The sequence below is a fragment of the Hydra vulgaris genome, chromosome 11, assembly GCF_038396675.1.
Source record: "Hydra vulgaris chromosome 11, alternate assembly HydraT2T_AEP".
Classification (NCBI taxonomy): domain Eukaryota; kingdom Metazoa; phylum Cnidaria; class Hydrozoa; order Anthoathecata; family Hydridae; genus Hydra; species Hydra vulgaris.
Genome location: NC_088930.1, coordinates 53,142,133 through 53,214,221, shown reverse-complemented (window position 1 = coordinate 53,214,221; position 72,089 = coordinate 53,142,133). Strand labels below are relative to the sequence as shown.

Here is a 72,089-nt window from a genome sequence, read left to right as displayed (position 1 = left end):
ATCGAGTTAAACTTAAACCAGGCAATGGTATTAGTTGCTTCTTTTTGCATCAAAAAATAACCTTTTCTAAGCTGTAATCACAGGCATACAGCGTATTATCATCTGCAAATTTGCACAATTCAGTATCTTTATTAAAGAAGAATATACCATTTATAAAGATATTAAAGAGGATGGGGCCAAGAATGGAACCTTGAGGCACTCCCGACAAAATATCAAACCAATTAGAAACAGAAGGTCCTATCCTAGCCTTTGTTTACGACCAGTAATATACGATATAAGAAATTTAAGACTTTCTTTAGAGAAACCATACGCCTCTAATATATAAAGTAATGATTAAGTTCTTCGTAAAGATGAAGATATACATTGAAGTTCTGCTCGATATTTTAGGCTCTTAGAAATCTTCATTATATGGTGTCACAGGGTTAAGTATAGAAAAAACATCTTTCAAATGCTCTACTTTGAAACGGGTCATTAAGTAACAATTTCATGTGCTTACGGAGACCTATATTAATAATCCAAAAAATCTTGTGTATAACCTTTTCAGCAACATTATTTTTCTTATGAAATCTAGGATATTTTGCAGTAACAGCATTTGCAAAGCAGGTGGTAACGGATTTACTGGTTTTGACATTATAAAAAAAGATAGTTTACAGGTAGATAAAAAGCGAGGGCATATTATCAGTAAACATAACTTCAATTTTGGAATATTTGCGTAATCCTCACTATCACCAAAATGATAAATATAACATCACTAATTATTTTAAACATAAACAATCTAAAATCAATATAAGACATTTTCAACCGTACACTCGAGTTCTAAGTAGTTTTAAGTTGATTTTCGTCACGAAAATCAATAATTTTATTCACCTAATTTATAAACATAATAGATACCACCAGGTGCCATATAATATTGATTTGTGTTGGTTTATAAATCAGGATAATCACAAGGAAAATATTCAATATTTTGTACTGTTTCATTCGTACATTCAACAGAATATATATTTTGATCTACACAATATTCGTCATAATGACCTTTACTAGAATCTAATCCTCTTTCTATAACAAAATCGGGCTACGCGGCCGCTTCCGTATCGGGAGTTTATTCTGTCATTAGTTACGTATAAACCTCTCTGTAACCATCAATTTCATTCTTATGAATGTAGAAACTATCCCCTTTTGGTCCGAACCATAGACTGCAGCAACATTAAATGAATAATTATCTCAAAGCTTTTCAAATAAAGACAAAGCCTTTTTTGCTATCGCCCACGGAGGGGCCATTTCAGGTAACTAATTATTAAACTTAAAATATCGATAAGGTTCAAAATTATGCTTTCATAATTTTTTAACAATTTTGGGCTTTTTAAGATAAGGTATCTCCTTTGCTGTAAACGGTACTTCAGGATTTCCAGGTTTCAATCTCATGTAATCGAATATAACTTCTTGTGGGACAGGTTGACAATAAGAATCATAATTTCATCCTTCAACAGACTGGGAAAAAAGTAGACATCCGTAACTTTTAATAACTATGCAGTATTTAAATTAATAGAACTATGGAAGTACTTAGGGTCCATTCAAAATCAAAGTAGACATATCTTCAAATTTATTAGTAGTTCGGGTTTTACCCAATACCCTTCTCAAATTATTCATTTATATACGATACTTATATTAACATATTACAACATTATTCTAAGGTAGTATAGCGTTTTTGATAATCTTACGGCACGGTATAGTTTCTTTTGCAATACCAGCAAAAGCATTAACATTTTTTGAAACATCGACTTCAATTTTAGGGTTATTAGCACCAGTAAAATCAGTGACGAGAGACTCAATAATTCTAGCTCTGAATATTATTTGTTTATAATTAATTTGATTGTTTCTACCAGGAGCTACCTGAGATGACAGCTTAGAATAAATCATACTCTGTTTAAATTGTATACTGTAGGATAGAGTTCGGTCGCGCCTGAAAAAAATAATCGTCCTCATCTGAAAATTGACGCGTGTTTCAGCACCCACGAATATTCCGAAAATCACAGGCAATTAAATTATGACCAACGCATTATATGAACTATGACAAGCCGTTCGCCACACCAGTGACAATGTACTACACCGGTATCGTTAGCAAAGCTAAAAAAATAAGAAACATTATAAATGAATAAAAATATCACAACCCGTATACATACACATAAACAGATCAACTAAACCTTTATAATACAAAATATTTACAAGTTTATCTATCTAACTAACCATAATTAAATTATGAGATATTTACGTTTCTACTGTCTAGTACAAACCATCCTACCGTCCACGTGGGGATCCCACGTGGATAGTAGTTACCAGAAATACAAGATAAAGTCTGTCGGATAGACCTGACAAGATGATGCTTAATAATTCCAACAATAGGGCTGAGCAAATAAATGAAGATTAAGAGTACGATTACTTAGCAAACTATAAAGATATTCTCAGTAAGATGCTTACCATCGTTAGTAAAAGCTTCTTACCAAGCTTTATCGTAGATAAGTGGAGTTGAATGTAAGTTACAGATGAACGAAGGAACGGAAGTATGAAAAATATAAGGATGGAGCAAAATCGATTTAAACTAGGGTTGAATATTTCCCTAAAGCTTTCAAATCGGGAAGTTTTCCAGACACTTAAAATAGATGTCATTATAATATTAAAGGGTAAAAATTTGTCTTATTTAGATAGTTGTCACGGATAACTTCATGATAAAATATTGAAAAGCAAATTATTAAATTTTTAGAAAGCCCGCATTTTTTAAATCAAATTTTTTGGTTTTTTGTTGAGTTTTTTGATATATAGCAACTATAATAATTTCTTTTTAAAATTTTTTAAAACTGTTTTGTCCTGTTATTTGCTAGCATAATGTTTATTGCCGTAGCAGGGTTTGTTTAAGGCTAAACATAGTGTGCACATCCATCCCTGAAGGGGATAGGGTATTTTTCAATGTCTACCTACAAGGCTCTGAAAACTTTAAAGTTATTTATAAAAAAAGTTAAATGAATATTTCCAGTAGTAAACAATTTTATTTTGATTTAGAGACTCATTGATTAATGAACGGCAAAAAGTAATGAATTTTTTTTTGCTACACTTGAACTATTTAAAAATAGTTAGTAATAACAATACTGCTAAGTGGGCGCTTTGAGTGTGAATAAGTGTCTTTGTTTTTTATATATCATATCAAGCAAATTAATATGTTATTATTTTAAAAAACATTCACATAAAATGTACTAACAAATGTCTTTTTAAGAGAACTCATTATTATCTAACACAGATTGTACCTTTTATAAAGATTTAAATTCTTTTTAAAATCTTTATTTATAGATATCTTTACATATGTTTAAAAAAGAGCTTATGCAATCACAGGCGATTCTACAAAGTAGATGAGATGAGGATGGGGGAATCTTTATTTATAAAGATTCATCCCCCCCCCCATATGTTCTTAAAAATTCACTCTACTGAGTTGTATCAAATAACCGAATAAATTCGTCAAAATACCGATTATAACGTAAAAACAATTAGGGATAAAATAAAAAATTGCCTTAATTAATCTAAATCAAAACTATGGTAACATCGAGAACCTTTTAAAAAGACAAATTAAATTTATATCTAATGTTTATTTCGGCTGTAACTACACCTGGGAAAACCATATATGAAACTACATCTGGTTAAAGCAATGAATCGTAGTTAAATAATTTCGTAATAGGCTGTAGTTAAAATTAACATGATTGAAAAGATGTAACTATATCTGTTAAATTCACAGGTTTAGTTCTACAGATTTTTAACATGTTTGAAAAGGTGTAGCTAAATCTGTAAAACCTTCTGATTTAGTTACTCTGATGTTGTTTTACTTAATTAATTGAAAAGATGGAAGTACATATATAGTAATAATATGCATTTTACGCAGATGTTATTAGCAGAGTTGTTATCAAGCCCAAAAGTAGCAAGGCCAAGACCAACGTAACAAGGCCAAGACAAGTACGAGACCACACGTGAAAAGGTCAAGGCTTGAACCAAGGCCAAAAGTTACAAGGCCAAGAATAAGAGCTAAAATTTTTGCCTTAGGTTAAGCCCAACTATTAACAAAACAGTAAGTAGCAAGTGCTGCGGCAATAAAACCACATTTTGTAAAAATAGACCAAGGTTGTGCACAGAATTTAACGAAATTAATAAGAAAATACATATTTTATTATGAAAGAATTTATTCGTTTTCATCTACACAATATGGTCAGAGTAACAACATCAGTCTTTGCAATGTCTAATAACGTCTGAGTTTCAACATCTAAACAACATATAGCCAACATATGTATACATCGCGCTATATTAGCATCTAAATATCATTGATGTCTAATGACCAGAGTTTTAAGTTCTTGACTTTGGCGTTGCCTTTCGGCTAAAAGCTGAGGCCTTAAAAACTTTGACCCTTAACATTGATTGATATGGACTTGGTCCTGCAAAGAAATACATGCTTTTAATGTTTTTATGTAAATGTATTTACATAATTATAATTATGTGGTTACGGACAACTCCTAGGCTAAGCAGATTTTATATGTACCAAAAAATTGAATCAAAACCCGACAAAATATTATATATATACTAAAAATCAACTTTTTAAGGCAAGACCATATTAAGACTTTTCAATCTCTACAATACAGCTCCCAAGTTCACCAACCGACAGGTTCTGTGCTAATTAATGAAGTTTTTCGATTTTGAAGAAACCATAGGCCTAACATTTTTTATTGTATATCATTCGCATGCTTTACTTTTTTGAAATTTCAGACAACATTAAAACTTTTAAATCTCGTGGCGCACGTTGAAACCTCAGTTGCTTCTTAAACTGTCCTTAATTCATTTGTTATATTTTTTGAATTTGCTTAAATGTTAATTTAATGTTATATGCATTTGTTATATCATTACTTATATTATGCAGTTATTGCGCTAACCAATTCCAACAACATTGAAATTTGTAAACCTCGAGGCGCTGAAATAAGAGATATCGAGTGAAGTTTTTTCAGTATACGAGTATAGTTTCACACTTTTCATGTGAAGACTGATGATTCTTCTTCTTCGCCTTTAGTAAATGATTGCGATCTGAAGGTTTTTAAATAAACCCCAAAATCATTACTGTTAACGCATTTATTCATAGGCATAATGTTAATCATTTGATTAATTAAAATTTCAAAAATATGTAATGTAAGTGCATCTGCCACAATCAATAAAACACTTAATTTGTAAGATTTTTTTGTGAAAGTTTCAGGTATTTGATTTGAAAGTGGTTATACCCTTTATTTTACAAATTTCAGTTTTCTCAAAACGGATAAAGATAAATATCCACACTAGGATAACATATTTAAGGATATATAACTCTAAAATATAGGCGTTGTAGTGAATGATTAAGAGGAAGCTTAGTAATGAAGCTATCTGATAACGATATTTAACAATTAAGACCAACATAAAGGTATGCCAAGCGACGTTAATTTACATCTCGTCCCCCCCTATATTTATTTGTGATTATATAATAAGGAATTTTATCCTGATTAAGAATCGTATTAAAACATTGACTTGAAAACCAAAGAAACGTTTTCTAATTTGATGTTTAAGTGTCAAAAAAATATACTAAAAATGCTGATATACGCCATCTTTTTTAAAACACGACTAAGTTAAGGCGGTACACATAATGAACTTAATCGTAAAAAAAATTTGATTGCTCGGTTTTTATTCTGTTAAAACATTTTATGGAGAAATTTGTTGTGTTTTTTTTTTTCTTTATAGTATTTTTTCTTGAAAAAAACTTCGAATTTTAATAAGTTTTAATTTTTATTTTCAGATCATACACATAATTTTTAAATATATTAATATTTAAACAGCCAAATGTTACATATTCTAAAATAATAATCAAATGGGATGTTCATCTACAACTTCGTTCCAAAAGTAAAAATAAGAGTGTTCTTTAAAACGGTTGCGTTTGAATTTGAATTTGAAAACTTGAATTCTTACAAGTTATTGGGAATCGTTTCTCTAATTGTGGGCCAAAACATAGCCTTAAATTTGGCTTAGCTTCTTTGCTGCATTGCCTCAACCCTGTTTGTTGTAACATTTGTTGCAGGATCAACAAAATGTATTGGCTTACTGAACTACTTACTGTTGAAAACCTTGCGCTGCTAAGCCTTGGTATGCTGCCCACATGTCGCCCCATTTTCTGTGGAGCTGAAAGAGCTTGCGAGGAGAAGAGTTGGTGAACGATTTATTCCTCGGTGTGTAACTTCCACAGTAAAGCATGGAGGAGGCTCTCTTATAGTTTGAAGTTGCATGTCTCAAAGCCCTGACCTGAACTTCATTGAAAATTTTTGGGAGGAGCTCTTCTAAAAGGTTCAGAAAACCAACCCAGCAATCTGGATGATTCGTGGCAACATTTGCAAGCTGCATGTCTAGCAATCCATCCAAAAGCTGGTACAGTCTATGCCAAGACGTGTCTAGGCCGTGCTCGATGCGCATAGAGGGCAAACAAAATCTTTTAGTCAAAATTTCTTATGTATGTATAGTTTTTACTTGTTTGTTTATCATTTTTTTAAATAATTTATTTTACAATTTTATCACAAATTAGACTGTTTGTCTAACAAAAATCTTGTTTTTTAGGCTTTAACAGTCCTTTTTTTTAAAAAGATGTCCTATTTTCACCAATGACCCTATCGGGACCCTGCAACAACAATAATTAAAGACATTCATGTTGTGCTTTAGTAAGTAGTTTATATTAAATGCCATTGAACTTTTACATGAAATGGTATGCTATAAACCCCACGTGTAATGAAATAACGTGACCCGTTTCTTTGTCTCCTTATGTTTTTTAAGTAAATATTAAATACAGGCAATAAAACAACTTTCTCACTAAGATAACAAACCTCAGTGAGAAAATTATTTTATAGCTTTAAGTCTCCAAACACTGTAAGAAGTATTACACAACTGTCGCCTTAGTTGAAGATTCAAAGAAGTTAATACGTGTAAAAATGGTCGCTGTTAAATAGATTTATTGGGACCCTTATTTTACAAGTCCAGACAGCCAACATGTTAGTACTATTATAAAAGTCCTGGACATGTCAGCCAAACAAAAGTACTTCGTTTGTGCTTATTTAAAGATGTGCGGTTGCACGCCTTCTTGTGAAAGATTGTATAATAATAATTTAATTAATTTAAATTCTACTTACTTAGTAAATTTACGTAGCTCATATAACAGTAAGACTTAGGAGAAGAACAATTTACTAGGTAGGTGTATAAATTTTAGTTAATTTTAGTTACTTAGTATATATAGTAAGTAAATTTTATTAAAATTTATAAAATTAGTAAATTGAAGTTATCTTAGGTCTACTGTTACTATTAATAGCTTTTCGATAAGTGTTTATATAAAAACGTTTAGGAAATCGTTTTTATAAGTAATCCTTATCATTAATTTAATTAGTATTCAATTCCACTGACTAATAAGTGGAATTAAATCTTAACTAGCTGTCCGGACCTGTAATATACTGGTGTGAATTAATCTATTCCACTCTAACATTTTCTTTACTTATTCCTTACTTAAATAGCTTAAGTAAGCGGCAGAAAAAAAACTATATACATACAGAAAAATTATACTTTATGTTTCCTTTTTTAAAGATTTAAATATAAAAGTTTTCTACTATTATAACTAACTTTTACCAACTTTAAACGTTTCGGTAGCTGTTGCGGGAATTGCTATTTATCTACAAATTAGATATTAGTACCTGTCTCATTAGTATTTAGAATACCCACCCGAAATATTTTAAATTAATTGCCACCGGTATAATAGGTTTTTTAAAACATAAGGATATAGACGTTAATATTGAAGAAAATTAAAGTTTGCATCTATAATCTATTATTCATAAGAAAGATAATTGTCTCTGAGGTTTGTTAAACGCGCAGACTAAATATTTAAGCACATTAATAAAATAAGTATCTCTATCATGACATTAGCGCAACAAGCTTCCAACAGTGTTTTCATGTTCATAGAACTTTTCAAAAACCTTTAATGTTTTTAGAGATTTTAAAAAGCTTTTTAAAAAACTCTCTCCGTTTCGTTTGTTATTGTGTAAAATCCCTTTATATGTGTTATGCGTATAACACCTAAAGGCCTTTAAAGATGTTTAACTTCTATTTTAGAAAATTGGAAAAGGTTATAAAAATAAGAATAAAGTGTTTAAGCGAAAAGATTTAAACACACGCAAAATACAACCAATAGACAACCATGACATTCGTTTGAAAGATTAAGACAATCAATTCAAAGAAATCGTGATTTTTTAATTAAAATATTTAATGCATGTGCAATCTAAACGTTCATCTAAATCGAAATCTAAATCGAAATCTAAATCTAAATATTATTCAAGAAAAAGCTTATAGTTATATATTTATCTAATTAATAATATTAAAATGTATTTTTATTAGTATTATATTAATTTATTTTAATCAATATTATATTGACTAATTTTAATTTAATAGAAGTTATTTTAATTTTAAATTAAAAAAAATTTATAAGATTTTTGTATTTGTGTACGCCTTACTCACTGGTTTTTGCATGCATCTAAGATAAATATGAATCCGTTTAAAGTTAAAACTAATTCTGTTAAATTGAAACAAATATAATATTAATAAAAATAACTCTATGCAATATTGAATAAATAAAGATATAAATAAAACCTTTTTTTTCTAATAATATATATTGTGAAGGTTGCGTATGCATTTAATGTTTGAAAATCACAATTGTTTTGATTTATTGTCGCAATGTTTTTTTAATGAATGTCATGATTATTTTAAATTAATGCCATAGTTATTTTAAAATGTATCCATTTTAAAATAACCATGACATTATATTAAAATAATCATGTTTGTTTTAAACTGATAAAAAACCCGGTAAATGTTATAAATCAAAATTAACGGATATAGCTGTAAAGAAATTTTCTAGTTAAAGTACATTTGTAAAATTTGATATAACTTTTAATAATTTGTATAACTTAAAGTTTACATGTAAGATATTTGCATACATTTTTTGCGGTTTCAAAAAGATGCCTAATAGCTTGGTAAAGTAAAAGATATTTTTATTTATACACTTGTTACCTTATTAACAAAACATAATAATTTTCAATAGTTTTTAATAGTATGTCTATTGAATCAACACGAAATCAGAGTAATCTCAAAACAATAATCAAATCAAATAAGGTAAGAATACATATTACTTGACCTGTTGCTGATGTTTTTTAAAAGTTAAATAGAAAACACGAAAAACTTACCTAAAATGCCTCGTACATTATAGGTTTAAAGCGTCTGATTTGAGTCTTCCAATATTATAAGTATAATACTATTTTTATGGTTATCTTAATTCTGTCATTGTTGCGCACTCGGTTTAGAATGTTTAAAGGGGGCAAGGGAAAATGGCTCTAATGCTTTAAATGTCCTTATTACCTTAATAGTACCTATTTTTAAGTTTTTAAGATTTTTAAAAGTTTTAAGTTTAAAAAATAGTTAATCTTAAATATGAGTTTAAATTTTTCAATTATGTTCTTAATAAAAACATATTTATTAAACTCCCTTGCTGTTTTGATAAAGTTACCTTCGTCGCTTGGCAAGTTCAAATCATCAGTTTTTTTTAATTTTTGTTATTTAAATTGCAAGATAAAACGCCTTTTTTTCTTTCAAAACAAACTTCCTTTCTCAAAAGTGTTTTATTTTGTATTTAAAATTTGACATGTTTTAGTATGTTTTAACATCATATATTTTAACATCAGTTTACCTAAGTTAGACTAAGTTAGACTAGTTAAAAATGTTCATGTATACGCGCCATTAAATCTTTATACATCTGAAAATTTGCCTACTGATTTTAAAAGTAATTTTGATATGTATTGGAATCCATATACTGAATTTGATAAAAATGCCACTGTTTTTAAGAACAAAGACAATTATGATCATATCGTCAAAGGTACTACACTACCCATAGCCCCAGAATAGAATTATTTACCTAATACGACACCTTTTACTGGAAATAAAACTATACGGCCATTTTATATTTGTTTTGATCCAGCTTATTTGGGCGGAGAAGTTATGCCTACATTTGTTAGATTTAAATTACATTTAACACATAACATAAGAACTTATGGAAAAGAATGGTTATACGATATCGCTAATGTATCACCTATACAAGCAAATTTATGTAAAACTAATCCTGTTCAATGCCAATTTTCAAAAGATTGTACTTATTCTACTGTAAATATTTTTAACCCTTTTAGTAATAAGGGAGGTAGCATATCCTTTTTAAATAGCTATCAAAAATTATATTACCCTGCCTTTTCTACTATGTTTTTATCGGAAGCGCCCGCTGATAAAGAGGAAGAGCCATTAATAAAGCGTTTTAAATTGTAATATTTTTTATTTAAATATAAATATAATTACAAAATTTATCTAATATATTCTCTTCAATAGCTCTTACATTGGGTTTAGATAAATGCAGGTAAATATAGTTCTAAACCGCACGTAGATATTTCAGACAATTCAGAATCTGTAAATATATTTAATATAGGCTGACCAAAATACAAAATAAGACACCTATTTTCGAAGGCCTTGAATTCTTGAGGATGCCATTTTAATATATCATATTTAGAATCGGCATTCATTGTGATAAGCGTAGGATGTGCATCAATAGCCATTGCATCTTTATACTTTACGTCTGTTGTTAATGTGTTAGAGCCTTCTAGGAGCTGCTTCATAATCTGAATAACCCCTAAATGCTCAAAAACCATTTCATCGCAGCGATAAGCTAAGGAATAACTAAGCAATTGTAACATAAAAGATGATAGTGATGGGCCTGTAGGGCAATTAAAAAAACCAACTTCGTGGGGTAAATACATTAGCAAGTAAATACATTAGGAGTAAATTAAATTAGCAAAAAAGGTTTTTCCTGAGTCAGAGGGTCTACTTAAAATCAACCCTCTTTTCTTTTTATTCAAATTAAAGATAAATGAACTTAGTAATTGTCTTAGCCTTTGCACTGACATTTGGTTGCTTTAAGCAATGTGAGTTAAGAGAAAAATGACAGCACCAAGTTCTCCGTTATTTGTACTCTCTTTCACGCGCTCTGATAAAACATCTCTATTTCGTATGATAAGATAATTTTGTCGAAAAATTGTTTTTTTAATTTGTTCCATCGACCTCACATCAACGCTGTACTCTAACTCACGTAATGTCGGATCAGACTCTAACATATTGTCGTAGTGTCGTCCGTTTATTGTACAATTTGATTTAATATAAGATGCATAGTTATGCTTTACAGTGCGTCTATTATTTACATTTGGTGTTATAACATCATTATTTACAATATTACTAAAATTAAAAGAAATATGTGCACTTTAATATTCAAATAATACTTGACACGTACTTAACGGCATTGATGTGGTAAGCGCGGGAAGTAATGCGCTTAACTTTAATTCGTGACTCGCAGACTCCACATTGTGTTCCATATCTGGCGATATGTCGTTGATTACACCCTACACATTTAAATCTTCTTGTTTTGAAATATCTTCGTCGCAATAGCATGCCCTCTTTTTCGGCGTTGGCTCTACCGTAGCTATGTTGTACGTAGAGTTGGTGGGTACGGAACTGTCCATCAAACTCTGAAGGCTTTCCATCGAAGAACTTGCAGACTATATGCGACCTAGTAAGTATGGGAAGGAAATCACATCTTGTTTTGTTGGCGTTGTACCACATGTATACATTTTCTGGCCCTGTATAAATAATATGGTAACACTCAAAACCATATGATTGTTGTTCGTTATAAACAAATAATTCCTAAAAATTATTAATATACTTATAAAAATGTTAAGGACACATTTAATACTTTAAATTATTATAGTAAAACTTACATTTATGGTTACATTTATAACTTTGCACAAATCGCTACGTTTAGGGCCATTATCACAACAAGGTTGTTGTTTCTTTTCACAAGAGCGTTCTGGTGGTTCTTGTACATCACCGTTTACATCTTCTCCTCCAATATTGTCTTCATCATCTGAAATTTCGATGATATTTGCTGAAGCATTTTTATATTTTTGTTGTAATTTTTCTCCAGCTTCTTGAAAAGGTTGTTCATATGTTTCGACAATATTACTGCATAACTGTTCAAATCTCTCAATGTCATTGTTTCTATATCGCGGTGATTCAGAATGTCCACTGGCACTTTCAACTGTTTTCGTGACTAAAATTATTAACTTCGTCAATTGTATTCGCTTCTTATTCAATACTGTCTGCGTAGATTTCAAATTCAGGCTCTTTGGTTTCAAACCATAAGGTCTTTCGTATACTTCTTCCTGGTTGCATCCTCGGTCAATGATGCTGTTGTATTGGTCTCGCAAAGATTTAACGTATTCTTGCTTTGTTCGCATACGTTTGCGTTCTCGTTCATTAAATGAGAGGATTCTTTTACCGGAACTGCAGTTTCTTGCACTAGTTTTCCTTGATCACAAGATCAAGGAAAACTAGTGCAAGAAACTGCATCTAGACATTCTAAAATCTCTATATAGTCAATATCTAGAAATGAACACATTATTATATTTATTTCATGCTCAATGCTTTTATACCTTTTTACTAATACTTTATTTGATATAAAAACAAAAAGATTAACACACCTCCGCGTTATTATAGTAAGATAACTGAGATAAAAACAAAAAGATTATCTCTTACTATATATATCTAATTCTATTGTTCCGACGCATATAATACGAAATATTTATAAAATTCCTTTCTCACCGACCATCAAGCAACCACGCCCTACAATGAGATTTCATAGTTGGGCGTTGTTGCTTGATGGCTGGATGGTCGGTGAGAAATGAATTCCTTTCTCACCGACCTCCAGCCATCAAGCAATCACGCCCTACTATGAGATCTCATAGTTGGGCGTGGTTGCTTGATGGCTGGATGGTCGGTGAGAAAGGAATTTTATAAATATTTTGTAATATTATATGGGTCGGAACATTAGGATTAGTTATATATAGTAAGAGATAATCTTTTTGTTTTTATCTCAATTATATTACTATGGTAACGCGGAGGTGTGTTAATCTTTTTGTTTTTATCTCAATTGAAATATTAGTAAAAAGGTATAAAAACATCGAGCATGAAATAAATATAATAATGTTTATAAAATTCCTTTCTCACCGACCATCCAGCCATCAAGCAACTACGCCCAACTATGAGATCTCATAGTAGGGCGTGGTTGCTTGACGGCTGGGTTGTCGGTGAGAAAGGATTTTTATAAACATTATTACATTTACTTGCAGCACTTGACGGGGTTTAAGTCCGCCCCTGAAGATGCTTACGCTTTTAAAACCATATTAAATTTAAACAAACAAAGCGAATTTAACAATCAAGTAGATCTAAGAATTATAAGCAAGTCATTAAAAAAAAAATCTCATTAAAAAGTTTATGTTTTGACACCTCACAGTGAATTTTTAATTTATAACGAGCACCCAATACAGCAGAAGTTTTACAGGAACTTTATAAAAACAAACACCTAAAAAAAAATTCCCAATTTAGGTTAACAATTATTCCACATGTGCACAAATCAAGTCAATTATCAATTTAGATATAATCAAATTTCTTTACGCATTTATAAACCGAGAAACGAAAAAGCCACTTTGAACAATTTAAAAATTTATATTTTATATTTAGCCAATGTTGTAGATGTAGAGGAATCCTTAGCAAGTATTATTAACAGCGTCACCAACTTTGCTTTTGAAAAATAATGATCCAAAACAATATTCTTTTTACGCTAGCGAATTTTTAACTTTACTTACCTCTTCTTACTCTGAAGGCATCACAAGAATAGCAGCCGATTATTATCAAACAAGACATCTTACTTTTGCCAAATTATAGAATTTTATTAAAAATACAACATTCCCTTTCGAAACGAAACTAAATTGACAGCTGAAAGTATTTATGCTGGCGCTCTATCTCGTGCTCCTTACACTGTTATGACTTCTGGTTTTATAGAAAGCGAATCACTGACTGATAATAGTTTTGCAGGAGAGAGAGTGAGCTTTTGAAATATTATTAGAAACAAAAGTCATTATTAATTAAAGATGTATACAATACGGCGAGATGTTTCGAGGATTTAATTGACATCTTGAGAGAATATATTAAAAATAATAGTTATTTATTATCCAATAGAGATGTTTACAAACGAATGAATAATTATTATGACATGAATGCTGTATCTAAAGCCATTGGTGAAAATATGCTGTACTTGACCTTAAAAACTTTTTTTAATAATGTGCCCTCATTACCGTTTAGAGATGTAACAGACGCAGTCATTTTAAAAGAAGATGTAGAACAAACTTGTGCAAGAGGGGGTATGTCTTCTTTGTTAAAAAGCTTTAAATCCAATTCTAATCAATTTTACAACACGGAAAATACAATCAAAATAAAAACTTGACTTGAAATGATAATGATAATGGGTGCAATGTATAGTTCTCAACTCGCTCGTTTAAATCTTCTTTATCCTCTTTTAAAAAATGTTTTGAAATGGATTCTAATTATATTGAAAATTTTGTCAGTTCTTTAAAATTAATTGCCAATTTTAAAAACGAAATTTAGTCACTCATCCATTACAATTGCTTCATTACTACGTACTCCTACACTCAAAAAAGAACCGCCTTCATTTACTCCATACTCACCATTGAAAACTAAAAAAGAAGAAGAATCCACTGCAGCACCTGAAACTACTAAACCTAAAATTGAAACTTCACCTGAATTATTAGGCTGAAATATTAGTTTACCATTAAAAAATATTTTTTTAAAAATGTATCAACCTATTGGAAATAATCCTATACCTTATACTTTACTTTTACAAAGAGATCAATACAGTTTAACTCAACAAATCAATCCTTTTACTATGCAAGTCAATCAAAGTATGACCAACGCCATGACTCTTGATTTTAAAATTCAAAAACAAAGATTGGCATTTTTAAGGTGTATTCTCATTCAAATTAGTAATTTTAATAACAACGTTTCCAATTTTCCTAGTGCTACAGGCGCTTACATTTTTATTAAATGCGACCAAGCTGTTAACTGTGGAATGTATATGAATAGAATCTATCTTCCTGGAATTATTGCTTTTTTTAATTTGTTACACTACACCAATCCTACTCAAGTTACCATCAATATTGATTTTACAAAAAATCGCAACACTGTTATATAAGGACAATTAACTCCCTTTGATATGAATGATGTAGAAGATTGGAAACAAACAAGATGGTCGTTTCTCAATTCAAAATCTGAACCGCTCACCTTTAGCAATCTCAGTGGTACCGTTTTTTTTTAATCCTACATTAAAGATTCAAATGGTTCCGTTTTACAATTAACTAGTTTGATTACTTTAAAATAATGTCTTTTATTTTTATTTATTATGATTAAAAAATATCAAAAAAAAAAGATTGTATTATTTTCCCTTTCCATTTTTTAAAAAATATGAGTCTCTTTTGTGCCAAAGGAAGATATATTGAAAATTTAGTCAATCTAGAACAAAAAATGTTGGAGGATTCAAAAATAAATCTTAAAGAACAATTTGATCAAATTAAAAATCATGTTCATCAATTACAAAATCAACTCGCTCAATATTCTACCAAATCTGATTTTTTTAAACATCAAATCAGAAATAGATGAACATTTAAGAAAATTAAAACATAAAGAAGAAATGCAAGATGAAAAACCTCCCAAAAAAAAATAAAAAGAATGTACAAATTATCAAACCCAAACCTAAAAAGCGAAAATATTCAGAGACAGAAAGCAAAAGTTCAGAAGAAGAAGAAGAATGGATTGAAAAAAAACCTAAAAATAAATCAACACCTTCACACTATGTTCACAATTCTTTCAGGAAGTAAATGCAGTCGATAAAATTAACGGATTATTTAACAAAGAGCCATTTTATCAAGTCCACTTTTGCAGAATAACAACGAAAAAAAAAAAATTTGAATAAAAAAAGTTTAATTAAACTTGATTACACTCGAGCTTTAAAAGACGTTAAAAACAAAAAATTACCTTTAAAAAAAAAACACTTCAGAATCAGAGGATGAATAAAAAGAAAAGAAAATATTTTTTCATTTTTAAAAAATGGGTTCCTTAGCTAAATATATGAGAGATGGAGACGGTAATCGTTATACTCCCAATACAAACGGTAATGTTACTCTGGAAGATGTTGCAGACGATAAAAATCGTTTATTGCAAGAAGCAACAAGTGGTAATATAAGTGCAGAATATAACGCTATTTTAAATGAAAAATATCCCGGTATTCAAACAGCTCAATCTCAAAATGAAGTCATTGCTGTCAATAATCAAAAATTTTCTTACGATCTTACTTCTGATATGGCTGATTTAAATTACTTTTACCAACATACTTATCGAATGGACAAACCCACAAGATTGGTACCTTGAGTTTGAATTATTTCTTTAAAAGTTTAAGTACGCAAACAAAATTTGTAACTGGAACAGGCGATGCTTTATTACAAAGAGTGTGCGTAGTTGCAAACCTAATTCATGCTTTATTTAAAACTGTCAAATTTTATCCCAATTATCAAAAAAACAATACCACATGCTACAGTTAATCGCGCTTTTGATCGTTTTAGAGCGCTACTGATTAAAAAAAGTTTTATGAAAGATTTTAGAGATTTAATCATCAATCCTAATTTAAGATTAGTAGAAGAAGCTGCCTTAACTCTTAACGCCATTACTTATGCTAAAACCAATGCGTTTGTGCAATCTGCCGACTCTAATGGACTTATTCGACCTCTCAACGCAATTGCGGCACTTTTTCCCGCATCTGCCTCTTATCAAACAGCGCTAGCAACCAGATATAATGCTATGTTAACGATAAAGGTATTATTAGCGCTAGCAACCAGATATAATGCTATGTTGGGGATAAAGGTATTAAATTAAAGAGTGCCTTTGAGTTTATTGTGTGAAGTTTTTCAAATGAAAGACTATTTTGGAAAAAATAAACCAATTAAATTGGAATTTTATATTGAAAATGATATGAATCAACTATTACAATGGGTAAGACCTATTGCCGATCTTGACGTGACAGCACTTGCCAACGTGGGTTTGACTATTAAAGACCCTATGATTCTTGTCAATACATATAGAATCAAACCGAGTTTACAGTTAGAAAGATCTTTATATATCAACAGTAAAAAAGACAAAGCTTATACTATACTACGTTTTGCTCATTACGAAGAAATTGTAACCAATGTAGAAAATGTAAACGTCACTGTGAATTTAGGAAATATAAAAACAGCTGACATTGTACCACACTGCGTTAGATTTTGCGTTAATTCTAAAAAAGAAAGCGATCATTTAAACAAAAATTGTTTTACACCATGTGAAATGGCGTGTAATGTAATTAAAAAAGTTACTCTTTATAATCATAGAAGAATATTTGTTAATTCACGAGGTGATACTGTCGAATTTGATATCACTAAAGTTGACGATCAATGGCAGATTTGGAGAAGTTATGTTTCTTGGTGTAAACGAAATATACCCTCTACTTTTAATATTAATTTTGCCGATTATTATAATGTTGATGATGACAGTTTTTTGAAAAGTCCTGCTCGTTATTTTAGCACCATTAATACTACACAACCATTAGTCATTGACACTACTAACGATTACAATTATGTCAACGAATAACCTCCAGCTGTTATCGCAGGAAATAATTCGTTTCAAATCACCGTGCAATTTTTCGAACAATTTAGAGGTATACTTACTATGTATCTTCAATATCCAGCTGCACTTGTCTCCACTGGAACAACAGATGAAGAACAATTCAACCATGTTTCTAACAAATTTAAAGCATCTTAATTCATCATAAAACATTTTTATTTTTTAATAAAAGAACCGTATTTGTATTGTATTTTTTATAAGCAAACTGTTATTTTTAAAAAAATTCTTAAAAAAATCAAACCGTCGTTAATTTTTTAAACCTTGTTGTTGATGACTCGCAGGCGTACAAGGAGAAGCGGACATCGTCGTAGACTTCGACATCACAGAGGTAAAGGAAAATTTATAACTCGAGTCAAAAAGTTTGCCAAACGTTTACTTAAATCAGACGTAGGATGTTACGCATTAGATTATCTACAAAAACAACACAATGCGTAAAAAAGTTTGCTGTACACGTGTAAAATAATATATAAAAAAAGAAGTCATGGAAGAACGTATATACCTCTGTTACAAGGAGCGGGGAAAAAAAGAATCTACTTGCCACCTTTAAAAGACGCTGGACGAAGATGCATGCGTGGAAAATTTTTACCCATATTAGCCGCAATGTTGCCAGCTCTTTTACCTACGATTGGAAGAGCTGTTTTGGGTGGAGCTATTTCAGGTGGAATTTCTTACGGAATCAATCAAATTGAAAAATTATGTTTTTATAAAATATAAAAATAATCTTTACAATGCTTTTTTTATTATTTTGTTACAAATGTATAATCCCATCATTGATCCAAGTAAAATAAAAACAGCCAATAACGCTCCAAATAAATAACCTCCAAAGACAACGATAATAATACAACTCGAAAGCGCAAATATTGTCATTAGTTTTTCTTTAATATTTCCACAAATAATTGACTGGAAACGGTCGAATATGATTGCCATGCGAGTCGTGAGTTCCACCAATATCTATCGGAGGATCAGGTTTATAAGGTTGAACTACTGCCACCGATGACGGAATTTGAAATTTTTGGAATGGCTTGTTTTTTGTTTCCATTTATTATGACCCTATTTTATTTTTTATTCTATATATACTTTTGGTCACGGTTCATTAAACAAAGTTTAATAACATTTTGTTTTATTACCTAACATTTTTTTTATTACCGATGGTGCTAAGGCGCTAAAGCGATATGGCGCAAGGGCGAGTTGTCAGACAATGGGAATCAAAAAAGCAACATTGGTATATCATCATGTATATATATATATATATATATATATATATATATATATATATATATATATATATATATATTTAGACATGTTTTTTGAAAATCGTTTGCTCATTTAGCAGGATGTAAGCAATAAAATTTTATTTTGTCATCCGTATTTACGTCCTGCCGAATAAAACAGGATGTAAATAAGGATGTCATAAGCAGCTTCCCATTCAAAAATAAGTTAAATTTCGTGTAACTTTTATATATTTATGATGCGCCCAATACTTGTATGTTATCTGGTTACTGTTTATATCCTTAAGATATATTAATAATAATTAAGCTCAAATAAGTTATTAGTAGAAATACTAATAGGCGCCTTTAAAATAATTGATTTTTAAGTAAAAAAAGTAGAGCTTGACAAGCTTAAATATGTTGTCCAAATGTAATTAATGTTGCTCGGCGATAACAAATTAATTTGGATACAAGTGAGAGCAATGTGGTTTGGTGAGATAAAACAATATTAGGTTAAATTCAAAGGAATAAAGGTAGAAAGAGTTCAATTTGTGATACCAGCTTGAAACTTTGTAAAATTGCTGTCTAACAATACAAATTTACAAGGAAAGGACCCAAATCCATAACTGTCGTCAGTTTAGAGTTACAGAGTCTTTGGTTTTAAGATCATTAGACTTAAATGACTTCATCAAATAGTGTAAAATCGTCTATAATTAAAAAGGTAAATGATGCATGAGGCCATGCTATAAACGTTTTTTAAAAAGTAGAAAGCCAAATAGTTTTTTTAGGTAAGTGCAAGCAGTATACGTATATAAAAAAATGACGGTTTGCTTGTTTTCTGTTTATAAGTTAGTTCTTATGAAAAGTAACTTTCTTAAATGACACATTTACTAACTTAATATAAATGTTTAATAAACGAATTATTTTTTAGGTATATCTCTATATATTATTGCCGAACTTAATCCTTTAAATGTTAGTGCACTTTCAAGGGTGTTTGACACGTAATCCTTGGCATTTATTGCAACCCAGGTATTGGCGAGAAAGAGTCACAGCACTTTTTCATAAGAAAACGGGACCGAACGTGATTTAAAAAAATTTTATTAGGAGAAACTCTTAGTAAAACGTTTTTTGAAATTAATAATATTTTTGAATTTTTTCAGAACTCTTTGAAAATGAACGATGAAACAAGTGCTACTTTGCAAGAAGCATTTTTATTGGACACCTGGCCAGTTCAGGATACTAGAGTTGGACGTCCATCCGGTGCAAGGCACGAACCACGCTACACCGTGCCAACCATGAAACATCCACGAAAAGTCATGGTTTAGGAATGTATGTCTGCTGCTGGCCGTGGCAGCATAAATTTCATTCCAACAGGGGTAACTGTATGCAGCCAAGTACAATGCAATTTTCGGAAACAAGCTGAAACCCATCATGACCGTACAGAGGTGTAATACGATTCAACAGGACTCAGCTCCGTGTCATACCGCCAAAGTCATAACTACCTGGCCTAAGAAAGGCTATTAGACTCGCCTGGAAACCCTCCTGACTTATTTCCAATTGAGAATCTTTGGTGTATCATGAAAAAAATAATAAACCATGCTCCATCGAATATGCAGGATCTCATGTATTGACTGAAACTAGTTTGGTGCACTTGCACCAAACTTGTTTAAGCCAACTGCAATAAAATAACTGTTGAATTTTTAAAAAAACTAGAAGACTTGATGTCAAAGAGATTAAAACTCATACTTAAACTTAAGGCTGCTGCCACAAAGTATTAAATTGTTTTTTTGTTTTTTTTGTCCATCAACGTATTTGTTAGTGCTGTATGTCTATTTTTAAATAACTTTTTGAGCATCACTCCTTTTTTTGGCCATGACATTATAAAGTTTCAAAAAATGGTTCTGTTGCTTGTTAAGAGTTTCAGTATGGGAAATTTTAGCATGTTTTTCAGTGCCTTGGAACAAATTGTTCCTTGAATGTTTAGTTCAGATCATACACATACACTAATCTAGATGGCTTCCAATTTTCTTGTTGACTTGAACATGCTCCCTCTTAAATCATGAGGTTTACGCTGTGTTCTGTTAAAGTATTTCCCATTGCAAATAAAAAAAATTTATATACGGTTATACATTACCCCCATGAACAAAATGTCAAAATTATGATAGGAGATGGCGGATTAATTGATTTTATAAATAGCCGATGTGCATTGATAAAGTTTATGGTTTGTGAGCCATTACTTGCTGAGCTTCTATAAGGATTTAGAGAAAAATAAAAAGATGATGAAATGAGCTATTACGAAAATGCATTTGTCTTTGAAAAGAATTATAACGAACATGTGTCAGAATTTAATAGTTATAATTTATATAATATAATAATAAGTAGAGCCCCAAGTTGTATTTAAACAGTTAACGCAATTTTGTTGCGATCTCGTTCTCAAACAAACAATTAGATAAAATTTGGTTATAAAAAACTTAAATGATGGCTTCCAATTCATTACGCACAAAGAATAGGTTAAAAAACATATGCTGTTTCATTGTGGTTTGCATTCATTGGCTGTAATATGTGTCTTAAATTGCAGGATGGAGGAAAATAATTGCATGGAATCTCTGGAGAAATTGAGATAAAGATACAGTTAAAGCATTTTTAGGTAACTTTTGTTTATATAGTATAAAAATGTAATTATTTTAGACTTGATAGCTGCTAACTTCTAAAATCATTTTCATATAAACTGCTATTTCATTCAAACTTAGTCAAATATATTGTTTTATTTTATCATTTAGCTTGTCATCTTTAAATGGTAAAGTTATTTTACCTAATGCACTGCTGATGTTTGTGTGTTACGGCATTCTTCTTTATGATAAGACGAGTTCCACTAATGACTTTGCTACATGCCCAAGAATGTTGTTTAAAGTGACGGCAGAGTGCGTTTTTAGTAAACAGCATTGAAGTGAAAGTAAGTTTATTTAATCAAATATTTAAAAATCACGGTTGTTTCCCCTAAACCCCCCCCCCCCCCTAATATATTCATATACAAGACCAGAAATTTGATATAGTAATGCAAATAAAATTCCTGAAGAAAAACTATACAAATTTTGTTATGAGGAGCAGCTATATGTACCTAAAGTTATTACAGCTATTTGTACCTAAAGTTATATACTTAGTGATTTTTAGAATAGCCGTAAAAGTTTTTATTAAAATAGTTTAAATCTAATCTTTCACATTTCATCATACCTATAGTCATTTAAATTCCTTTGGGGTACCTGATACATCTGCACTCTTTAGTGAATCAGCAAAGCACCACAAAATAAGGCCTATTTTACCATGTGAACATTAAAATATTGGTTATATATTATAGTAATAACTTTAAATTAATTTATTTATTTTAATTTTGAGTGATAATTCTTAATTGTTGTTCAGGTAAAATTTTAATTTTTAATAAACAGATTGTGTAAATGACTTTCAGATTTTCTTTACTTTACTTTTTTTTCTTTACTTTAACACGTAGCATGATTTTCTTTACTTTACTTTCTTTTCTTTACTTTAGCATGTAGGCTTTTTGTACCTTAAAATGCAAGCAAGATTTTTTAAAGAACTAAAATGTTATATTTTCAAAATTCTCTTTGTTTAAATTCAAATGAAATTACAAGTAGTATTCTTACATTTATTTAAATTCAAAACAATATGTAATGATTGATACACAATATTTCCATTATGAAATATTGTGTACCAATCATTACATATTGTATTGAATTTAAATAAATGTATCAACGATTGGTTTAACTCTCTTTAGACATTATTAAAGATTAGTAAAGCTTCATTTGAACTAATAATAATAATGATTGGTACACAAATAAATCCCTTTAGCGAATATTTCCGCACGAAAGAATTCTCCTACGAGCGCACTCAAAATCCGTAAGACTAAACTTAAGAGAGACGAAACGACAGAGAACGATGAAGAGATTTTATGCTATTCCTTTGACTTAATTTTAATATAAATTATATTTACCTTTATTCTCTGTTTATCGTAGAAACCAAATGTTGAACAATAATTTTCATAAAAGTAAAGTCTGTAATTATGTTTTGGCATTTTATCACAATGCCAGATTCGTTTGATAGCAAGCACAAGGTTTTTCTATGAAGTTTGAATCATTTATAATAAAGGTTATGCATCTTTTAAACAAAGCTGATTTTGCCATCTAACAACAATGGATGGACATCACAAACCTCGCATTCATACATCGGCGCCACTATACATTTTGTTCATCAAAATTTTTGTTTGAAATCGATTCGCATTGCATTAAAGCACAGCGCAAAAGCTCATACCAGGCTATATTTAAAGGACCAAATTGAATTAATTCTAAATGAATGGAAAATAAACGATAAAACACTTTTAACAATTAGTTACACTGCTGCGAATATCAAACATTGTCTTGAAGATCTAATGGATAAACTGTACATACCTTGATTTTGTCACATATTAAATTTAATTGTTAAAGATGTTCTTGTAAAAGAGAATGAGCAATCAACTGAAGAAAATGATTGCTTTTTCATAATTTTAAAGAAATGTAGGAAACTGGTTGGCTTATTTATTTATAGTAATAAACTTTTTGCTTAGCTAGTGAGTTATGGTAAATTGACATCCCAGAAGATTAATGTTCAATTAACAAATTAAAACAAGACGTATCTACTCGGTCGAATTCGACTTTTTTAATGCTGCATTCAATTTTTAAACTTAGCGAATCAATCAAAGACGTTTTAATCAAACCAGAGAACAAAGATAAAAATTTTTTTTGTTAAAAAGCTGGGAACTGGAAATCATTGGCGAGCTAATTGATTTGTTAGAACTGATACATGATTTTACAAAATTTTGAGCGGATCACAACATAGCACTTGTTCAATTATATTACCAACCGTTTATAAATTAACTGATTATTTTGCTAACTTTAAAAGTGAATCAAATAATCGTACAATTATAAATCTTGCCATTAAACTCAAAGACAGTTTTAATCGAAGATGTAAAGATTCTCTCAAAAATGAAAAGTTATCCGTAGCTACATATTTAGATCCTCGATTTCTTACTTTTAACTTTTGTACGGAACAAAACAGCCAAAATTGTTTGTATTAAAAAAGCTCATTCTTTAGTTGTTCAATTTAGCCATGAATTGCAGCTCACACCGACAGGTCTTCAGTTGTCTAGCCAAGAGTCGTCCTCCAGTCAAGCAATACCATAAAAAAAAAATACTGTTGTCTATACCAAGAGTTGTCTAGTCAGTGTCGTCAAAAGATTTAATATCAGTGGACGACGAAATCAGAAAATTCATGTTTCCTAGCATTTTATAAAAATAATTTATGCCAATTTCCTGTTTTGTCAAAGCGATGATGCTTTTTTGCATAACTGTTTCATCAACGCCTTTAGAAGAGTTATTTTAAGTGCTGTCGAAGTCATCACAGACGTCGAAATAGACTTCAACCAGGTTTAGCTGAAAATTGTGTCTTGTTGAGCCAAGACATATAAAATGTCAATCTTTGTTTTTTTTTTAATTTATGCCAATTTCCTGTTTTGTCAAAGGTAGTGAAGATGCTTTTTTGCATAACTGTTTCATCAACGCCTTCAGAAGAGTTATTTTAAATGCTGCCGAAATCATCACAGTACGTCGAAATAGACTTAAACCAGGTTTAGCTGAAAGTTGTGTCTTGTTGAGCCAAGACATATAAAATGTCAATCTTTGTTTTTTTGTCTTCCTTACTTTGTAATTGTAATTTCCGATTTATTTTCTTTGCTTATTCGATTTTAATTCATCTAGTAGATTAGAAGAATTAAAATCGAACAAAAAAATGCTCTTGTTATAACATCATGTATTATTATAATAGTATCACATATCACCTAGTTTTTTTGTTTACTCTCTTAAAGTTCTATTTGTTTCATACCGCCTAAAAAGTAAATTTACAAGCGACTTAAAGTATATGATTATAATAAAAATTTTTATTTTAATATTTCGACTAAATCGACTTTTAGTCGACTTCTTACACAGACAAAATAGACTTGAACGAAAACAATTAAGCAAATGCTGTGGTTTAATGATAAAAAAACAACTGTTGAGGCTACAAACCTGTTAAACAAGGTGAATGTAATAAAACTATAAATCGCATTGAGGTACTGCTAAAACTAGTGAAAATAAAATATCTTTCAATTTTGACAAAGGATGAGGAGAAAGCTGTAGTATTGTATGCAAAAAAAAACAACAGAAGTCTACAAAGTATTACAAAAAAAGAACTGTCCACAGTCCTTTTAGATATAATAAAGTATGGCATGCATGCTAATAAAACCTGAAAAATCTTCGTTTATACTGCAAGCTTTCACCTAATGCAGAAAAAATATTTATTATTGGTCAAGATTTAATGACAAAGCACTCCATTCTAATCCAAAAGAGACTAGGGAGAGTTTATATATTTCTATTTAACCCTTTAGCGCCCACCAGGGCTTAAAATTTTCAAAAAATTCCAAAAACTTCAAAAAGCAATTGTTTTTTGATCTAGATAATGAATTAAAAAATAAAATTTTAAAATTTCACTAGCAAACCCAATTATGTCATTGTAGCATATCTGCTACAATGGGAATACGAGGAAAAAAATAACAAAAGTTTTCTTAAAAAAAAGATTTTGTATTTAAGTATATAAAGAAATAAAGAAATTTGAAAATTGAAACTTTGCTATTGATTTCATTTTACAAATTCTGTTCTTATTAAATAAAACACAATATATCTTATAAGACAGTTAACAACCATTTATACTATAAATATAAACAAATTTTAAATGCCATTAATGGTAGTCATGATAACAATTTCTGTCCTTATTTAAGCATAACCAAACATTGCACTTTTTGCAACGAATATAAGAAAAACCAGTTTTGCATTTCTTACACCGCTGCCGTTTGTCACTATAAGTTGGTAAGTGGTCAAATCCATCCAGACGGATATCTTTTGTAGGATTACTCTGAACAGCAGCAGCTCTTTTGGTTGGTATAGGTATTGCATCAAGAGATGCTCTTCCAGCTTTTCTTTTTACAACAGTTACCAAGCTAGAAGCTACTGCAGCTTGAAAATTTTTTAGAGGCATGAATTTCTTACTGGGGCAAATAATTTTTAAGTCCCGACGATACAAAAACCAGGCATTTGATAATGCAATAAGAAGGGTATGTGCCCATACATATATATACCATCTATGGCATTTTAAATTTGGTTTGTAGAATGAGCACATCATATCCAGTTTGTCAACTCCACCCATATTTTTATTATAAAACTGGACTATATATGGTTGTTTTACCATAATATGTTTGCAGGTTTTTCTATCATAACGCCTTACTGAGTTGATTGGTTCAATACTAGCAAAAGACGAAATTAAAGTAACTACCTTGTTATCTATCCAAGAGACAGCTATGTTATTAGATTTGATGTCAGTACGATAGTCAAACGATCCACGCCCTTGATTTTTTAATTCTTTTTCAGAAGTGAATGGGCATTTGTTAAGGCGCTTAAGGCGAGCTGTTCCAACATACCATATTCTACGCTTTTTTAGCTCATCTAGCAAAGGCAATGAAGAAAAGTAATTGTCAGCAAATATTTTAAAATTATGATTTTCTGGCAAAGTTGAGGTCATTTTAATTACAACAGATGCCCCGACACCATGAGGAGAAACTTCATCTTTCTTTTTTATTTCTTTTCCTTGATATAAATCAAAGTCATACAAATACCCACTGACACCACATCTAGCCCAAAGTTTGAACCCCCATTTATTGGGTTTTTTTGGAAGGTATTGCTTCAAAAATGACCTTCCTTTAAAGGGAACCATTATCTCATCAACTGATTGATTTTCCTCAGGAGAAACTTTTAAGAAATTTTCTCGCAGTTTTTCCAACCAAGGTCTTAATTTCCAAGCCCGATCATTTTTCTTTACTTCATCTGTTACGTTTAGATTGTCAACAAAGTGTAAATAGCGGAGGATAGAAAGAAATCTATTCCTTGATAATATTGAACTTACTCCATCATAATTCATAAAGGTTTCCCAATAAGATCTCACAGATGGTAGTTTTACAAGACCCATACGAAAAAAAACACCAATAAAAGACTCTATTTCATTCGATGTGACAGAAATATTTGTACCTGATGACTGGCAACTATAGAAACTAGATTGTTCAGCAATAATGTCTCTAAGATTGTCATCAACAAACATTTTAAAATATTCGTATGGAGTAGTAGTTTCGTCCGGAATAGGTTCAATAGGTACCTCTTGAAAAGCAATATCACCAATCAAATCATTATCTAGTGTAACCTTTTTCCAAAGTGGTAAACTTGCTTTTTTTTGTTTTTTGTTGTTGACTATTTTGGATTTTTTTGGGAGTGGGGCTGAAGAGTTGGAATAGAGCATATCATCACGTGTACTACTTTCCTGGGTAAGAGACTCCGATATTGGAAAAATAATGTTGTCATTGTTGTCATCATGCACAACCTTAGTATTGCTTACAACTGCAGTTGAAACATCAGATTCAAATTCAGAGTCTGACTCACTAAGATCCTCAAAATCACTTTCACCATCAAGAATAAATGCGAGAGCATCTTCAATATTTAATTTTTTATTTTTATTCATCTAAAGAAGAACAATATATGTGCATATATATATATATATATATACATATACATATATATATGTATATGTATATATATATATATATATATATATATATATATATATATATATATATATATATATATATATATATATATATATATATATATTGGTAACAATGTATACTTAAAAAGTCCATAGTAGCATATATGATACATATAAATTCAAATAGCATTTTGTGGTAGTTTCAAAAAGAGAAAACTCTCTTAAATACTTCTAAAACTTACATGTATTATTAATTTACAATAAAATAAACAAATAAGCTTCAATATTCATAAAAAAAAAGGTAAAAACTTACTTTGAAAATACCTTGCCTGACAACAATCACCCGATTTTTAAAAAGACGATTTTGATGTGTTTTTATGCCTTGATTATCCAATTATATTAACCTTGCTAAATCGGACCAACAAAAATATGTTGTAAATATGCTACAAAAGGTGTTTTTGAGATCACTGTGTTGACAGGGTGGCCATAAAAGGTTTCTGAAGTTATGTAGCAGATCTGCTACACGGGGCGCTAAAGGGTTAAACTGCATTAGAGAAATAGGTGAAAGTTTTAAAAATGAATTCGCCGAAGAACTTAAAATTACAAGTATAATTAAGAACATTGAAAAAAATTCGAAAGAAGTGTGGTACGGTATAAAATATATCAGTCGTAAAATTATAATTAACAACGTATATAGCTTTTTAGAGGTTTTAGAAAACCAATGTGCATCTTAAAATGAAGGTCTAGTGTTTTTGATCCTAACTGAAACAGCAATAGGATTTAGATCTTAAATTTAAGCTGTAACTGTAGCCCTCGTACAACTGATCTTTCCATAAATAGCCTTTATAACTTAAATCGATGTTTTAAATCTGAATTTCATGTTTTAAAGTGAAAATATGTTTTTAATTCTTAGAAAAAATACAGAATATTATCAGTAATATACTTGACATTGAACTGACTTACAGTTTTAAATTATATTTTTTTACGTCTTCGTTTCTTTCTTGTATAATATAAACTTTATTCCAATAGATATGAAAATATAAGAGAACAAAGTTCAATTACCCGCATACGTTTTAAGGTACAAATACCTGTAGGGTTAATAATGACAATTTTTCTACTTTGAATCTATATCCTTAACAGTTAAAATACTATTTGAACAGTTTTACTTCTTGTAGTTGTCTCTGATTGTATAATATTCATTTTACGCCGGTTAAAACTAAATGAAAAATGGAAATACTTTCCTAATTATTAGCAATACCAATGCATAAATCAAGAGCAATTTGACTTGCAAGTTGTAGTGCTACATCGCAATGAGCCGTTTGCTCCTCAATAGTTGAAAATTATATACAATTTAAAAATAAGTGCAAATGTTTTTATGACAAGCAAAATGTTATATAATAATCACAAAACAATTTCCTTGCGTTTTTCAGAGCCCTGTCTAGATACCCATCATAACTTACAGGATCTTAAAAATGTCGTTCCAAATGTTTCATCTAGCAATACTGCAACGTTCTTTTTTCTTTTTTATATTTGTTTGGCTAGTTTCTAAACATGCAAATCATTTATTGCATAAACACTTTAGGAAGATGTTGTCTTGCATTGCAATTGACATTAAATTAATTTATTTCCTTCAAATAATATTTAAAAAAATTATAATTTCTCAAAATAAAAACAAAATAAATCTTAGTATAACAGACTGATTCCTTAAACAATTAAAACTTTTAATTTAAAGGACACGATAGACAATGAACTTTACAATGCTAAAAAAATGCTACATACTCACCGGCCGTTGTGTAGGTAAACTCTTAGCATATTTGAATAAGAAAATGTGTTATCCTGCTAAAGAATCAACATTGTTTGATCAATAAGCACAAATGCTTTATTGGTATCAACAAAATCATCTTCAATTCTTGCAGAACTGCAAATCTCAGGTGTAAATACAACCTGTGTAATGCGGTTTTGATATGTTTCTTAAACAAAAATGAATTGAAATATATGAATGAATTAAAACTATGCAAAATTAAAATACTTAAAAATAATTTGCTTATTAAGTTGTTAGGTAGCCATTTTTATTCGTTGATATGCACTGTTATATTTGTACCACTATCAGTAAAATACTTCACAACTTTGTAGTCAAAAACATCAATTTTTGTTCCATCACTTTGAAATGCAAAGATCATTTCCAGACAAGAATCCAAATTTATTGACAACGTGAATAGCAAATAACAACAAGTCATTAAACTCTCCAGCAAAAAAAACTTTGACAAAACTGTATCTATTTATCAAATACAAAAATTTATTTCATTCTTAGCAACGATGTCTTCATCTTTATTCAGCAAAACTAATTATTATTTTGACCGATAAACACACCATATATATAAACAAAATGTAGTTTGTTCTACATTCCAAATAATAGTTGTTTATATTAGTTATATTAATTGTAATTAGTTTGGCTTTCGATCTTTTTTTTTTATTAGTGATCAGTTATCGAAATCAATAATTACAAAATACTCTTATTAGAAATTACAAAATACAAATTACAAAATATAATTATAATAACAATGACATTATGTCGTTAAATCATGTTTTATGATGTCAGTCGCAAAAATAATGTTTTTGTGTAAATTTAAACATTAAAAAAGACTCAAATTGACACTAAAACTGTGATAGTCAATATAATCTGTAATATAAATTAAAATATTTATTAAGTAAAATAGCTTTGAGTATGTGTGTGTGTGTATAAATATGTATATATATATATATAAATATATATATATATATTTTAATATAAATATATATATATATATATATATATATTTGTATATAAATATAAATATATATATATATATATTTATATATAAATATATATATATATATATTTATATATAAATATATATATATATATATCTAAACTTTATTTAAAAGCGGTAGTGCTGCCTTTCCAAAATTCCTTTCCAAAAAAGGCAGAGACACATGCTGTAACGTCCAATTGGTTTATTCTCAATTGTGGTTTGCTCTTCAACAGAATGTGAGCAGCTTTGATGAACCAATATGGCATTTAACACATCATGCGTCATGTTTTAGGTGTCACTTGCATTGAAGCAAAATTAAATTAAGGTTAAAGTATAACTTCTTTCCCCTCTTATTTCCTGCGCAAAATTGTTTTAAACGATGTTCAGCATCCTTGTGGTAGTCGAGAATTAGTGATATTGATCTTTTTTCACTAAAAAAGATCTTTGTAAACTTGTGCAATTGGCATATTTGAACTGCCTGAGAAGCAGAAATCTTAAACATATTTCAGTCAGAGCAAACACACAAATTTTGATTTTTATTGTGAATCTTTGCTTAGTTTTGTTTTGTGGAAATTCATGTAAAAAATTTTACTAAATCAAACTATCCTTTTAACAAAAGTTATACCTGATTTTAAATTGAATAACAATCCAGTAACTAACTTACATATAATGCTAAATACAAGTAATTAAAATCAAGGAAATAATTACTTAAATTTAAGGTAATAATTTTTACAATTTTTTCTTGTAAAGGTTGTAATTATTTAAATTAACGACACTTTAATAATACTACTACTGCTGTTTAATTGATAAATTTCTTTCTTAACATTCTGAATCCTCTGACTTGGACTCAAAACAATTTATTTGTCAACTGTTGTATCTTAATTTTTATGAATAATTTTTATGATCTTATCTTCACTTTTATGAAGGTACCTTTAAATAGGTTTTACAATCATTTTTTACCACTTTAATGCATTTTGATAGTAGTTAATATCTTAAAACTGTTTTCATGCAACGTATAATCAAGTCAAACTACGCTCTAAATAGCTCTAAATAAATCGAAAATGGTTTGGGAATAGTAGGTTTGTACATTTAAGTTTTAATACATATAACTTTTCCTCATTTACTGGAAGTTTTTAATTAGAAAGTGACTAGCATAACTATAAAGTATTGTTTATGTGTGGATTTATGCGTACATTGCTTAACTTTCAGTTTTTTCATCTTGGAATTCCCGCCCCTAAAAAATATGCACTTAATTGTATCAACTAATTTTTAAATAAGGTTAGTTGCTACAACCTGTGAGGTTAGTTGATAAGCTTCAAAAGTTATTTATTCTAAAAAAGAAGCAACATGTTTTTAAAAAAAGTGTTTCAAAATAATTATAACATTAGTTTAAATAAATATGATACAAAGTAATTAAAAAACATAAGATTTAGAGCCATAAAGTAAAGGCAATAAAATATAAAATGAAGCAAAAAAAAATTTAGCAAAAAAGCAAAAGTTGAAAATAGCAGATTCTATGGAAAATTTGAATTAAATAATTTTGATATTCAGTTATTTAAAATAGGCAGCATTTTTCAGGTTACTTATTGTTCCCTTTGCTCAAATTGCAACTAAATCTCAATTGAGCAGAATGCCGTGAAGGGCCTCCTACAACTTTTAGTTGTGGGAGCCTTTACAGAATGTCAGTGGCTGGTAATGAAAGTAATAAAGTATTTCTTTTTGCTGTTTTAGTAGATTTTTTTTCTTGTATGCCCTATGTTTAGCAACTTCATTTCGGATTGGCTTAGATGTTATGATCATTGTATTCCTTTTATTTTTTTTAATTTCTTAGGCTTTCTTAAAGCTGCTACTGATATTTGATCTATCATACCTGAAGAATCATAGTTACTTGCCTCTTGAATGTTACTGGATTGCAATTGCTTATCTCAGATTTTTATTTGAGTTTCATTCAGCTTTTTTAGTCATTCCTACTACTCTCATCTAGAAAATGAGTAGTGTTTTTTGGTTGAAGACTGCTTATTTGAGATATTCCTGACTTTTTAGGTTGCATTAGTTGACTCCGGTTGTGGTGGTATGTCAGCATTCTTCAATCCATTGATATCAAGAATTATATGATCTGTGGGTCCCGGACTGTAGTGCATCCTGTTTTATCCAGATTATAAATATCTTCTTGCCTCATTTTGTGTTTATCCGTAGCATAAGCTAAATTATCATAGAATGCTCTACAAGTATGTTGATTAAATGCTGTCGTTCTCCCGAGTGATAGCTTTAGTAGATCGTATGAACAGCTTCTGAAGTTTTTAAAATCCTAACCATACATTTTAACAGCTTTCCTAATCTTCTTCCATGACCCTGGTTTCTTGACGTTGTTACAGGATGCAAAACTGAATTCTAATTTACAGCATTTGTCTAGAGATATAAAACATACTGGCTAATAGTTTCACATGATCTGCCAGATCTTCTTCCATTTCCTTACTAAAGATGAAGTGAGAATGGGCAACAGCTGCATACCGAGTAACTGCATTTGGATTTCTTTGGCATTTTTCACAAAAGTAACAAGAGGTGAAGAAAAAGCGTCTGGTATTGACCTAGTAGAAACAAAGGTGATATAGCTGTTGCTGATATAATAGAAAGATTCAAAGAGGCTGCGAAACACATTCATCACAAAGTGATGCAAAATTACTCAAAGAATTTAACGATCAAAGTTAAGCTATTGATATGCGAAAACGTAAGTATAAACGTTGTATAAACTTCACCAGAAACAACGGAAAGTAATGGGCAAAATATGTGCGAGCGTTTAAAACATTCTGGTTCTAAAACTATTTTATATCTTTGAGAGAAAGGAGAAAGATGGAACTATAAAAAAGAACTTTAGTTAAAAAAACAAAGTCTCAGAATCAATCCGATATGTTAAAACTCTTTTAACAACAAACAGTTATGCAGTAAATAATCACAACAGCAAGCGACGATGTTGAAATTAATAAAACAACTTTCCAAAAAATAAATAAAATTCACTTTAAAGTGACTGATTTTTTTTTAAAAACTTATTCATATAAATTTGATAAAAAGCTCAAAAATTAATTGAACTAGTTTTTAATTGTCTTTGATTTTTATAAAAAATATTTCTCAAGAGTAGGTGGATTAATACTAAAATAATTAGATGTCTGCGAACCATATAAACAACTTCGAGCATTATTTACTAAGGCAGCAACTATATACATTTTCCCCACAACATTAAGGCCGATTTTCAATTTTTTTTGTCTAAAAATTTTAAGTAGTTGAAATATCTGACACTGACTTCACTAATAAATTTAATAAATTAAGGTCAGCTATCATTCCACTATCGTATTACTTTCCCTCCACTGGTCCAAATAAGTTAGTTTAAAGCCATTTAGAGCAACTGCAGATTGAAATTTTAGACTGTTTTTTTATGTCTATTGCAAAGTACTCTTTGCTTTTCCCTGCTCTAGTTATTGATCTAACAGTCCCATATATGAATCCCTAGTAGTTGGCGAGAGGAACTCCTTTGCGACCCAGCTGGCATTTGTTTTTAAAAGTTACGTTATTGTCTTTCAAACGTCTTATAAACATTCTTACTTAATTAACATTTAAAAGATATTTAGAATGTAACTTTTAAAAACAAATGCACGTAGGGGATGTACAACATCAGCAAATATTTCTAGATTATTTGGAGAAAGCCAATTTTGATTAAGTTTTGTAAATAAATGAATCCAACATTCATAGAGAAACTTCATTACTTGATTTGAAATCATGCTTAATTGTCGAACAGGTCGTCCAACATATCGTATCATATCGAGTAGTATACATTTGTAGGAAAACCGTTTTTAAAAAATACATAGTGCTTCTACCGGAGTAACTTTTACCCCGTTATAACATCCAAACTCTTGAGGTAGTTGAAGTACAACGACTAAGCGATATATATCACTACGCGAAAATCTAAATTCATTTTTACATTCATCATCACACGTGATTTTTAAACAAAGTTACCTATGATATTCGATTCTAATGCAACCAATAAACTATTTCTAACATTTCTTCAAGGAGCCATTTTTAAAATTTGTTTTGTTTATTTCAAAATGACTTCTTTTTTTTTGAAGCGGAGCTTCGTAATTAATTTTATATGAATACCGCAACTACTCGATCCAGACCTTTGTCCTCTCCGTTGTCGTTGCGGTTTTCATATTGTAAGCTCTCTATCATTACGAATGTTACTATAAAAACGCCACTTGTAATTTTGTTTAGCTCTGTATATTTTTATGTATGATTTTTGTTTTTTTATATAATTTCTTATTGTTTTGAAGTAAAATGTTCACTTGGTGCAACATTTCAACAAAAAAACGAAGTTGAAATTCTTTTTTTAAATGATAAAATTATTGGGTATTGTGGTATTGGGTTGGATATTTTCTTAACTATTTTAAAATTTTAGATTTAAAGTAAATTATAAAGTGGGACGTGTTCCAGTATATGATTTGCGCCTTAATGCAAAATACACGTGTTTACCAATATGGTTCAGCAACAATAACATATTTTGATTGACAAACACCATCACCTTTAGACTACTTTAAATAGTTTTGTCATAAAATAAAAAAGTATACAATTTTTAAAATTTGCTTAAAATTTTTAAAATTTGCTTAAAAAATCTAGAAAAGATGCTTGCTGTTGCATCATAGCCTGCATCATGTTGTTTTGTTGCAGCATCAAGGTATTTTGTTGCTGCATAATTTGTTGCATTGTTTTTGCTATTGCGTTAATTTCTCTTTTTTTAATTTTCAGTTCTTCTTTACTAATATGTACTTCAATTTCATTTTTCTCTTTTAAAGCAATTGTTTTATTGTCTTTGTTTCTTGACTTTTTTTGAGAGTTCTTGTGTCTCTAACGTCTTTTAAATAATATTTGTTTATTATACATAAATATATATTATATATAATAGCCTTTTAGTAACATAATATGTATAAATAAAAAATAAAAATAGTAATTCAGATTTATAATAAAAATAAATAACCGATTTAACGATGTAAATTTAAAAACCAAACAAAAAAGGCCTATATGACGTTTTCATAACGATTTTTCCGTTTTCAGCATAACGCTAAAACTTATTAAAATTTATTTGTCTTGCCATGAACCTTAAAACGCGACTAGAGTACTACCCTGTGCTCACGCATGCTTATAACCAACATTTTGTACTCGGAAGTTGCGGGCGAAGTCGGCGTTTTAATTTTGTGAATTTGTCTACATGTATTTTTACGTGTGTGTATATATATATATATATATATATATATATATATATATATATATATATATATATATATATATATATATATATATATATATATATATATATATATATATATATATATATATATATACACACAACCACGCACTTAAAATGTTTGATATACCTAATTCATGACCAGCACAAGTTGATTCAGACAAACAAAAAACAGAATCTTCCCGTCGATCCCAATAAGCAGAACAATTATTTGATAAAGATTTGCGCAAATAAACATCACACTCAACCACTTCACGATCAGTGAACAGGTTTATTTATGACCAAACTCAGTAGTTCCATTGAAGAAGATTCAGATTCCCACCCAGCCTTTAAAAAAGTGAAAATCATGATATTTGTTATCATTTCTATTGGTGACGAAATTGACTTTACTACAGCTAACTAAGTTATTCTACTTTATGACTAAACTGAATATAGCAAATTTTTATTTAAATTTACTTTATGACTAAACTGAGTATAGCAAATTTTTATTTATATTTATTTTATTTAAATGTCAAAAAAGCCTATTAAAAAAAATTCTTACACCACAATCACACTTTTCAAGATATGTAGAAGGCATAAAAGAATACCTATTTGTAGCAGATTGTCTTTTCACAATATCAATGCTAAATTTATGACTTAACTGATCACAGGAAACCGTCTTCTTAGTAGGCGCATTGAATCTAAATATCCACAAACCAAATGTTACATCAAACACATCTTTCCAACTATTAAAAACAAAAACCTAAATAAATTTTTACATATAGGGCTCGATACTCTTCAGCTTTTTCTGAAGGTTGGCAAATAAAAAACCTAATAGAAGATATTTTCAAAAAAAAATGCAGTTTAAAAAAAAAGAGTTAAAAATTATACATTTAAATATCAAGCAGATCTTAATGTACTTCTAAGGGTTTTTATTCTTTTTCTGATTTTAGGCTAGAAAGAACAAATGCTTCTGAGCAATATATAAAATACGGACAATATAAAAAAAATTATGTAAATTAAAACAAACAATTGTACCCCTAAGCATATTATAAGGATGGTAAGACAAAACAAATAATGTACTGAAAAATTAATGTTATTATTTTTTGTTTCCTTGATGCATGCATTGTTATACTCTTGCTGCCAAGTTCACAAGAACTTTGTTTATTTTTTTTCTTGTTACATAATAAACGTTTTTTTTTAAGGCTAAATATTTTAAGTCTAAATGTAGTAAATCTGTTTTCTAGCATTAATTTAATTTTTGAAAACACTAAATTTGTTTCTGTTTTTAGGATTATATTTATGAATGGCATTTTTTCTTGCTATCGATTTTAAAATGTTTATCTTTTTCTTTTGAATAATGATTTTTTTTTCGAATTTCTCTAATTTTGCATTTAAATCTTGTTTAAGTGATTTTTCATCAACGTCAATAGCTCAAAGTGATTCAGATACTTCAGTGTTATTTACTTCAATGAAAATATTTTCCACGACTTCTTTACTTTCTATACCACTAATTTTCTTTATTTTATTGTTTTTGGTATTGGAAAGCGCTTGACTGGATTTTCACTTATGCTTTGGTCTAACGTGGTTAAAGATACCTACTATCTTTAATATATCTTTAAATTGCATTAAGTTTTACATAAAAAGCTTTGTGTTTGTAGGTATCTCTGTTTTTCATTTCTCTGAAAGCATTTCATAAAAAACCCTTTCTCGGGTCTGTTATGGCAGCCTACTGCAGAACAACCAGGGATACTTTTACAAATGTTTAATAACATTTTTGTAGTAGTCTTTACTCGCAGTTGGTTAGTATTTTTGGCAAAAACATGGCGTCTAAATCGTATAAATCGAACAACCAATCTAAAACAATTACATGAATGTCCGCTCTGTGAGTATATAAACTCTCAAATTTAACCCACCCTTGCATTCATATATTTAACGATTAAAACTTTTACTTTTGTGAACACGACTTTTATCATCTAAAAAATTATTTCTAAATACTAAAATAATTAAACGCACTATGATTTAGATAATAGTTTAAGCAGTCTACTTTTGGTTCTCTATCCAAAGTTTTCATTTTTAAGTAAAATCTCCATTTCAACATCCTTAATAGTGAAAGCACAGTATGGAAGAATTTCTTCAATTTACAAAGTCTTCTACATTTTCAAAGTATGCAGTAAAACTGACGAACTCAAATTATCTAAAAATATTAAACTATTTGATACATATTTATTGATACAAATGCATATAAACAAATAAAAGACTTGGTTATAACAAAAAAAGTTATATTTAAGTAATTTATACATACTAGCTGATTTGTCCCGTAAAGATACGGGTCTTTGTGTTTCTATTCTACATTGACCTTTTCCATACTTTTTTCTAAAAATTTTTTTTTATTAGTGAAATTTAGCGCTGCGTAGTTATAGATGATCACTTATCTAAAGGTTCTAACAGGGGTGTGGTAAAAAATTGTAAAACTCTAAGTTTCCTTAATATATCAAATAATTACTTTTTAAAATGTTCAATAGCTGATCAGACCCATAAAATTCAGGTCTTTGTAAGTCTATTCCACACGGACCGTCACTATACCTTTTTTAAATATATATTCTAACTTTCAGGAACAGTAACCATACCTTTCCGTATACGTGGTTCTTAAAAGAGATTTATAAAATTGTTTGTTTTTCTCCTAAACGAAGAAACGAAGAAATTCATCAACTTTTTGAATATTTTTGTCTCAAATATGTTTATATATATATATACTATATATATATATATATATATATATATATATATATATATATATATATAAATATATAAATATATATATATATATATATATATATATATATATATATATATATTATATTACTGTAATATTGTTTGGTAAAAGATAGAAAAATAATTTACTTAAACAATTGCTCTGTGAGCAACCAAAAAGAATTAGCATACGCAGAGCTTATTAAAAGCCTTATAAAAAACTTATTCCTTTTGAAAATAAAATCTTATGTGCTAAAACTTTAAGGAAATCGTCTCTTAAGTATGTTAAATGCACAGTTTTATATAATTTTGATAAAAACGCATTTTTTTTTAAAAATGTGCGTTTTTATCAAAACAGCTAAAGATTACTATTTACACTGAGGTAAAAAAAATTCAAAAATATTTATTGGCGTTTTAGTGAATGATTAGGAGAAAGCTTAGTAATTAGCTTAGTTAATCATATTTAACAATATACACTAACGAAAAGTTAAGCCAAGCTGTCTATCCACACATAACATTACAACAACAATCTTACACGATGACAAACAATAGCATCACTGGTGTAGGCAGTATTTTTGTTTCAGGTATATTTAAAAACTGTTGATAAATTTAACTTTAGTATTTTCTAAAAAGGTTTCAGGGTTAGAAAAAGAAATCTTTTTAAAACATTTGTGCTTAAGCTTTACAACATCCATTTATTGCAAAATATTTTAGTTTGACGAGCATGAACACACTTAAGTTTCAAAGTGCTATTTGAAACATCAAAAAAATCCTGGCTACTTAATACACATAGTATAAAATACTTGTTAGTACACACAACACAGAATAATATTGTCATGCTTCCATGATAATTCAAGAGGCTAGACAACACAACGTAGCTCTATACTTGCAAAACTGCTTGACACTAAACGGTGCCAATTAACTTCACAATTTAGTAACACCGCTTGGCATTAAGGGCCAAGTAACGCAACTAATTAGTAACACGGCTTGTTTGGCAAGGATCACAATCTTACATTACCCGTTGCCAATTAACACCATTTTTTACATGAAAAAAACTTAATATAAACTTATATAAACTTAAGCACATAAACTAACATAATAAACAAACTAACAAAATATAAACACACGCATATAACACAAACATTTATACTCATATAGCAAAAACAAACATACAAAAAATTAAAAACACATTAACATTAGAGACCAGTGATTTTTAACTTATTTTGGAAATTGAAATTACTTTTAGCGGCGTACCTTCATTAGACTACATAAACATTATATGCAAAATATAAAAGCTTCAGGTATTACGGATTCTAACTTATTCGGACTTGTATTTATCAAATGTTATCATTAAAAGTATTAACTTTAGTAGGTAGGGCAATAAATACTTGAAAGGGATATTGGGCACAAAACTTTTAATTAATGTATTGCTAATATGAACCAAAAATATTAAAAAAATATTTTTATTTTTTAAGGTGTGTTTAAGGGTGTTAGCAGGGTGTCAGAAAACAATTATATCATAATTTAAACTAGCGGTTTTCAATAAACATTAGCCGTTAACTGAAAAACGGATTTAAACATTAATAACACTGTTGTTATACTAAAGTGCTATAACTTAGCACTATTTATCAGGGTATATTCTAAATTACGGGAGCAAAAGAAAAAAATTATTACTATGGGTGGCGACTAAATAGCGTGTCAGGTGTTTACAATACTTCCCTCCCCCTCACCCATAAAAACAACATTTTATTATGCTTATTTGGATTAAGTGCACATTTTGTTTTAAGTAAACTACTAAATATATTAAAATTTTAATGCTAAACCAAATCGATATCAATATCAAAAAAATATAGTAACAACTACAACACATCTTTTTTTGTTTTAAAAATTTTACGCTTGTTTCGACTTTTGCATTTCGCTAGAATAATAGCATTTCTTTTCTTGAGGTTTTCCGCTAGCTACAGAAGTCAGTTTCACTGCTCTTTCAACTGATTGTGAGTGGCACAAAAAAGTTGAGAGCCTCTCCTCGATTAGGAATCATCTTTAAAAGCTCCTCATTTGATATATTTTCAACACAAAGGGGCTCAAAACAGTCTATATCATACAAATTTATTAATTTTTACCAGTTTTTGCATTTGAAATCAATAATTGCAATAGAACTATCCCTAATACCATTTTTTAATCCATTTTTAGGTTCCTTGATAGATGTTTTTCTTGCTTCTAAAATTTTTATAACAGCAATTGTTCTATCATCTTGTTTTTCAGAATAAAGTAGATCAGCAATAAAATTCTCAGGTTGGATAAAAAAAGAGTTTCTATAAATAATATGCAATGTAATATCTTAAACTTCAGTATCCAGCTTCAAAATTCGCTGAATAAATTGGAAAGTTAGTTTAGGTCCCTCGGTGAAACTCTTTGACTTTTTGATATTGAACCACATTGGAGTATATACTGTTTGAATATATTCAACAAAGATTTTAAGCTTTCTACTGCGATTGATTGTTCTTGTGTATAGTGCCATTATCCGCACTGCTGTTGTCAGCCACCTTGCATGACAAATAGAGCCTATAATTTTAATCTTTCAAATATAAAAATTGATTATTTTTAGACCTTAAATAGTTAATTATATAGCTTTTTAATAAATACACATATACATAAACTTCTAACAAACTAAATAATAGAAAAAATATCAAGAACAAATAATTAACAAAACTACACACCTATTTTTTTCAGATACTTTTCGTTTGAAAACACTCTAGAAATTCCAATACTGTATTCTAGTAGCATTCTTTGATCCTTAGTGAGTTCTTTAATAACAGATGGAGGATATTTAATGTCTGTCTCAACTTGTATGAAGTCAACAGTTAAGTTTAAATGAAATGGATCTGTCAAACATTTTCCGACTGGTCCTTTAAATTATTAGTATTATTATTTAATCAAATATACTTATATCATAAAAAATATTTTATTAAAAATACTAATTTATAATAAAATACATTAGAATAAAGTAAAGTAACGCAGCAATAAAAATGTGATAAATAATGTTACTATTAATATGATCACAAACAAGAACGTAAAATAGTGTTTTAAAATTTATTAAATGAATAATTATTTGGGTGATTGGAAGAACCATCAAGTTTAGAAATGACTTAGAAAATGACTTAGAAATGATTTAGAAACTCTTTAACATGTAGAAGACAGCCAACTAAATGAATTCTTCTTTGCAACATTCTCTCAAGACAAGCTGCTAAACCATAAATATAAAACTTAACTGAAGATTTACATAATTTTAGATATATAACTTTTTTGACATTTCAGACAGGTGTTTTGAAAAAAAAACAACCTGTATTAACATTTGTATTGTCCAAATTATTGCCTTGATACTTTCATCGCTTTTAAACTCCTTGAGAACATCACAGGTAAGTTCAGCAAGATCTTTTCCTTTTTCTTTAGGTACATCTATGTGCTTTAGGTACTGACCTTGCAACTTGCCTTGATTCAAATAAAATATATTTTAGTGAAAAAAAAAATTACAAAAAAAATCATAACTAAAGAGATACCATTGGCCTTTACCTGATTCAATTGTAAATGTCAAGTGGTTTACAGTGCTGGTAGATTTATAAAGTTTTATTTCACCATCAATATCTCTCTCTCCATAAACCAATGAGTTTTTTTATTACGTTTACTATTCAAACCAATTGTCTTTATATTTGAAATCTTAGATTGTTCAAAACTAGCATGCGAACACACTCGTTCTTTCTCTCTCTTCATTTTACTTGGATCAATAACCTCATTTAGATGGAGACGACCAATATCTTGAAGTAGAGCATTAGCTATAGCGGCCCCTGCTTCATCTGATATTCCATATCTAATTATCTCTAATGAAAATTTGGGATTGTGGGTAGTGTTATAGTGCTTAGATCTAGTGTGACTTAATTTATATATCGTTAATAGAAACCATCCCACCGACCACGTGGGATCCCACGTGGTCGGTGGGATGGTTTCTATTAACGATATATAAATATAATATCTCATAGTTATATAAGGTTGGTGGTGGTGGGTTGGATGGTAAAGAATTTATAAATGTTTCGTATTATTGGCTTTAATGTAATCCTTTCCTATATAAGGTCTTTGGTATTTTTTTAGTCAGATATGTTTTTAATGTTGCTTGCGTTAGTGTCTTTTACTCACTGTGATTGGTGTGGTAAAACTGCATGCTATAGTTTATATAATGATTGTATTGATCATAATTTATTTGCTTGTGATATTTGGAATATTTGTGGATGCAAGGATACTATTCAGCTTACAGATGGCCGACGATTATTACTTTCCAATTCCTCCAAATTTCACCCCCAATGCACCTCAGTTTAAACAAAACAAGGTTAATCCTAAACAGTCTTTACAGGTTGCACCTGGTTGGGATAAACAAATATTTGGCGTTAACGAAAAGAATTTTAAAGATCAGAAATCTGCTCGCATTGCTGAATCTGTTGTAACTGGATTAACCGGGGCATTAAATCCTAAAACTGTTGTTAACGTTGCTAAAACTGTTAAAGCTGTTGCTGGTTTAGCTAAGAAAACTGTTCCTTATATGAAAATGCCTAATGTTAGGAAGATTCTTAAAAATGCTATATTGCCTAAAAACAACATTAGTCGTACTGAATATATCGCTTTAAAGGAAATGGGCAAAACCCGTCCTACTAATATATTTGAGGATATGTTATATTCTGATTCTGATTGGTCGCGTAGTACTTCTTTTAATTCAAGCAGTATTTATTCCAATTCTACGCAATCTGTTAACGTTACTGACATATCTACTGCCTCGGAAAGCTTAGAAGGATGGAATTATGATCCAGATTATCAGCCTGTTCCATCGGAAGATTTGCCTGATTATATGCGTCTTGAACCTGGGACTGTTAATATTTATGACCCCAAGGAGATACCATATATTAAAGAGGCGAAAATTGCTAAGAAGTTATTTAAACATAATTTTGAGCCATACCAATTTTCATAAATTTTATGACGAATTACCAAAGTTTGCCTCTCCGTGGAGTGTTTTGAAGGAGAGTAGCTCTATATTAGATAAAGTGTGGGGAAATTATTCATTTGATGTAGCAGCTGCTTATGGTGCGTACAAGCCGAAGAGTAATTCATTCATCCAAAAGGAAGAAACGGTTGGGCGCAACGCGGAAGTCACGTAATTATTGGCGGAACAGCCTCCCAATTGGAAAGTGGGCGCATCGCCCGATTTCGTTATCGAAAGAGGATTTGATTGTAGTAAAGGATTTTACGATGAATTTTGTGTTGAGCAAAATATATATTGGTATTGTGATTGTACTAACGATACTGTTCAGAATGTTTATTATTTTCCTGTTGATTATCCTAATCTGTGGACTAACATTGACCAATACTGGATGACCTCTGGTGGTATATTTTATGTTGACAAATCAGTTGAATGCGAAGTTATGGGTGTACGTGTTGAGAACCAGCTTAAGACCACTCAGAATTCGTCCGTTTCTCTGGAAATGTCTAATATTGGCCTTAGGTTTTTTGATGTTGAGGGCGATCAAATGATTTCTGATGTTATATATCCCCTAGCCGATGCTGACGATATTATTAAAATATTTAATTTAAAGTTGTCATCTGCCGATAAGAAACCTTCTCCTTTACCTACTATTAAGTTATTGGAGAATTCGTTATTTTTTGATAGTGCCGACGGTAAGCCTGTTCAAACCAGATTTGGTAATGTTATTAGTACTAAAGATCCGCGGTTTATTGAACGCAATAATGTTGCTGAGAAAGTTATTCATAAAGTTGTTTAATATAATGATATTGGTTTACGTAAGCCTATGAAGCTTCTTCTTAATGACCCTTATTCTGCTGTTAAATTTAAATTCAGTGACACTTCACTTGACAGAGGTGGTCAGTTTATTGATACTAATACTAGTATAGAACGCCAGAAAGCTAATGGGTTTTTCGATGAGAAATGGAACGTTATTAATACTTATCCTTGCGATTATCGCATGGGTCATGTTCATATGCCTAATTTTGGTATTAAAAATCTTATTGGTCGTGCTATTACATCTCAAGATGATTTGGCTCGTAAAGATGTTCGTTATCCTGTTCAAATTGATCGTTGGTACACTCAACGAGAGGGTATTCCTGTTGAATCTTATAATACTGGAAATATGCATTCTATATATAACCCTATTACACCTTATTGTTCTGATTCTAAAGAACCTTATAATATTGAACAAAGTTTTGACGTGTTTTTTCAACCTTATGCCGAATTTGATCATTCTTCCATCTTGTTTAAAAATCGAGAAAATTATGACATCAGGGTCAGGGTTAGGGTTAGGGTTAGGGTTAGGCTGGCGATAAAATGGTTGAAACTACTTATAATACTTATTGAAATAATTTGCCTACTGTTATGCCTTTTAGTGGTAACAAATGTTGTAAGCGCTTATATTTTTGTATTGATCCTGCCTATATTGGAAAAGATGTTATGCCTACTACTGTTGGTGGTCGTTTAAGATTGAAACACCGTATTCAGATATTTGATAAAGATTGGGCATACGATCAAACTCGTGTTTACCCTGTTAACCCACTATATAAACGTCCAAAGATTAAACAGTCTAGGTTTGGTAAAGATGCTATGTATTCTACTGTTACTATGGCTAATCCTTTTGTTAAGGGTAATCCTAAAATAACATTTTTGAACAGTTATCAGAAAATATTTTATTCTTCGTTTTCTACTATGTTTGTTAGTTTGGCGCCTTTAACCGACGAAGAGGAACCCGCAGAAAAGAAAATAAAGTTGTAAATTGTGTTATTAATATATTTAAAGTGATACATAATCTTTGAATTTGTCTAAAACTCCCTCGTCCGTTGTTTGTTTTTCATGTCGTAGTACCGATAGCAGGTATAACAATTCTAGGCCGCACTTGCTAAGTGCATCAAGTTCAGGCTGTGTTATTATGTTTAAAAGCGGTGTCCCTAGATATAATATCGTGCATCTATTTTCAAATGCTTGATATTCACTAGGATGCCACTTTAAAATGTCGTACTTGCTTGATGCGTTCATCGTTATCAACGTTGGATGTGCGTCAATTGGCATGGCGTCCTTGTACTTCACATCCGTTGTTAAAGTCTTTGAACCCTCTAGCAATTGCTTCATCATTTGAATTACTCCTAGGTGTTCAAACACCATTTCGTCACATCTGTAGGCTAGACAATTACTTAGACTTTGTAAGAGGAATGGCGATGGATTGGGTCCTGTGGGACAGTTAAAGTAACCTATTTCATGTGGTAGATATTCTGAATATAGTAAATTGGCTAGGAAAGTCTTTCCTGAATCACTTGGTCCGCATAGTATTAAACCTCTTTTGTTGTTATTCAGGTTGAATATAAAATTGCAAAGTAATTGTCGTAATCTATAGGTGGACATACCATTTTGTAACGACACGTTTGTTAAGAAGAACATTAATGCTCCTAGTTTGGACGTATCGTTACAAATTGATATTCTAGGGGTTAAAACATCAGTATTCCTATATTGTAAGTATACCTGTCGGAAGATTGTTTTTTTTATTGTCTCCATGTCTGTTAGGTCAACCGTAAATTCTAGTGCTCGTAACTCAGGAGATTTAGACAATTCATCGTCGTACTGTGCATTCATTATTTTGTTATCAAATAAATAGTTCGCATAAGTTTTTTTGTGTTTCTGTCGTTGTGATTCTCTTGTTTGTATTTGTCGCTGTTCATCTTTCACATTACAAAGTTAAATACTATGTGTGCCATTACATAATTAATCACGCTCCAACACGTATCTAATCGTGTTCTTGACGTGACCAGAGGAAGTAGCGTTGATAACCTTAATTCTTTCTTTACAGATTCGGCATTGGTGACCGTATCTTTTTTGATGGATGTCGTTGCATCCTGGACAACCATATCTCCGTGCTCTATAATATGCTCTTCTGATTGCGATTTGCTCTGCTTCGCTCGATCTGTCATTTTTGTCGATACTATAAACGGCCAATATGGCGTGCGTGTGTCGCTGCCCATGAAACTCAGATTCTTTCCCATCGAAGTGGACACATTTCGTATGTGTTTTTGTGCACAACATGAGGCGGTCACACTTTTCGGTGTTGTGGTTATACCAAACAGATTCTGTTGGTTCCCCTGAATACATCACATGGAATATATCAAACCCTCTCTTAAGCGATTTATTAAAAGCAAGCAATTCCTAAATATTATTTATTTCGTTTAATACTCTCACATAACATTTTACAAAGGAATAATTTTAATATATCGTCAGAATTTATTACACTTACTGAGTTATCTAATTCTAGTTCCTTGCATCTATCGGTTCTTGTAACATTGTCGCAGCATCCTCTTTCTTCCTCGACCTCTTCGTTTTCGAGTTCGTCGTCGCTTGATATTTCGACAATATTTTGGTGCTCTTTTCTAGTCTGTATTTCGATTTTAGTAGCGTTTTCGCATTCTTCATTGACAGAGCTAGTAGTTTCTTTTTCTGGAGTTTTATTTCGTTCACAGATAACGTTTCTAGATCCACTTGGAACGGTCTTAACTTCACTTGGTCCTTCAGTGCTTCCTGCAGTTGACCTTCTAATTTTAGGATCTTGGTCTCTGTCTTCAGGTAATCGATCTTCGCATCCATCAGTTGGTTTTGGTAGTAATGGGGTGTCTTCATACAATGCGAGCTCTCGGACAAGATCGTTATACTCGTATTCGTTACATCCTTGTTCTAGTTTGTTTTTAATGTATGAGATTTTTCCGTCGATAACTGCCTGCTGTTCTTCTGATCGTTATGCTCGCTGTTTACCGTTTGTAGCTTTTCGTTTTCGTTGTTGTACATTGGGCATTCTTCGTCCAAGGCGATTGAGAAAAGTAACTATTGTTGTTTTCTAGCTGTTCGCTTATATATTCTAATTCTTGTAATGACATTTTAGTTTCACACGAAACGCTTATTATTTATATTTTTGCGTTGTCATGGCAAATAATAGAGAATAAACAAAAAGATTATCCATAGATTATCCGTCTGTTCACTCACCCCTTAATATTACGAAACATTTATAAATTCTTCTACAGCCGACCAACCAACCAACCCTCGACACACCCCCTCCCCGCCCGCTATGAGATCTCATAGTGGGCGGAGTGGGTGTGTGTCGAGATGTGTGAATAGACGGAAGGAAGTTTCACGCTACAAAAAAATAATAATAATAAAGAAATCGAAAGAAATAATAATAACGAAGAAATTCAGAACAACACAAATTTTACATTTAAATGGATAACCATTTAAGAATTGATTTTTTACAACATTATACTTTAAAGAATTATTTATCGGTTATTTATTTTAAATATGCTGTAATTTCAATATAAATAATATATAGTTTGTATCGTACAATCAAAATTTACACACCACATTTTATTACCTAATCTGAATCCATGATTGTGTCAAACTCTATAATATAAACTTCTTCATCAGATGCTTATCATAAAGTCATCAATACCTCTTATTTGAAACCCTTTAGCACCAATTTTCTCCCTTTGGTCTTTTATATAGGAGCGCTCTTCTAAAGGAATCTAAATAATATTTTGTGGCTCTAAATACTATTTAAAAATAACTAGTGGAACACATAATTTTATATAAAAAATAAACTAATCAATCAAATAAAAATTTAATAAGTTAAGCAAAGTCCAGTTCAAAATTATTTTCAATTTTCATAAATTACTTTTTTACAGCCAACACAACTACAGTAAAGATGCACATCTGAGCAACCTAAGCATTTGATATTCCTGTCACAGGAAGGAGCTTCAAGCTTGCAGTTACATGTTAGCGAGTCAATCCGTTTATTTTTTTCCAATTACTTTTTGGTCAATTGTTTAATGTTATTTCCATTTCAAGAAATAACATTGTTAGAAGTTGTTAACATTGTTATTTCAAGAAATAACATTGTAAAATCTTAACAACTTAACAATCAAACTCATTTCAGTTAATAAAACTAATTTGGAATTACAATTGCACCAAACTTCTTTTTAAACTACAAAGTGTTCTTTCAATAATGACATTTTTGTCTTTAATGGCTTCTAAATCTCTCAGTTTGTAGAAAAATCTTACTGCATCGCCATAAGTTGCTAGGTCTGTAATAGGAATCGGAAGGACCACCGTCATATAAATTGCACCATCTAGTTCTTCTTACAGGAGGCCCTATTGTATTATTGTAATGAATTTAGATCGTTTGATAATATAGGTATTACATATATATATTTATATACATATATATATATATAAATATATATATATATATATATATATATATATATAAATATATATATATATATTATAGATTCAGTAACTCTTTAACACCAATAGCAGTAAGTAAAACGCTTCCGCAGGCTTTGATTTACTATTTTGTTTTGGTTTGTTTACATTTTTTTAACGCCGAATGTCATAATATATTCAATAAAAATGACGACATTTAGGCAATGTTTTAAGTCAAAATTTTAACACTTATTTTTAAAACAAGATAGGTTCTAGTTAACTTAAGAATTTTTTATTTTTGAGTTTAAACCTTATTTTGTTTTAAATAATCTATTCCAGCTTGAAGCAAACTAATACCAAAAATTACTGGTGTCTGAATAACATAGTTGTCAAAATTGGAAATTAAAAGCATTCGTAAATACAACGTTGTTTTTGTAATATTTGTTGAATGACTTACCTTATAACGCATGTTTATTACCTTAGAAAAACAAACTATTATACGATTTTGTTCTTGAACATGCAACTTATAGTTGGCCGTGTAAAAAGCAAGGTTTTTTTGATATAAACACCTACTTTATTAAATGTTTGATCTTTACTTTTATTTATGGTCATTGAGTATACTAACCTAACTGGAAATTGACGGCGTTTAAGTGTAAAAGGTTAAATTTGAATCTGATGGAGCTAATTAAACTCTAGAAACAAATATTCTGTTACCAGCCGATACGCCTGTTAGATCCTCACCATCAATGTCATTGTTGTGTAGTGCATGCACTATTAAACGGTTTCCATTACAAAGTCCACCTTCAAGATCTTAATTTCCAAACAGCATTATAATAGTACCGATTTTCAATTTTAGGCAATGAAAAGGCATAGCTAATGTAGTTAAAATATTTAAAAACTCAACTGGAAAGTTATTAGTTGTAATATGATCATCACTGAACTTAAATATGTTCTAAAATCATCCGGTAAACAATGAAGGACTTCTTCATTTACTGCCAATAAAATAACATTTAATGGCGTTAAAATAATACGTTTTGCATAATCAGATTCCTCCATAAAAAATCTTTTTCACAATCGATTCATTATCACAGAGAAAGCACTGCTCAGGTATTTCAAAACACCCTCGCCATAGGATCTTCAAGCTTGACAAGTAATGTTCCACTTCCAAGCTGTAAAAGTCATCGAGAAAATTCTTCTGCTTCTATATGAAGCCTCATATTTACAGTTAATGAGACCTTTGCACATATTGTCAATGTTCAGAACATTTTATACATGATTCTATAACTTTTGCTGGTCAACCTCTCCAGTGCCGTGGCGTGGTACATTTGGGCCCCCCCCCAAATCATTTTTTTAGGCCCTATTTTTGTGGCATCACATTACAGGATATATATGCGTCACATTTTTTCTAAAGGCTAAAAACATCAAAAATAAGACATATAAGTATAGACAAACGTATATGTACGGATAATTATCAGAATAATGTTTGTTATATTATATTGGTAATACTTCAAAACCTGTAATAAATCACATATTCACAATTGTCACAGAAATGACTTGTGGCAAACTTTCATACTTGCAAATTTGTTGATTATCTCCTCATAATTTAATTTTCTTGCCACATCGTTCTCAATTGACAGCATCGCCAGAGAAGACAAGCGGTCATCAACCATTGTTGACCTATAAAAAGTGAAAAGAAATGCATAGAGCTACATCTATTATGTATAAAGTAACAAGATTAAATATACTGACCTATGAAAAGTCTTAATCAATTTTAGCTTGCTGAAGCTACGTTCAGCACTTGCGACAATTACTGGTGAGGTAAGGATTATGCGTAACACAATGGCAAGATTTGGATAAGTTTCTTGCAGCTCTTCTTTATAAATGTAATTAAGAAAATCATGTGCAGATTTCATGTGAGTACTTTCTTTCTCCTGTACCACTATGACAAATCGTTTTAATTCCATTTCCAGATCATCCGAATCTATATCGCCAAGCTTTGCTTGCAAATTTTTGCGATATAAAGACAAAGAATTTTCTTTACAGATTTGAATAAGATTCTCAGAACGGTATAGGAAGTCATAGAGCTCTGTGATACTACTGACTTGTTCAAAACGCTCCTTTACTGATCCCATTGACATATCAAGGAGTGGTAAAAAGAAATCAACTTTAAACTTCTGTTCTAATTGGATGGTGTGAGCTTCATCGGCACACTCGTATGAATGAATCATCTTTTTTTGTCGGGAACGCACTTCTGGAAAAATTTTTGCAATGTCCAACACTTCTGCGATTTCTGATGCTTTCATGTGTGCGTCTGAAAATCCAGTTTCACGATATTGCTGAAGAAATGTATATGTGGCCTTTATTTCACTATCCAAGACATCAAGGGAAGTTGTAGAGGACTGCAGAAGCTTACTTGATTTGTTAATTTGGTATAAAACGTCATACCAAATAACGATTGACAATATGAATGGCCATGTCATCATATATTCCATCAGCGAACATACTTCTGTAGCTGTTGCGCCATCTCTCTTCTCTAGAGCATACACTTCCAATTTTTCTAATGCCTCTAATATCTCTTTCAGGTGATAGCGAAGAGGTTTCACACAGTTTATTCTACTTTCCCATCTGGTATCGGATTGAGGCTTGACAGAAATGGGTATACATGACTTTAAAATATGCCATCGAGCAGGAGATGATGAAAAGAGTGTATACAATCTTGAAAGAACTCCGAAAAAAGTAATTGCACTGTTGGATGACTTTGCACCGTCAACAATGACTAGATTAAGTGAATGGTTTGCACACGGAACATATAGAGCTTTGGGATTCATTTGAAGAAGCCTAGCTTGAACACCCTTTGCCTTTCCTTTCATGTTAGCACCGTTATCATAGGATTGGCCTCGACAGTCAAGAATATTTAATTCCCACTTTTTTGTCTGATCTAGAAAGGCATCCAAAAGCCCTTTTCCAGTGGTATCATCTACCTTGAGATATCCAAAGAAATTTTCAGAAATGTTGATACCTGTCCCAGGAATGCAAACTACTGATCGTAGGATTATGCTCATTTGTTCTTTATGTGAAACGTCTGGCGTACAATCCAAAATAATGGAAAAATATTTCGCTTTCTTTACTTTGGAAAGGTTTTCGGCTTCAATCTCCTTGGCTAACAATTCAATCAACTCATTCTGGGTATCATTGCTCAAATAATGTTCATTAGTTTCTTTCTTCTGAATCCGACGTAAAAGTTCATCGAGCACACTATCATACTTCGCCATCAATTCAAACAACCCAAGAAAGTTTCCATTGTTCTTGGAACCAATGACCTCTTGTGAACCACGGAATCCAAGATTCCTCGCAGAAAGAAATAGAGTGATGTCTAGTAATCGTTCCAATACTGCTCTCCAAAATTTTCGCTCTTTTTGAAGCAACTTGTATTGATGCTCATCAATGGTTGTTTGATTCATTATGCCTGCAATGTTGAATTTGGTAAAATATATAAATATTTATTATATTTAATGACAAAAATTTTTTTAAAACAGTTTACCTTTTCGTAATGTCATCCACTGTTCAAAGCACCTGAGATGTGTACTTCCTGTTTCATGATCATTCAGTTTTTTGGATAAACCTTCCCATGTGTTCATCCCTTGTCGGAATGGTGAATCTGATATACCAAAAAGTTTGCAACAGAAGCAAAAAACTTTATTACTTTTCATAGAATACACAAGCCATGACCGTACAATAGTTTCTCCATTCTTCATCTGTCGTTTATAATAAGTCACTGAAAATCGTCGTCTTTCTTGATTGTGTGGAAAATCTATCTCAATTTGCTTTACACCACGTTCAACAATGTCACACCTCTGTGCATCAGAAACATTTTCTGGCCAATCAGAAGGATCATCACTGAGAAAAAGAAGTGGCAGTGTTGTGGCAGTTGGTATACACTCACAGATTGCCATATTAGAGTCTCCTTCAGCAGACAAACCAAAACAAGAAACAGAATCATTTTCTGCATTGGCTGTAACATCATTATTGGTTTCTGTTATTGCTACTGATTCACCATCAGCTTGAACTGCTGGTTTCAAAAATTGTGTAAGTTTGGGGTACTTAGTTATTACTTCCCTGGCTGCAGCTGCTTCTCTTCTCTTAGCTGCACCACTTTTCACTTTCTTCATTCCAATAATTAATACCTAAAAATAGAACAGATAGTTTATAAAATTTACTTTTAGGTCCTACTATAGTACTATACCTATTTAATTTATACAAATAAATTAAATGAAAAATAATAATGTCTCCTAAAAATAATAAACTTACCGGCTCAGCTGATTCAGCCACGCTCACTACGAATTTTGAATAATGACGATTGCGTTTCGGTTTAACCAACTACACACACATCATACAGTCAAATGAAGCAACTGACACGCAGAAATCAATATTTCAAATCGTATTTCAACTCACAATTTTTTATTACTATTCTAGAAAGTTATTAAAAAAATTAAAGAAAATACTTTTTAAAATATTATAAAATTTTAAAATGTTGTATTGCTGACGGCCCACCGGGAAATATCCCGGTGTGAAAACTCCATGTGAAATAGGAAAACTCATCTTTAAATAAACTGTTCATTATAATATAAATTTGTCAATCTAGTTTGTTTTATTTACATAATTTTTTGCATGCTATTTATGATATCATAATTTGTATTATAATTTTTATTGGTTTGTAACAATTCTATTTGTCGGTTAATATTTCTCTGTAATGTCTTCAAATTTTGATTTTATATTTATATCCAGAGTTTTAAATTGTTATTTAATCTTTTGAAAATGTAGTATGTTAACTACGAAACATGTCAAGATTAAAAAATTCCGTGTTTTTCATAAAAGTATGAGTAAAAATTTTAGAGTTAAGCTACTATATAGATACAGAAACTAAACAAGGATGTCCATTCTCATCAGTTGTTTTTTTTCACATTAAAATTGTCTTAGTAGCATTTATTTTATTTTATAGTTTGAATATAATTGATAATTATCTGTTAAAATAATAAAATGCCATAAAAAATTTTATCATTTTTTAAAAAACGGGCCCCTTATATCTCGTGGGCCCCCCCAAATGGGGGGTTTGGGGGGCCTTTGCCACGGCACTGAACCTCTCTTCACAAGTGAAAGTAATTGTCTAAAGTCTACACATATAAAAATAACTTTACTACCAAAGAAAACTTGTAATTACAAATATCTTGTAATAATTTATCAATGGCTCTCAAATCATATTTGAGTATCATAGATGCTTCATCAAGTAAATACAAACTTGTCTCAAGAATCTACCATGAACGGAGTTTAGAGTTACATTACATATACTAGTTTCTAAAATTGGAACAGGAAATTTGAATTAGCCATGTAACGTGCACCCATTTTTAAGAAGAGTTGCAGTTATTTCTTTCCATGCAGCTTAGTTCTAATAAGCCTGTTCCGCGTTTCAGCAATTAAGTAATTGTAAGTAAATGTTTTACCACAACCGGCAGGCCCATCCATAAAGAACAATCTTGAATGCTTATTTTTATTAGTTGGTTCCTTACTTGGTGCAGCAAGGATCGCATCAGCTATATTACGCTGATTACCAATCAATAGCGGATAACTCGGTTTGCTTCATCAAGAATCACCTGAACATTATAATTTTTTGAGATGTTATCTAAAAACTGATCTAAAGCAGGCAAATTTAATCAGCTAAGGTTTTACCACTCTGATTATTTATAGATTTAATTTCACGTATAGCTGTCTGTTCAGCAAGTACGGCCTTGAATGGTGTATGTAATCCTCCATTATATAATCTTTAAATATATTCCAAAGTTGCAAAGGATCATCAGGTTCACATAAAGTTAATATAATGGAAATCATGCCATTCTGCATAACCTCTTGGAAAAAAAATTGAATATATTATTGGATCTAGATTTGCAGACATATTTGAAATTGTTTTTAAGGGTTGACCTCGAGGATAAATAACAACTTCTCTAGATGGAGGTGGAGCACCATCATTTCCTACAAACACAATGGCAACTCCTCATGCGAAGGAATTGTATCGACGTCTATGGCGACCCTCAAGCAATGACATTTTGACAACAGAAATTGTTCGACTTTCTATAGCAGCTTGACGAATTTCTGCATCTTCAACTTCTGCCATGTTCATAAATACAAGTGCAATTGGGTTCTCCTGATTAATTAGAGTTTGCAAAAGTTCCATTAACTCGCGTATGCAACAATCAGTTTGCTTTATTCGAAAATTTAAATTAGTATTAGGATCAAAACATATAAATGACATTATGCAGGTGGAACACCTTGCTCAGATTACCAACACGATGCATAATTTCTCCACAAATCGTAAAACAGGGTGGACCACGATTTGATTGAGGATCTATTGTGGCTATAAGTGAAGGAAAAGATAGACAGGCATTATAATTTCGTATGTGCTTGAAAAATTTTTGATTCGAAGCACGATCAATATAGTTGCCTGCCATTAAATCAACCATCAGTGGTGGATAAGGTGAAATGGAATGTGAGATAACTTTTCCTGAATGGCAGCACAAAAAATATGTTTTATTTAAAAAAATTAATACCACAAACCAACAATTATGATTCATTTTTCCTAGATAACTACTCTCTATTAAAATGAATATTTCTTTCTATGCAATGCATTTCACGCCTAAACAGGCCTTTTCAGAGACTGAGTGAGGCCCGGGCCATTTACAAATTTTGAGGCCCTTACCATAAAATAACTGCCATTGCATAATAAATAAAAAAACAGCAAATTAGTAATAATTTTTACTTTAAAAATGCTTTTCTTGCTTTTGCTTTTGCAAATGCACTGACAACTGTTAAAAAATCGAGTTTTCTTGCAATATCACAGTTAATATTTAACATTGCAAGTCCATTCAAGCGTTCTTGTCCCATAGTTGAACTGTGATAGTTCTTTACTTGTTTCAACACATTGAAAGACCTTTCTCCTGAAGCCACTGAGACAGGCAAACTGATAAAAATTCGCAAAGCAATTGATATGTTAGGAAAAACACCAGACAGTCCAAGTTCTAATATTTCTTGAAACAATTCTTTTGGTTTGCAATCTGATGTAAAGTTTGTGAGTAAATTTGTTTCAAAAAGATTATCTCATCAGAAATATCAGACAGTATTTCCTTGTGGTACTTTTTTTGAAAGTTTGTTGTGGCACTGAGTAGTTCTTCATTGCTCATCTTGTTGAAGTGCCAAAGAAATCCAAAAATACTACAAATTTGTTGTAACTCAAATCGACGTTTAAGACCTGCTAGAATAGACCCGATTATTACATAAAATAAATTGATTTTATAGTGCTGTTCTGACTCAAATTGTGTTTTCAACTTTCGAGTGGTAGAAAATTCTGGTGAAATGTCAATATTCATTGCAATTAATTTTGACTCACTCAGAACAGCATCCCATTCTTCACGAATCTGTTGAATGCTGTCCATTAGATTTTTAATGTTTTCCATTTCAACATCTAGAGTTGCATTTCTTGCCTCAATTATAAGATTGGTTTGGTGAATCATTGTGAGGAGCTTCATCCATAAAGATGACATTACAATGCATTCAAATTTAGACAAATACATTTGAATGGACTGAAGTTCTGACTGAGCTTATACTGTGAGATTGAGAGGTTGCAGCTCTTTTAAAGCTGTTCTCAGTGAATTCAAGTGACGGTCAAATGGTTTTACTGCTTCAATCCTTGCTGACCATCGGGTCTTGGAAATACCATGTAGTGAAGCAGGTACATGTTGCTTGAGAATTTCCCACCTTTGTGGACTAGTGCTGAAGAAATTGTACATTTGCTGCACAATTCCAAAGTAAAGAATTGCTTCTTTGCATGATTCAGCATAGTCAACACCAACAAAGTTTAAAGTGTGATTTCCACAGCGGGCAAACATACAGTTTGGGTTTTCTTCTAGCAAAACTGCTTGCACACCTTTGTATTTTCCAGCCATGTTTGGACCATTGTCGTATGCCTGACCAGTACACAGTTTAAAATCTATGTTCAACAAAGTTAGAACGTGAAGAATCCTTGCTGCAATTTCTTTTCCAGTTTTTTTTGAGTAATCTTCAAAATAGAGAAACCGTTCTTCAATGGAAAATTTAGATCCATCAATTTTTATATAACGGATAATGAAAGTTGTTTGCTCCTTGTGAGAGCAGTCTGGTGTTGCATCAACAACAATTGAAAAATATTTGGTGTTTTGAATCTCTTCAATAATTTTGGTTTGAACAAAAGATCCACAGAGTTCAATAAATTCATTTTGAATCCGGGTGGACAGATAATGAACTTGTAAGCGCTTTTTGTTCAGTTGAGATTCATGGACCTTTTTCACATGCTCTGATAAAATTGGATCATATTTGCTGAGGAGCTCAATTATTCCGAGAAAGTTTCCATTGTCAGGGTCATAAATGTGTTGACTGGAACCAAATAAAGCAAGCCCACGTTCAGAAAGAAAAAGAATGACGTTCAAAAGGCGCTCAAGAAGTTTTGTCCAATTACTGGTTTCAATTGACAATTTTGTTATTAGTAAATTATCAATAGAACTTTTTCTGATGGCTGCTCTACTGGCTGATTTCCATTTGACATAGTTTTGTTTGTGTAATACAGACATTTCATGTGCTGGTATTCGGTCTTTCAACTTTCTCCAACCCCTGGTGATATTCCAACCTAACTGTTCTGAAAAGGTGGATACCTTGGAATCACTTTTGTTCAAAAGAAAGCAGGGTGCACAATAGAATGACTGTTGCACATCACTCCAGCAAAGCCAATCTCTTGTGCATATCTCACCATTTGGAAGAATTTTTGATCTCAGACGAGTAGGAAAGGCGTGATTATAAGAATCTCGTGGAATATTGTTTGAAATTAAAAAGTTTGTTCGGAAACTTTCTTGCATTTGAGTAATATTTCGTTTGTCAACAGTGCCAATGTCAGACACAATCAATTTTGATATATTAGAACAATCTGATTCACATTTTTGGTTGAAACTTTCTGCATACGAAATTTCAGAATCAGAGATGCAATTATCATTTGAGATGGCTTGCAAATTTGTTTTCCTCTGCTGACTGTTACTTTGGCGAATCAATGAATTTTCACAATTTGATTCCAAGCTTTCTAAATCTGTAATTCCAGATTCAGAGACACAAGTTGTATTTGAGATGTCTTGCACATTTGTATCTATCTGGGAATTTTTGTTTTGTTGTAACATTGATTTTTCAGAAGATGTAGTTCCGGATATTTCAATATTTGATTTACCGTGTGTTAGGTTGGCTTGATTGGTCAGTGACAGTGGTCTTAGAAATGATGTTATTGACTTTAATCTCTATTTCTTCTTCAATTTTTTGTCTTTTTTGCCTTTTGGATGCTCCACTTTTAAATTTTCTCTTCATGTTTAAATTTAGCAATAACATTAGTTTTAAAAGTCTTCGATCTTGCTGCAAACAACAATTATTAATGACTGATTTAAAATAAATATCAGAACAAACTTAATACAACACAAATAATTTAATTAAAATAATAATTATGTGTATTAATAATCAACTAATTAAGTATATTAAAATATTGTCTCAACATTGATTAAAATTTTATGTAATTGCTCATGTTATCACAATTTAATAAAAATATATTAAATTTCCGAAAAAATTTGGAGGCCCCTATTTAGGTCGAGGCCTAGACCAAATGGCCCGTGTGGTCCCCCCCCCCTCTGATAGGGCCTGCGCCTAAGTAATACTTGTCTAGCCTTATTCCATTCATTTTGGCCACAATTAAATTCTTCTCGTCTAACATCATTTCTTTAATTTTGGCGACAAATAATTTCTTCACGTTTAGCCTCATTCCTTTCATTTCGGCGACGATTAATTTCTTCACGTCTAGCCTCATTCCTTTAACTTTGGCGACAATTAATTTCTCGTCTAGCCTCATTTTTTTCAATCCGACGATTTCTTCAGTTTTCAGCTCTTAAGTTACTTTGTATAATTGAGAAATTGTTAATGTTTGATAAAACTTTATTTGATTAATTTTTTGCTCTACTAATCTAAAATATACTAACACAATAAAGTGCTATCGGTTTTAACTCTATAAAACAATGTATATACCCAGCCAGCACTCTTACATGGACCCCATGTGTGTTTAACAAGGTTTAAATGGGCCGATAAGGGCATGGGATTGCGCTAAAGATTCGACATAGGACCTATATGGGTCGCTTATTAAATAATACCATTTTTATAACTAATCGGTTGCCCATATTGGACCCACGTTGGTTTTTTATTACGAACCCTTGACTTTGTTCTGAACGGCTACTGGTTTAAATAGTTTTTTATTGCGTCTGTGTAGTTACTTATATCCTAATAATTTTATCAAGTTTTTTGTTACACACATTTAAAAAATGAGCAATAAAGTATACAGTGAGCGAAGTCAAAGGCGTCACATTCGTGCAAGGGTAGATGAACATCTTAGGGTTGCTGCTATAAAGTCGTTTGATCAAAAAACAAATTTATTAATGTCTTCTCTACTACATTTACGTCAGACGATCATTTATCTGTAATGCGCCTGATCATTTATCTGTAATGCGCCTTGAGGGAAATTCGGCTAGAAACTTACAAGCTAATGATTTTTCTGTTAAATATAAAGATGATTTTATAATGTTTAATGAAAATGCTAATCTTCATGGTGAACATTTTGATGACTTTGAGGATTTTGGTACTGACTTTCAAAAATTTGAGAACGCCTTAAAAGAGCCAATTTCTGCTCGTAAGTGTTTAGCTAAATGGGCAACTCAGTATAACATTTCACTTGCTGCAACAACTGCTTTACTGGTTATTCTTAAGCTTTTTATTTTAGACTTACCTTCAGATGCTAGAACTTTACTATATACTCTAAAAGTTTGTGATGCACCTGGTTACTTCAATAACTTAGTTTATTTGTAGGCTAAAAATGACAAGGTGTTTTACCTTTAACAAGGACGCTAAAATAATGGTTTCAACTCTAATATATGAATAAACAATGATAATATAACAAAAAAAAAAGTAAAAATAAAAACATCCGAGCTCAAATGGATTCATAAAAAATTACTATTTATAATATAAATCTCTAAAATTCCTTAAACTCATACCTCTTAATGTTATCTTTAAAATTTTTACTTAGTTAACAATAACAAATACTAACTCAAAACAAATGCTTCTGTCTTGAGATTTTGATTAGTGACTTATAGTTCTGTTTATTACAGTACCTGTTTGTTTTGGTACGATTACCTCTTACAGATAAAAACACAAAGAAACAAAAAAATGTTTGTAAATAAGGTTTATTTATTTCTTGTTTTCTTGTATTACAATAGATTTGTAAATATGGTACTTTTTGCCATTGCTGAATTTGTGACAACATGCACTGTTGCATTTATTTGACAACAGTGGTTTGCTTCTGACGAATAAGATGTTTATTTCTGGCCCCCTGCATGGTCAAACATAAAGCAACTTGTTATTCGTGAGTCAAAACCGACAGAATCATGAAATAAGTTTAATGTAAGGTGCTTATGGAAAGCTTGTAAGTCTTTAAGAATAGTTAAATATGTTTCATATTTTTCTTTCACTGTTTTTTTGAAATGTATATCATAGTGTAGTACTTGACGTTTTAAAGTTTAAATTTTTTTTTAAAATAAAAATAACTTAAGGTGAAAAAAATAATAATGGTATTTGCTACGTTTATTCATTTTTATTTAAGTATTTGGATTTACGCCCATATATATTTTACATTTAGCTAACTATAAAAGAGCAGTGGAAAATTTGCGAAAAGCAGACACAACATCTGATCTACAAAGACAGATATTCTACAGGTCACAAAAATAATTTTTTTACCCTTTTAAATTTGGCAAATTACAGATTCACTTTAGATTTTCTAAAGTCTTCTTAATTTAGTTTTCTATTTGTACTTTTTACATTTTGTAGAGCAAAACGAAGCAAAAGGGTAATGCCTTCTGACTCAGAATCAGATGATGATGATGATGGTATTGCTATTCTTCTAACTCCAAGTAATCCAAGTGTCCCTAGTAATCCCCATTCACTAACATTTTCTTCTTCTTATTCTAAACAGTCGTTTGCTTTCCAATCAACTTCTCATGAGCTAAACCTTTGTGGCGCTGCTGAATCACAAGGAAATATACAAACAAATAGCAAAAAACCTTCTACTTTACCCAATGATTCAAATGGCAGGTATTTATTTTAAATCTTTTAATAAAAATGCCATTAAGAATCTATACACAAATTGCTATATTAAACTTACGTTGAAAAAACAATAATAAATTTGTATGTTGCATTATATAATATAATATAGATAATTTTGTTTACATTGTCTACGAAACTACTAACAATAAAGATATTTAAAAGCCTTACAAAAAAATCCTTTCGAAATACTTTTTTATTTGTGGATAGGGAGGGGGTCTTAGATTCATAAATTGCATTGATTGAATCTTCTAGTTCCATTGGCGATGGTATGGTCCAACCAAGATTTGAATAAAAATAGTTTACACATGATTATCAAAAGTATATATTTTTAAATTTAATTTTAACTTTATATTAGGTCAACTTAACAGAATTGAAAATCTTTTGGGTAGCGTACTAAGGCAGCTGGAAAATGTGAAAGTAACACAGCGCTTACAAATGGCAATGATTAGAAGTTTAAAACAGCGACCACTTAAAAATGCTGAGATTTTCTCAGCTGTTTTTCCTTTATCATCTAAGTTAGAGTTTGATGAAATGGAAAGAAAACTAAATAATATTAGTTTTATGAATAGTGTGGTAGCTATTATTTGATTTTTTAATAATTTAATGAATTCATCCTGTCATACAAAGGTAAAAATGATTTTCAAATTATGATGTAAAGTATTAAGTAAATTTTTTAGGTAAAATTTGTAAGTGAAATTGGGGGTAATTGTCTTGAAAAGGCAACTAAACGTATGATGGCATTTGTGATGTCCAATAACTTGGTTATGAAATTTAATGTTTTTGATAGGCAAGATAAGAAAGGGTTCAGGACCACAAAGCTTTTTGAGACTGTGTAAAGTAAGTGCAATTTTTTTGTTATGTAATATAATTAAATTTTATGTTAATGAAATGATAAATATTGTTCAAATGAATTTTATTTTTGTTCATGAAATGGTATTGTTATAACTCATGCTACTGAAAAATGGTGAGATATTCAGTGAACGACCCAAAACATTGAAAATTGTTTGCCAAATCAAGGATATTATTTTTAAAATTTTGAAACAAAGGAATAATATCACTGTCAATTTTATTAAATATTAAAGTTGGGTCAAACAGCTTACGAACATTATAATTATTATTTAATATATTCAATATACATTAGTATCATTTAATATAGAAAACAATAATAATTAAAAAACAATCGTTTAATACAAAATACTGGTAAAATAAAAAGTAAAATTTTTAGATAAAAAATATATTAAAAAATGAGTTGAATTCCATTGAAATTTCTTAACACAGTTCCTTGATATAAAAAATTCAATATTTCAATGTATTTAAATACATTGCCTTTTATTGCTTCTGTAAAAGAAGTTTATTATAATGATTAATCATTATAATAAACTTCTTTTACAGAACAATAAAAGGAAATCCAATAACAACTAATGTAAATCAGAAAGATCGTGAAAAAAGCATAGGTATAATGGTTAACAGATTTTTAATGATTTTGTATACATTGAAAAAAAAGTTATATGTAAGCAACCTAAGTAGTATTAGTAATAATTTTTTGGTTAATTTCTTTTTTAAATACTTTTTTATTAAAATATGCAAATTTATCGTTAAGTTTCAATATTTATTGCAAGAAAATGGCTACTTATAAGTCGAGACCGTGATGGTAATCGTGCGATACGAATGTTAGGATTATAATCAGTCGATTAGTTTCACACACATACACAAACACGTGTGTGTACTTGCGCGCGTCTCTCTCTTTTTATATATATTTATATATACATGTTTATATATATATATATATATATATATATATATATATATATATATATATATATATATATATATATATACACATATATATATATAAATATAAAAGAGAATAGAGAAATATTTACATTTTATGTAACTTATGTAAACGGTCTTAATATTTTGTAAATCATATAAGCGGCTTTGTTAACTTGTCTTTCTTTTTCTTCGTTTATTAAAAAATGTTTTTTACACAGCAAGCGCACACTTCAAAAATCCTGTCGAGTTTAAGCATTTCTAGACACTTCTAAATTATTATAATTAAAAAGCAACCGCGTATGATATAATGCATTTGCAAGCTTGGTTATAAGTTTTAGTATAAAAGTATTCCTCTATCATGAATAAATGTCGCATCGAAAAATGTTGAACAAAGGCAATTCATACAAAACGCTAACTGAAATACATAGAGGCCAATCTAAAGAACGGCAGAAATCGGTTTTCGCTGTTTAACTGGTTAGCCCACGTTAGTCCCAGTTGGCGCCAGCGGCCACACTTACATGGGTAATATATGATTAGTCTACGTCGGTCCCATGTTTTAGCCCATTTAATCCCCATATGAGTCTCATCATTCGTTGTTGGCTGGGTAGTGTCTAATAAAATTTGTGAGCAAAAGATATAACTAAACTGGTTTGAAACAGAGAAAAACACAGAAGTTAAACATAGATTTTATTACTAAGTGCTATATTGCAAGTAATAAAACAATATTTTTTGAAACAAATTTAATTTTTCAATATTTTAAAAGTCATTTTATGGTAATAATAGCAAAAATTAAATAGTAAAAACATTTACAAATTAAAAAATACCATGCCAACTATTGCGATCATGTTACTTCATATTGACGAAATATGGCTGACAACTTTAATGATTTTAAATACTTTTTTACAATATATCTTATAAGATTATAATGTAAAGAGATTATTAAGGTATTTGTTTAAGTACTATATAATATTATATTTAATGCTGGGCAAGTTAACGCGTTATTATCGCGTTAATGCATGAATAAATTCAAGCCGACAATTATTTTTTCGCGCGTTAACGCACTTTTAATTTGTTAAGATTTTCAAAGTCCGTTGTTCATTGCTTCTGAATACATACACACAAATCCCTGGGTGTCCCACGCGCGTCAATTCTAAAACAAATTTGTTTAAAATATTTAAAATTATTTTAGTTTATGTGATTATTAAATTGTCAAAAGATATATTATTTCATGTATTTATGTCAAGGTTATTTATAAAAATTTCATTTATATAAATTAAAAAATTAATAACTATGGACAAAATAAGCTTTTAAAATAAATTTGTGCATAACTATACTTAACCTAATCGAAAAAGCTATTGTAATTGTATTATACAGCTTTTATATTTTTTTTCAAAACATTATTGAATGTTTTTGACTGAATAAGAATGTTTTTATGGTGAAAACATTTTTGTTTAGTCAAAAACATTTAAAACGTTCTTAACTTGCACGTAAGTTATTTTTTTAACAATTAAGCGAATAATTCTAATAAATCGTTTTCAAATTTTGTCAAAAAACCGTGTAAAGACATTAGTTTAATTTTTATTTGTTTGTTTGATTCAAGTGAAACTTTGTTTTTCTTTATATATATAGATTATATAGATTTGAAACAGCAAATATCTTGTGTGAACAGAAAAAATTAAAAAAAGGTACAAAGCTCTTAAAAGGGCATTTTTACTCTAAACTGTTTCCAGACGGTGGAATTGATAGAAATAAAAATTTTTAATTGTTGCCTAGTACTAATTATATTATATTATGTATTGTATAAACAAAACAATATTAGATTATCTAATATTGCATTGTTTAATAAATTAAAAAACTAAAGTTATGGATAAAAAGACGAACTGGTGCATTTAAACGCAAACAACGCCAAGAAAGAGAAGATAGTAAACAAAAATTACCCAAAATTGACAAGTTTTTTAGTCACCCTTCTGCAAATACATCTGGTTAAAATATTTTTATTGATAGTGACTCAAATAATGTTGTAACTGCAGTGTTGGTTGAGAAGCCTGCTGAAAAAGATTTGACAATTATTGCAGTTGGAGATACCTTCGCCGCCAATCATGTGAACGTGGATGATGTTTGCATGACACACATAAAAGTGGAGGATTTGGAGGAACCACAGACCTTTACATTTTTCGAAAATATGTACCACAAATCTTCTTACGACTCGGGAAACTTCACGCTCAAAATATTAATTGATAACGAAAAACGGAAATTTTCTGTCTTTTCTAGAGCTTGTCGCCCGATATGATCATAGTTTGCGGCAAGTTTTGGATATGCCCAAAGGTAACAATAACTATTTCTAAGTTTTTTTATCGTCTTATTTTGTTTATAGTTATTAACTGTTTAATATCAGGACTTTTTTGAAATTGTTTTTTTATATTTTTAGGATCTACAATATATCTGAGTGGAACAATTCAAAATGAAATGATTGAGAGCTTGGGAACCAAACACAAAACCCATCTACTAGAACAAATTAGAGCGTGATTAGACTCTAATGTGATGGCTTTTTGCCATCACAATAGACATTACACAGGACATATTGAAGGTAGATCAGCTAAACATTGTTGTAAGTTATGCAGTAATAACCAGATCGGAAAACGGACGGCCAATTAATATAGAAGTAAAAAAAGTGTTTCTAGACTTTTATGCAGCCATCAAACATGGCGCAATAGATTTAGTCAACCAAGTGACAACATTATTTACCGACAAAAATATTGATTTAAAAAAATACGTACGGCAAGGTTATGATGGAGCCAGTGTGACGAGTAGTGTGTATAATGGTGTGCAAAATCATATTGAGGATATCCAGCCTAACGCAGAGTACGTACATGGTGCCACTCACTTTCAGACATCTAGTTCGAATGACATCGTACACCGTGCCGTTTTTACAGTGTTGCAAATGAAATTATTGCATTTGCTGAAAACCAACTGCAACAGTTTCAGCCTCGTGATGATTATCGCGAACTGCTAGAGCTGACAATAATGTTTCTTGGAGGCGTTCCATCTTAAGGATGCTCATTCAAAGCTCCGGCAGGACTGCATCGAGCCAGATGGATGGCCAAGGCTATTTATTCATTAAAAATATGGATGCTGGATGGAATATGGAATATGGATGGCTGAGAAGCCAATTCAAGATGACAAAGAAAGAAGAGAAGGGAATAGCAGACGTGTGTCTTTTCACAGTGACTCTGTATGTCAAGGCCTGGTTTAGAGCGCCATCTTCGCCTCGTGTTGATCTCGAGCTTATCAAGGAGATCGACAAATACAAGGCACAAAATCAAGCAGTCTCTCAGATCGCAATGAAGAAAATTTTAGGACATTTGTGGTATTTGTCAGAAGAACTGATTGCATTGGCTTTCTTTGATGACGAAGTCTCTTATGACACTAAACGTCTGATGGTCAGTGCCCTGCAAGCACCGGGTGCAGAACATCCTTTGAAGAGGATAACTGTTGATCCTACGCTGATGAGCTCCAAGAACTTGGAAGACTTTGTCACCGAGAGCAGTCGTAGATTCTTTACCATCACTGGTCTACCGTCAACTTTCCTCAACAAAAATGTGAAGCTCTGGTCTGCAGATGCTGACTATCAGTTGGCGAAGAACACTGTCAGTAGTATGAGAGTCGTGAATGACATAGCAGAACGTGGAGTTGCGTTAATGGACGAATACAACAAGCTGCTCACAAACGATGAGGAGCAGAAACAGTGCCTTTTCTTAATTGTAAAGAAGTACCGCCAGCGATTTCCTGATCGAGCGAAGAATACCCTGGCAATGGCCTAACTAGACGGTTTTTGTCACTTTGACAGTCTGAACACAGAAGGAAAGTAATAATTATAATATGTAACACTGTAATATATATATATATATATATATATATATATATATATATATATATATATATATATATATATATATATATATATATACATATATATATATACATGAATAAATAAGTAAGAAGTTTAAATCAATTTTTTTGTAATGAATAAGGACCACCCTAACATATATATATATATATATATATATATATATATATATATATATATATATATATATATATATGTATATATATATATATATATATATATATATATATATATATATATATATATATATATATATATATATATATATATATATATATATATATATTAAGAGTGATGTGCAGATCGTAAGCAGTTGCTTCTTGTTGTCGATCGACAATTTGTGCGGAACCCACCGACTCAGCTTCCACGCTTTCCCAATCGCATGCAGATGCAGGCGGATGGTTTCAACACTCACAGCAAACCTCACTGCAAGTTCTTGGCAAGTTTGGCTGGAGTCAGACTCGACAGCGTCCTTCAGTTCATCCTCATCAACCAACAATGGGCGTCCAGAACGCGGCAGGTCTTTGATGGACTCACCTCCCGAAGAGAATCGCTGAAACCACTTCTGTGCTGTGCGTTCACTTACTGTACCTTCTCCAAATGCTGTGCAGATGTTTTTGGCCGCTTGTGTTGCATTCCTTCCAAGTTTGAACTCGTAAAGTAAGCAAGATCGAATAATCGTTGGTTGGGTTGCCATCCTTTCTTTACACAAAACCTTTCCTGTAAGCTCGTTACAAGCCTACACTATATATGCAGCAACTACGCGTGACACACGCGTTCTATTACGCAACAAAGCTACTTGCCTTGTGCGATGTGGGTGTTGTAAAAAATGCTAAAAACAATTCAATTACCAAAAACCGCACGAACTTTTTTGGTTACCTAATAGTTACTCTATTAGAATGTCTTTAACAAATTATACTTAATTTATAAAAATATGTGGTTTGTGGGTTGATATAAAAAATTTAAAATAATGATTTTCAATATTTTTTATTTTTTATTTTTTTTAAACATCTTCGCTTCCAACAAGGCTGCAAGCAGCCACTAATTAAAGTTGGAAGTTACTGTAAGAGAAAAGATGAAGATTGTAGAGCAAGATAACGATTGACGGACGATTTAAAAGATTGCAAATTATATGAATCAGGAAAGCAAGGTGAAGGAAGCGAATTCCAAAGAGCTGATGTTCGAGGAAAAAAACTAGACGAATAAGCGTTTTTGGAGCACTTAGGAACAGTCACAGAAAAAGGATGACACTTAATTGAATGACGAGTAACACGAGAATGAATTTTAGTAGATGGCACAAGAGACGTTAGCTCTTTCGAGCAGTGCCCATTATAGTATTTGTAGAAAAGAGAAAGAGAAGCAACATTTTTAAATATCACAACATGACTTACACTAACACATGGATTATCAATAGAAAGCTGTTGCTTGATACATTTAGTGATTTTATCATTGCAGTGGTCAATAAAATCTGGAGAATTCATAAAATAAAACTTAGAAGAAAATATTAAGTTATACTTGTAATTAATATTAAAGAAATTTTTGTTCCTTAAACTTTATAGGAAATAAAAAAAAAGTAATATATATAATTTTAACTTAAAAAAAAAAGAAAATGTTTATTATAAAAAAAATTTCTAACCTGAAATATGATAATCTTTCTCTAAAGATCTTACAAAATTATAATAAAAATAGGTGTAAAATATTATTACTTTAGAAAAGTTGACAAACCTATTATTAGTCTAATACAAACGGAAATAAATAAAAATTTTAAATGAATAAATATTATTGATTATTATGAAAGCATTCTCAATGCAACAAAATTAATCAATCAATAATAGCAAAACGCTACAAAACTTCATAAATAAAACAAACCTGCTTCCGCCAGGAAAATCCAGATGTTTTTCCATAGCTATACCTAAAATTTGTAATGATTGAATATCATTGAGAAAAATGATTTTTTATGAAATTTTGCAAAAAAAATAAATCATATCTTATATCTCACCGTAATTCTGTAAACTTTGGAATATCTTTTGTTGAAAAAAGATATAAATGAGGAATTTTTCTCTCAGAAACAGCTTTAACAAAACAATTTAAATAAGATGGTGAACTATGGTGACAAACTTTCCCATTCAAGAAGAAAATGTTTCATCCACATTATGAAAAAAATAATTAGTTAGATTTACCTTGAAATTAGTGTTTTAAGCACATTTCAAAATTACATATTAGTACTGTTTACCATTGAAAGTGAAATAATAAATAAAATATCCCAGGTTATTTTACTCTGCAAAACTTTGCCTTTTTTCTCCTTCACAACGCCTCAACATGTTCACCGGGATATTCTAATAGAAATGTCCCTTTGGAATATCGTGTTTGCAAAAACTTTAAAACCTTAGTAAAATATGTAATTATTTTTTTTATATTTATATTTTTTTATATAGAAACACTAAAAATGAAAAAATTGTTTATTGGTAAATAATGCTTACAAAAACTTCATGAATACAAATTGTTTAATTGTGGTATGTTGAGAATCTTATGCTATTTTATTTACAACTACCTTTTGTTTTAAAATAAGCATAACTAATAATTGCATTTAAAAACAAACTTAAGTGCTTTTTATTAAAAAATTCAGAAAGTGTATGCCTAAAAAATGAAGAAGTTTTGACATTGAATAACACAAAAATATTTTAACCAAAATATGGTACTTTTAGCATCAGATATATATTGCTTGATGAATATTGGTAAATCCATTTCTTGATTAATCATTCTTTTATCAATATCCAAAGGATCAATTTTTTTTTCAGTACTACGCTAAATATAAAAACAAAACTATTTTCCACCCGTCTATTTCACTAATAACTTTTTTTACTTAAAAAATAAACTAGCTAAACTATATAAAAAAATCCAAATAAAAATATACTAACCATTTTTCTTGAAGCCACATTTTTTTATTGAAGGTGTAATAGCCTTAATGTGCTTAAAGGTTGCATAAATTAAAGTACATCTAAAAAAATTTAAACTGCAATTTAAAGCTATAATAAAGCTAACACAGTTGTCTCACGCATTTACTTTCTCCCCCACACTAAATGTTGAGTAAATTTGCACATATTTTTATGTGAAAAACTTTATTTAACTTAAATAATAATTTTTATAATTTTTTCTTTCTTATTGTTGCTGTTTGTAGAACCTCTGAGTAGAAAAAGTAAAAATATCAAACAAATTTTGCACACATATTATTGTTTTTTCCTATATCAATTTATGCATCCTTTAATTAATCAAAAGCTTGGAGAATAATTTATTAATTATTTTTATCAGATTAAATTTTTAAATAAATATTTAATCAATTTAAATCTTATTTATTTTAAGTAGGACTAGACATGTTTTTATCTTAATAATACATTATATGGTCGTATGGGCTTTACCATTTAAAAACAAAGTAGATGTATACAAATTTATAGTGGTGCACCCAAGTGCAGATTTTTTACCATTACTGGTGCTAATGGTAGTAAACAGAAAAAGGGGTATTGGTGATATAGATTAATTAATCAATGGTTAAAATGGTTATTACCAACAATATTTTAGTATAGAAAAGGATCAGGATCATCACGATTACCTTGCTACTGGTAACATGTAATCCAGTATAACCTTCCTTTGACTCTCTGCCCACGATAACTTGCTTTTCTAGCCAAAATTTCTAGCAGAAATTTAAACCTGTATTAGATTGTATGAAGCTGGATCTACTTGACTCTATTAATGACTTTTTGTTTGTGTCTCCATGGCAGTGAAGTTGCAATTCTGCTTCTGTTTTCTAACATGAGCACAGCTCTAAAACTCAATACAGTTTCTCTAAGGCTGCTAGTAGTTAGATTTATGAACTCTGTGGTGCCACTCAAAAAAGCTGATTCTACTAACAGCTGTAAAATATAAAAGAATACAGAATGTCATGTTATGCATAGAAGGTATCTGTGTTAGTGGACTGCATAGACCACACAAGAAACCCAAAATTGTAACAACTTTGAGTTGGTTTTAACAACTTTGAGTGGTATTTAAGCAACTATGCAGCTTATTGCTTAGGGTGCCATCTACAATTAAGTGAAGTTTTTCAATAATTTAAAGTATGACTTTTTACATTGAAATACTCAACATGATAAACCATTGTTATTATCAAGTTATTTCAATTTATCTTTTTCAAATAATTGTGTTCTACAAAATAAGTTTTCATATGCTGAAATTTGAAAAATTCACTAGACCTATTTGTATTTTGTAAAGCAAGTTTAAAATTCAGTTCTTTCATCTTTAGATATATACAATCCTTTTGTTCACAATGACTCTAAAAGGCCTGACCTGGGCATATAGCTATATATGTCCATGCCATATATCAATTTACTATTTTGTCATAAAACCAGGTTTGAACCTACTGATTCTGATTATAGTTAAAGGAGTCAGTGTGATCTTTCAGATTTTTTCAAAATTGCTTGATCTATAGCTATTAATCAATCTTTTTGCTATTATTATTATCTCTGAGCCTTTATTTGCCAAACTTATAATATCCATCTAATAAAATTCTAAAGTCTGACAAAAATTACCTCGCTAAACACCCTAACTTAGATTACTTTCTGATAACCAATACAGATTTCAGTCCTTTGGTACTACTACTGAGTTGTTAACCATTAAAACTGAAAAGCAGATTGTGAAAAAGTAGCCAATCTAGCAGATGTAAAGCTGCACACAACTAATAACATATATTTAAGTTAGTATATATACTATTTAGAGGTATGTTAACATAATACGATATATGAATAGACATATAAGCAAAAAAGGAACAAATATATTAGTAAAGACTTAAATAAAAAAAGGAAGTGTAAATTCAAGTTAAATTTTTTTTAAATAGGCAACCTTAATTTGACAAATACTATATTTGTTTAGATTCCTAGGATTTTAAATGCTACAATACAATTTTTAATTCAAAAATCCGAAAATATATAAGAGCAACTTTTTCCCACAAAAGTAAATAAAAAAATTATTAAAGTTTGACACATTTAGAAGCATATATTTATTAACGCAATGAATAGTAGAGTTGCTAAAAAAATTTTGTCTGCCTTAAAGTAATTGTTACTAAACACTAAACAAAAATTAGCATTGAATGTTTAGCTAGGTAATTCTCTATTAAAACTGATTTTATAACTGATTACTGCATTATTAACTGTATATACCTGAAATAAAAAAATTTTATGTGATGTGTATTATTGACAATCTTAGTTCTTATTTAACTGCAACTTTTAAAAAACCACATTTAAACTGTCAACTCCAATTGTATTGTGAGCAGATTCTGCAAGATTTTGATTTTTATGACTTTTCTAAAAGTCTAGGGATTAAAACAACAACTTTTACAAATAATAAATTTTACTGTATATAT

General features: G+C 30.3%; 2 protein-coding genes across 2 annotated transcripts; both read right to left on the bottom strand.

Annotated features, from left to right (window-relative positions):
• Window positions 1-25,674: 25,674 nt before the first annotated feature.
• On the bottom strand, window positions 25,675-28,182 carry LOC136086752 (piggyBac transposable element-derived protein 3-like). The gene is made up of 2 exons (XM_065809187.1): window positions 27,964-28,182; window positions 25,675-27,626 (listed from the first exon to the last, which is right to left on the bottom strand). The coding sequence occupies exon 2, from the start codon at window positions 27,624-27,626 to the stop codon at window positions 25,803-25,805; it is 1,824 nt and encodes a 607-aa protein (XP_065665259.1). The 5' UTR covers window positions 27,964-28,182; the 3' UTR covers window positions 25,675-25,802.
• Window positions 28,183-56,393: 28,211 nt separating this feature from the next.
• Window positions 56,394-57,992, bottom strand: LOC136087137 (zinc finger MYM-type protein 1-like). Its single transcript, XM_065809642.1, has one exon. It carries the CDS (start codon window positions 57,990-57,992, stop codon window positions 56,394-56,396), a length of 1,599 nt encoding a protein of 532 aa, XP_065665714.1.
• Between the last annotated feature and the right edge of the window lie 14,097 nt (window positions 57,993-72,089).

Excerpts from the sequence above, each read along its gene's own strand:
- LOC136086752 (XM_065809187.1), bottom strand. The coding sequence starts at position 27,626 with ATGAATAAAAATAAAAAATTAAATATTGAAGATGCTCTCGCATTTATT.
- LOC136087137 (XM_065809642.1), bottom strand. The coding sequence starts at position 57,992 with ATGTTACAACAAAACAAAAATTCCCAGATAGATACAAATGTGCAAGAC.